The sequence below is a fragment of the Schistocerca cancellata genome, chromosome 5, assembly GCF_023864275.1.
Source record: "Schistocerca cancellata isolate TAMUIC-IGC-003103 chromosome 5, iqSchCanc2.1, whole genome shotgun sequence".
Taxonomy (NCBI): Eukaryota; Metazoa; Arthropoda; class Insecta; order Orthoptera; family Acrididae; genus Schistocerca; species Schistocerca cancellata.
In genome coordinates, this window is record NC_064630.1 from 546,128,772 (window position 1) to 546,200,860 (window position 72,089).

Sequence of the window (72,089 nt, forward strand, 5' to 3'; positions counted from 1 at the left end):
TTGTAATCACAACTACGGTTTGAAATACCTATTGCAAAGTCGTCGGCGACTGTTAAACCTTCATACGCAATTTCAGCTATAGAGATAGGTCAAAGAAATGAGCAGTCTTTACTATAGCCAACATATTCGTCGCAAGAGATTCAGCAACCGTTTTATATTTAAAATTTATCGTTAATTTCGTCGTCTCAGTTGCACTTGTTTTGCTATGACTATTTCCGTCAAAGTTGAACATCTTCAAAATGGTTCAAATGGCTCTGAGTACTATGGGACTTAACATCTGAGGTCATCAGTCCCCTAGAACTTAGAACTACTTAGACTTAATTAACCTAAGGATATCATACACATCCATGACCGAGGCAGGATTCGAACCTGCGACCGTAGCAGTCGCGCGGTTCCGGACTGAAGCGCCTAGAACCGCTCGGCCACCGCGGCCGGCTGAACATCTTCAGTTTATACAGTTGCTTAAGTAACTCATCGCGTCCAGTATAATCACGTGTAGTTCCAAATGGACATGACGTGTTCCTTACACAGCTACATAGATTTTTAGATAATCAGCTTCGATCGAAACTTACCATAAAAAAATATTCCATTGAAACAGAGATGTAAAAATGAACGATAAATTTTAAAACTTAGCCTTACTTCTAGTTTAATAGCCTTAGCGTGCAAACATTGATACTATACTTCCAGCACAGTAAATCATATATGAAAATGTTTTCGTTGTTTTCGTGGCTATTGTTTAGTCTGTGTGATAAGAACCGAGTATAACTGGATTCCGCGAATAATCGTAATTGCAAAACTGAGGGTAAGTTCAAAAAATGTGTGTGAAATCTTATGGGACTTAACTGCTAAGGTCATCAGTCCCTAAGCTTACACACTACTTAACCTAAATTATCCTAAGGACAAACACACACACCCATGCCCGAGAGAGGACTCGAACCTCCGCCGGGACGAGCCGTACAGTCCATGACTGCAGCGCCTCAGACCGCTCGGGGTAAGTTCGTTCCTGCAGATGTCAGAGAGCAGACGCCTGTGCTTCCGCCAGTAAGTTCAAGACTAGAAGTGCACATCATCTCGACATCAAGAGCAACCGGATTACTGAAGACCTGTTCTTGAATTTACTAGAGTAATGCCTTAGATACAAGTGGTACATTGGAAAAAAAATTCCTGCCCATTTGATGTAGGTTAAATGAAAGACCTGTTGATATAGGTTAAATGACAGAAATGGCTAGTCCTAGTATTTCGTGTGATGGTTCAAAATAATTCAGAATCAAAAGCGAAACATAACTGAGCGGCTGCGTTCGCTGACAAAACGTACGTGCCCAAACCGCTAGAGTACCTAGGCTGCATGTCACAAACCAATATCAACAAATAAATAAAAGAAAGATGTGTGGTGTCATTAGTATACGATGCGTACCTAACAACACAGTACATTGAGAACAAAGTACTACTGTACAGGTATTTGTAACCATAAGGAATGCCGTTCGCGCACTCTCGCCGTCTCTCTTTCTGTCTCTCTCTCTCTCTCTCTCTCTCTCTCTCTCTCTTTCTCTCTCTCTCTCTCTCACACACACACACACACACACACTACACTTGTGCGAGACCACTGCACCGTGTCACGTGATGTCTGCCTGGTGTCTGTGTCTCTCATCAGCAGTTCTCAAGCCTCCTGCGACTGCGTCGACAACTAGATTTCCAGGGCGATAATACACTAAGTGGCAAAAACGCGAAGCTTCTGCAAGGAAAGGAGGAAGTGAAGTTTTATCGCGTTGAAGAGGCTATATTGCGAACGCCATTGCAATAAAACGATTAATACAGGATCTCTACAGTAACTCGTGTGTTTACAATATCGAATATAAAATTCGGAAAGAAATTATCATTTTCGGCACTAGCCAATAATATTCAGATCTAGGTCGGAATTCTTTTCTTTATAATTTTTGTCTTACAGCGTGTTCCAGCATCGTGATCGTAGGACACGTGTGAGTAGTGAATAGCAGGATTCACAAGACTGGATACTAAATGACATCGGAAAGAGATCAATAAATACGAATAGCGGAGAGCCGTAAGAAATACTCGTTAAGATACACATGCATTTCGTATGGCTTGAAGATACAGTGTGTTGTTACAAAATACCATGTACAATTATTTTCATATTTACAAACATACACAGGTTTAGACCTCGTTCTATGAGTAACATCAGTATTATTACAGATGTATGGCCAGTGTCCTTAACCACTCCACAGCTTCCTCATTGGCCTGATGGATCTCCTCCATTGAACTACTGAACCTTTTAAGTGGGCAGACTATTCGTTAAGATAAAAAAAAGGGACGACACATTACGAAGGAATTATCCGAATGGGATGGAAATCAGAGGATATGATGTACATGTACAGAAAAATAAATGATTACAATCTCAGGAGAATTGGATGAGTTATTCTTGATAAAGAGCTTCACAAACTGGCCCCTACGCATGCATTTGTTCGGCTTGATACTAATTGATAGAATTGTTGGACGTCTTGCTGATGGATATCGTGCCAAATTCTGTCCAATCGGCGCGTTAGATCGTCAAAATCCCGAGCTAGTTGGAGGGCCCTGCCTGTAATGCTCCAAACGTTCTCAACTGGGGAGAGATCCGGCGACTTTCCTGGCCAACGAAGGGTTAGGCAAGCACGAAGGCAAGCAGCAGAGACTCCCGTCGTGTGCGGTCGGGTATTGTCTTGTTGAAACGTAATCCCAGGACAGCTTGCCATGCAGAGCAACAAAACAGGGCGTAGAATATTATCGAAGGACCGACGTGCTGTACGGATGCCGCGGATGACAACCAAAGAGGTCATGCTATGAAGCGAAATGGCATCCCAGACCATCACTCCTCATATGGTGGGCGACAGGTTGGTATCCCAGCTCTGTCTGAGGCGTCTCCAGACACGTCTTCCTTGTTACCGGGGCTCAGTTCGATCCAGGACTCATTACTGAAGACAATTTTACACCAGTCAATGAGATTCCAAGCCAAAGACGTGTCTGGAGATGCCCCAGACAGCGGTGAGATCCCAAACTGACTGTCGGCTGCCATATGGCCGACAACGAGGTGTGATGCTTGGAGTGCCATTTCATTCCATAGCAAGAAGCTTTAGTTGTCATACGCGACACTCTTATAGCACAGTGGAACGCCGATGATATGCCACGCCCCATTTTGTTGCCCGTCATGGCAACCCATCCTTGGCCTAAATTCCAGCGATATACGGCGAGAGTTTCTACTGCTTGTCTTCGTACTTGCCAGATCCTACCTTGGCCAGCAAGGTCACCGTGTTTCTCCCCAACTGAGAATGTTCGGAGAATTGTGGGCGGTACCCTAAATCTTTCGAGATTTTGACGACCTATGCGTGAAATGGACAGGATTTGGTACGATATTCCTCAGGAGAACATCCAACATTCTGTCAATCAGTGACAAGACGAATCAATGCTTGCATAAGGGTCAGACGTGGACCAACACGTTATTGACTTGCTTAGTTTGTGAAGCTTTTTCCCCTGAATAAATCATCTAATTTTTGTGAAATTGTAATCATTTGTTTTTCTGGACATGTACATCACATCTCCCAATTTCCGTTCCATTCGGATAATTTCTTCATGGTGCGTCGTTTATTTTTGTCTTAGAGTCTACATGGATACAACGTACTTCGTCAAAGATTACTGTGCAACACACAGACACGAGCGAAACTGACTACCGTGACAAAGAACTGAGGCGAAAAGAAATGGCTTCATAAAGACACATGAATATTATCTCTCCGTTGCAGAGACCACAAATAGCCATATGTAATTATATTACAACCAGTAAGCCACCGATACTTCCAAGAATTTAACTCCCATGTGTAAACAGTTTCAAACGTCTGATGACTTTACGAACGGGTTAATGCAGTAAATACACTACTGGCCATTAAAATTGCCACACCTACAAGAAATGGAGATGATAAACGGATATTCATTGGACAAACATATTATACTAGAACTGCATGTGATTACATTTTCACGTAATTTGGGTGCATAGATCCTGATAAATCAGTACCCAGAACAACCACCTCTGGCCGTAATAACGGCCTTGATACGCCTGGGCATTCAGTCAAACAGAGCTTGGATGGCGTATAAAGGTACAGCTGCCCATGCAGCTTCAACACGATACCACAGTTCATCAAGAGTAGTGACTGGCGAATTGTGACGAGCCAGTTGCTCGGCCACCACTGACCAGACGTTTTCAATTGGTGAGAGATCTGGAGAATGTGCCGGCCAGGGCAGCAGTCGAACATTTTCTGTATCCAGAAAGGCCCGTACAGGACCTGCAACATGCGGTCGTGCATTATCCTGCTGAAATTTGGGGTTTGCAGGGATCGAATGAAGGGTAGAGCCACGGTTCGAACACATCTGAAATGTAACGTCTACTGTTCAAAGTGCCGTCAATGCGAACAAGAGGTGACCGAGACGTGTAACCAATGGCACCCCATACCATCACGCCGGGTGATACGCCAGTATGACGATGACGAATACACGCTTCCAATGTGTGTTCACCGCGATGTCGCCAAATACGCATGCGACCATCATGATGCTGTAAACAGAACCTGGACTCATCCGAAAAAATGACGTTTTGCCAATCGTGCACTCAGGTTCGTCGTTGAGTACACCATCGCAGGCGCTCCTGTCTGTGGTGCAGCGTCAAGGGTAATCTGATAGTCCATGCTGCTGCAAACGTCGTCGAACTATTCGTGCAGATGGTTGTTGTCTTGCAAACGTCCACATGTTTTGACTCAGGGATCGAGACGTGGCTGTACGATCCGTTACAGCCATGCGGCTAAGATGCCTGTTATCTCGACTGCTAGTGATACGAGGCCGTTGGGATCCAGCACGGCGTCCTGTATTACCCTCCTGAACCCACCGATTCCACATTCCGCCAACAGTCATTGGATCTCGGAGCAGCAATGTCCCGATACGATAAACCGCAATCGCGATAGTCTACAATCCGACCTTTATCAAAGTCGGAAACGTGATGGTACGCATCTCTCCTCCTTACACGACGCATCACAACAACGTTTCACCAGGCAACGTCGGTCAACTGCTGTTTGTGTATGAGAAATGGGTTGGAAACTTTCCTCATGTCAGCACGCTGTAGGTGTCGCCACCAGCGCCAACCTTGTGTGAATGCTCTGAAAAGCTAATCATTTGCGTATCACAGCATCTTCTTCTTGTCGGTTAAATTTCGCGTCTGTAGCACGTCATCTTCGTGGTGTAGCAATTTTAATGGCCAGTAGTGTGAATATCCATGACGTCGTATCTCTTGAACTATGTCTCGTACAATGACATAATTTTGTAGGTACACTCAGTGGTGTATCTGGATACTGTCTGGAAATAAGTTTTGCGATTAGAGTGACCAGTAAAGGAGTAATAAACTAAAGCTTCACTTCTGATGCTGAAGTTTTACCGCATGAACAGCGCGAATACACAGTATTTTTTTCCTTTCGTCATTTTATGTGGAGGAGGGAGGCGGGTGTCAGTGAGAAACTGTTACACAAACGTTTGAATTACCCGCAAAATGTTTGTTGAAAGTCGCTGAGTGCTCTCATTCTCAAATACGCTTATATCCAAAATTTAAGCAACAAACGGAAAATTACAATTTTACGTTTATTTTGCCACAAAACTGTATAAATCGGTGACAGTAAAGTAGAAACAATGAAAGAATACAGAACGTAAACAACTGCAAATGCATAGAAGTAGACAATCATTTTCACGCACATTCCGACAACTGGTTAATGTGCTCAGTATGGGGTGCAGTCATACAGCCCTGACAACGATGGGGCATGCCGTAAATGATGTCATCAGTCTCACGTTGAAGCAATAGCTCCCGTTCTCCCTGCAGAGCTCCTTGTAAGTCTTAGAGACTGGTTGGTGGATGTTACTGTGATGCAACGCGTTTCCCTAGTGCATCCCAGACGTGCTCTATGGGATTCAAATCAGGAGAGCCAGCAGGCCATGCCGTATATCTACCGTTTTCCAGGAAACATCAATAACCTGTGCTCTATGAGGTCGAGCATTATCGTCCATTAGTAAGAAGTCTGCGCCCACAGCTTCTCGCAACAACCGCACATGAGGTCCCAAGATCTCGTCCCGTTACCTGATAGCAGCTAAACCTTGCTGATTCACCCAGTTCATGAAGAGGTGTTCGACTGATCAACATAATCCCTGCTCACACCGCTAGGGATCCTCCTCGATATCGATCTACTTCCAGAATATTTGGGTCCCGATATCATGTTCCACGTTCACTCCAGATGCAAATCCGTCGGGAATTACTCTCCAGACAAAATCGGGACTCAACTGTGACAAGAACATTGGCCCACTGTTCGACCGTCCAGACGCCATGTTGACGACTCCGCTCTAGACGTTCTCTTCAGTGAAGATTCTTTCAGAGGTACAGAAACAGCAGATCTTCGACAATAAAGGCCACTCTGCCCAAGCCTTCTGTACACCGTCTGCCTCGAAACACAGCCAGTGGGTGTTGCGAGGTCAGACGCCAGTTGCCATGCAGTACTAAGGTGGTACCGTCATGCCCTTACAGCCAAACCACGTCCTCTTTCTGATGTCACACGTGGTCAGCCCTGCCCTAATCTTTGGGATACAGTTTCTGTCCGTATATACCGTCGCCTCGTCCGAGAAGCAACAGAACGATGCACATTAAGCCATCTGGACACATCAGTTTTCTACTGTCCTGCTTCCATTCTTCCTATGGGCCACCGCAGAGAGTCTGGTAGGTGTCTCCTCTGAGCCATACTGCACCGTCTTTGGCTGAGTACACGGCTATTGTTAATGTGGGACTACCCGGCAAACACTACCCCGTTTGAGGGGTGCGCTGACACCACCGTTGGCGTTGGCCGGGATGCCATCTTCCGTGCAGAACACACTCGTAAGGAAATCTGTTGACAAGTTCTGTGATTATATCGTGAATGAAACATAGACTGGAGAAACAGAGGTTTGTTACTTTAATTTTGGACTTAAGTGTACTTGATGAATATATAGTAGTCTGGGTAATTTCCGCATTGAGTCATGCTACGTCAAGACATTACATGGTTTCTAGCTCTAACATTGGTCTTATTGTGCTAAGCTTTTAATTATACCTCTTGATGAGTAGATTATGACAGCATTCTGATTTTTTAAATTCGGTCAGAACTATGCGAAACACTGAAAATCAATTTTTTTTTGTCCCAGGAAGCAGTTAGGTGGGCAACCTGCAAATGATACCGGCTTTTTTTGTTTCTGGGATAATCGCTTAGTAATATAGATAACACAACCGAATCAAATATTAAAAATTATGTCAGAAATCGTACATCATTCATGAGGAAGGGTAAAAGGATAAAGAGATTGCTTTTAATTTATTTATTCATGAGATATACTGTCCCTCAAACTCAAATCCTTCCCTGGTTAACTACTTCCTCAATTTCTTTTTTAATTCTAGTTGCATTTAAATTTACTTTTATATCCAAATATTATATAATTTATTTTTAACTTTCACAAATAAAGGAAACAAACGCAACCGCCCTATCTTTTTACGCTTTCCACGAATGCGTTTTTATAAAACCCTTTAAATAAAGTAAAATTAGGAAATGTTATTTCACTTCAGTTTGTATCCTCTCTTACGACTAATACAAATATTCTGATTCGTCAACATTAAGATCAGTTTGGAATGCGGAGAAATGTGGGAAAACGCGAAGAAATACTGATACTACGACTCCTCTTAGAAGATAGGTTAAGGAAAGATAAACCTGTGTTTACAGCATTTGTAGACTAAGAGAAGGGTTATAACAATGTACACTGGAATACACTCTTTGAAATTCTGAAGGTAGCAGGGATAAAATACAGGGAGTGAAAGGCTATTTACAACTTGTACAGAAACCGAACGGCAGTTATAAGAGTCGAGGGTATGAAAGGGAAGCAATGGTTGAGAAGGGAGGGACACAGGGTTGTAGCCAATCTCTAATATTATTCAATCAGTACACTGAGCAAGCAGTGAAGGAAAGCAAAAAGAATCTGGAGTAGGAATTAAAATCCAGGGAGGAGAAATAAAAACTTTGAGGTTTGCCGATGACATTATAATTTCGGTCAGATACAGAAAGGGACTTAGAAGAGCCGCTGAACGAAATGGACAGTGTGTTTAAGGGAAGATATAAGATTAACATTAACAACAGAAACACAAGTGTAAAGCAACATAGCCCAATTAAATAAGGTAATGCTCAGGGAATTAGATCAGGAAACGAGACAGTAAAAGTAATAGATGAGTTTTGTTTTTAGGACAGTATAATAACTGAGAATGGCCGAAGTAGAGAGAACATAAAATGTAGACTGACAATGGAAAGAAGAGCGTTTCTTAAGAAGAGAAATTTGTTGATATCGAATACAGGTTTAAGTATTAGGAAGCCTTTCCTGATGGTATTTGGAAGTGGAGCCTTTCATGAAATTGAAGCGTGGACGATAAATAGTTCAGACAAGAAGAGAGTGGAAGCTTTTGAAATGTGGTGCTGTAGAAGAATGCTGAAGATTAGATTGATAGATAGAGTAACTGGTCAGGAGATACTGCACTGAACTGGGGAGAAAAGAAATTTGTGGCACAACTTGGCTAGAAGAAGGACTCAGTTGATAGGACACGTTCTAAGAGATGAAAGTATCACCAGATAGTGTTGGAGGGAAGTGGTGAGGGTTTTAATTGTAAAGGTAGACCAAGAGAGGAATACAGTAAGCAGGTTCAAATGGATGTAGGTTGCAATAGTTACGTGGAGATGAATTTGCTTGCACAGGATTAAGTACTAACTAGGCGAAGAAGATAGATTGTTGTCAGTCTCAGCTTCTTGCAAGATCTGCTTTTTTGGTAAACTTAAATGGGAAACGTTATTCTGCGTTCTTGTGGGTGGAGCGTACCTGCAGCACCAATTAGACTGGCAGTCTGGGAGAGGCCAACAACCCATGTCCTCTGAAGTCATCCGCGGAAGAAAGGGTATGGTTGTTGAAGTGGTGCGAGACTCCACTTGGTAAGGACAGTGTCAGATCGTAGACGTGCCGTGTGGCTACCTCCATGATGGATGAACCCCTGCTTCCGATGCCGGGTGTGTACGCTATTGAGGTCACTGTCGCCGCAGCAACTCATGTTGCAGAGTGCAGGTAACCTTTCCATCTGTAGGAAAGCCATGGCGCGATTGTCCCTCTCTTTTCTCCCAGGCTCGTAGGATTTCTCTGCCATTTTATCATTATAGCTTGTGCATTGAAATGAATTAGTGACATACGCAGTTTTCAGTAGGATTCCCGTTTTCATAAACTCTTTTACATGACCACCACAAAACAAACAGATTTTACAGCTCTGGGATCGGTTCATTGCAGTATTACTGTCCAACTCTGAAAGTAAGATCAAGATCATTATAAATTACAGTACATAAATCTGGCGACTGTATTTCATGCAATTATTTTAGCTAGTCGTGTAGGCGCAGTTGGTTCCATCATCAGCTTCATATCTAACTTTGACTTAGGCACTATTCCCTGTTCCAACCTCAAGGTGACTGCTACTAATCTTTCCATTTCTTCTTAACACGCACAACATTTTATTTCCCTTGAAGTGTATATTTGCTTAGTAAAACAGTTATTCGTTCATCTGATATCCTCTGTACGTCAAAATCTTAGACATGGCTGCGAAACAGCAACTGTATAAATCTGAAGAGATTGAAAAATCAGTCAACCAGTTGCAAACAAAGTTTTACTAGCCCATGACCTAGGTTTCGATATTTGTTACTTCACATGATGGTATATTAGATTAAATGAACCAGAACGGCTCTTATCATATACAAAATTGACAAAACAAAAGTTATCCCAAGCCATGGCTTTAGAATAGCAGCCAGATTACATATATCATACAACAAAAGAATGCTCACTAGTAAATGCCCATAGGTAGAGGCTCTTGTCAACATAAAATTGTAAAAGGCCTCGCGGCATAAAGTATTAACATAAGTTATGTGTACATCATGTCAGAGACAGTGGCCAACTGTTGGCAAGAACCTTACCTGTGGACATTTACTAGTGAGCGTTCATCCTGAAGTACAATGTATGTAATCTGGTTGCTATTCTAAAACCATGACTTGGGATAATTCTTATTTTGTCAATTTTGTGTATGACAAGAGCCGCTCGTCTTCATCTAATCTAATGTAGCAGCATCATGTGATGTAACAAGGCCCACTACTTCTGAAGAAGATAATTTTACAAATGTCGAAACGTAGGTCAAGGGCTAATAATCGTTTGTTTGCAACTGGTCGGCAAATTTTTCAATCTCTCCCCTGAATGTGTTTATGTCATTTCTTTCTGTATCCTTCTGTTTTCCGACGTAGGCTTTTGGTGCCCAGTTCATACCCAATTATTTTTACGATACATGAGCTGGTAACTAATCAGTGATCTTAGGAGTCTCATCTTTGCTGATTTTTAGTACTACCTCTTTTTTAACTTTTTTTGTGGAGATTGCAATTTATAGTACCTACTAACTGTATAAATGTCTGCATTTTGTATTCTTGATCATCGGATGCAATATATGAGATCTTACATCCCAGGTATTTAAAACTACTTATTTGTTCCATTAGTTTATCATGAATTACGATTTTCGCTCTTAAATGCTAATTATCATAGGCTGTTATTATCTGACGAGGGCGCGCCGGGAAGTAATGCCTCCGAATTTTTACGCGAAAACTCAAGCTTTTTAAATAAAGTAAACTCTATTTCTACATCTTTATTCTTCTTGTCTACATATTTATTTCTCGATATAGTCACCCTGGCGTCGACCACATTTCTCCCTAGGAGAGACCAGTGTGTTGACACCGTCGTCGTAGAACAGGGTATCATAGGCAAGTGGGAACAGGCAGAGGGGTACATCCACAGTAGGACCCCCATTATATTGAATCGATTATGGCTATGCCCAAACATGTCGTTAGGAAAACTGCAATATAAAATAATTGTGACGAAGACAATAATTTTGTGAGAAAATGCTAGCGTGTTAGTCTCTCGACTCTGAAAGGGTGGTGGTCGTTCACGTGCGACTTTGTAACACACCCGTAACAGGAACCGGCCTACTGAAGCGAGGCGGAACACTTGTTCCAGGACAGCGGGGCCGCCGCAGCCGCCTCGACCGGCGCGCGTAGCGTTGTCTCCGAGCTGGCGTTCTACTTTACGGCCGGGAAAGAGGCGAGGGAGCCGGCGGCGGTGTTTTTTGCGCGGCTCCGCCACTGCCTTCCGGAACGAAAGGCGACACCGGCGGGGCGGACGCGGAACGGTCGGGACTCGGGGCGCGCCGCGAGGGTCGTGCCTGCCGTCTGCACACACGTGGCGGCCGGAGGAGCCCACTGCATCCACACAGGAGCCACCACCTCTCAGCTGAACCATCCACAGCGCATGATTCCAGGGTGGGCGAGAAGTCCCCGTACCCCCTACTGTTGTTGTGGTCTTCAGAGACTGGTTTGATGCAGCTCTCCATGCTACTCTATACTGTGCAAGCTTCTTCATCTCCCAGTACCTACTGCAACCTACATCCTTCTGCATCTGCTTATTGTATTCATCTCTTGGTCTCCCTCTACGATTATTACCCTCCACGCTGTCCTCCAATACTAAATTGGTGATCTGTTGATGCCTCAGAATAAGTCCTACCAACCGATCCCTTCTTCTAGTCAAGTTGTGCCACAAATTTCTCTTCTCCCCAATTCTATTCAATACCTCCTCATTATGTTACTTAAAATCCGTCTTGATTGCAAATGTTTTATTCATATGACCGGTTTCGGTTCATTCAGAACCATCTTCAGATCTGATATTTCAGTTACAGGAGTAACCCGTCCAAATCCAGCAACTTTCACATGCTACGTCACATTTTTTATGTGACGTAGCATGTGAAAGTTGCTGGATTTGGACGGGTTACTCCTGTAACTGAAATATCAGATCTGAAGATGGTTCTGAATGAACCGAAACCGGTCATATGAATAAAACATTTGCAATCAAGACGGATTTTAAGTAACATTATAAAATCACTGATTGCTGTTATCCCATAAGACATTATGTCTGTTTTTGCAAAAACTCCTCATTAGTTATGTGATCTACCCATCTAATCTTCAGCATTCTTCTGTAGCACCACATTTCGAAAGCTTCTATTCTCTTCTTGCCTACTCTATCTTCCATGTTTCACATCCAAACATGGCTACACTCCACACAAATACTTTCAGAAACGACTTCCTGACACTTAAATCTATACTCGATGTTAACAAATTTCTCTTCTTCAGGAACACTTTCCTTGCCATTACCAATCTACATTTTATATCCTCTCTACTTCTACTATCATCAGTTATTTTGCTCCCCTAATAGCAAAACTCATTTACTTCTTTAAGCGTCTCATTTCCTAATCTAATTCCCTCGGCATCACCCGATATAATTCTATTACATTCCATATCCTCGTTTTGCTTTTGTTGATGTTCATCTTATATCCTCCTTTCAAGACACTTTCCATTCCGTTCAGCTGCTCTTCTAGGTCCTTTGCTGTCTCTGACAGAATTACAATGTCATCGGCGAACCTCAGCCGGCCGGAGTGGCCGAGCGGTTATAGGCGCTAAAGTCTGGAACCGCGCGTCCGCTACGGTCGCAGGTTGGAATCCTGCCTCTGGCATGGATGTGTGTGACGTCCTTAGGTTAGTTAGGTTTAAGTAGTTCTAAGTTCTAGGGGACTGATGACTTCAGATGTTAAGTCTCATAGTGCTCAGAGCCATTTGAACGTTTGAGAACCTCAAAGTTTTTAATTATTCTCCGTGGATTTTAATTCCTACTCCGAATTTTTCTTTTGTTTCCTTTACTGCTTGCTCAATATAAAGATTTAATAATATCGGGAATAGGCTACAACCTGTCTCACTCCCGTCCCAACCACTGCTTCCCTTTCATGCCCCTCGACTCTGCCGTCCGCCTTCTGCACAAATTGTAAATAGCATTTCGCTCCCTGTATTTTACCCCTGTCTCATTCAGAATTTGAATGCAAACTGATTTGATCGTTTTAGCATAAGTACTTACTTACGTGTAAACTGTCCAGTATATCGGTATTTTCCCCATCATGCTGTAAACACATTTCCATACGCCTCCGTATTCTTCTTGACATTTTGGAATACATCCAGTGTTACAGTGTAAAAGACATCCTCAACAGCATTGCGCAGTTGTAGCATAACGATGTGCAGACACACCCGACTTAATGGCTCCTCATAACAACTGGTCATGTGTGGAGAGTCCACCATTTCTTGGCGGTCATTTCAAGGGAGTTGGTGTTCCTGATGAACCACGACCTATCCAACATCACGGAAGTGTTCATTTAGGAAGTTGCGCCTTGCAAGTGCATTATGATCACCTACCTAATAGCCAGTGTGTCCACCTACGGCACGGATAACAGCGGTGACGCTTCATGGCATGCAAGCAATGAGGTGTTGGTAGCTGGCTGGAGGGAGTTGGCACTACATCCGCACATACAAGTCACCTAATTCCCGTAAATTCCGGGGAGTGACCTCTGACGCCAAGATCAGGTTCAGATCTGGGGAGTTGGTGGTGGGGTGGGGGGAGGGGGCAACACATCTGTTGGAATTAGAACCGGGCTTGTGACGTGGTGCATTATCTTGCTGAAAAATGTCACTGCCGATGGGAAACATGATCTTCATGATGGGGTATACATGGTGTGCAACCAGTGTACGATACTCAGTGCCTTGTAAAGCTCCACTGGACCCATTGAATGCCCACGTGAATGTTCCCCGGAGCCTAATGGACCCGCCACCAGTTTTTCTCGTCCCACAGTGCTGATGTCAAAATGCTGTTTCCCTGGAAGACGGCGGATTCGCGCCCTTCTATCAGAATACAACGCTCTGTCACTGTGCCCACATCCAGTGCCGAAGGTGCCCATTTCAGTCATAGTTGCTGATATGATGTTAACATTCGCACATGCATGGGTTGTCAGCTGTGGAGGCCGTCGTAGAGTGTCTGATGCACTGTGTGTTCAGACACACATCCACTCTGCCCAGAATTCGATATTAGCTCCGCCACACGTCGCCGTCTGTCCTATTTTGCCAGTCTGCCCAGCCTACGACGTCCGACATCTGTTTTGAAGAGTGGTCCCCCAACCCCACGGAGTGTGGATGCGGTGTCACCTTAGTTTCGCCACGTGTTGAAGACACTCACCACAGCACTCCTCGAACACCGGACAAGTAGTGCAGTTTGCGAAATGCTCTTGCCGAGCCTTCAGGCCATCACAATCTGCGTCGGTCAAACTCAGATAGGTCGCACCCCTTCCGCATTCTACAAACTGACAGCACGCTCACTGATATTACATGCACCATGAGTATGTCTGAATCCCAGTCACTCCTCGTCAGGTGACGCCGCTATCGCCTAGACTGGTTTATATCGATAGTAGGTCGGTGGACATAATGTTCTGGCTGATCAGTGCATACGTTCTGTGAGGTCCCTTTCCTGAAGCTGAGGTATTAATCATGTTTGTAATATGTGTAAATAATTTGCGCCATTCGCAGTCCCTCCAGAAAAGTACAGCCAAAGCAGATGATGGATATCATCGCTACCCATATTATTACGTGAGGCAGGTTCCTTTCTACACGAATGTATAATGAGGATTTTTTTGTCCAGAAGTCCATATCTCTAGCACGTGACCTGCAATAAATTGCACATTCATCTGAAAACGCAACCTTGGCGCGGTTCACTGCATCTGGAAATTGAGTTAACAAAGCACGGCATGCTAAAACGCGCTCATTTCGGTCTGCATCCGATAACTCCTTTACGAACGTTGGTCGAAAAGGTCTGACTTCAAGGTCCTTTTTCATGTGAAATCACACTGTAGTTCTCGGTGCACCGAATTCCGAACCACGTTTAAGTGTCGACTTGATAGGAGATTGTTTAACCAAAGCAGAGACTCCGGTCCATGTTTCTCTCGTGTCTTCTTCCTTCTACTCCTCAGCCTGTCTTTAACACTGCCAAAATCAAAAGTACCGGTATGTCTTTCTCAGTCCAGAAGTGTTGCCTTTCGCGGTGGAGTCGTTTCCTGGAATGCATCCATAATCTGTCTCACTTTCTACCCTGTCTGTTGTCGTTCGTGGAGCCACACGTCTGGCTCCAAGAGCTCCTCAACAGCGTATTTACGACCACTCACATCTACCGTGGCTGCAAATTAAAACTCGACAGCGACTGCGACTGTCAAAACATGCAAACACGAATTACAACAATTCACTCTAACAACCGTTAGGAGTAACATAATTACCAACCTGCATAATAACATTTGTTACTAAACAATCTTGTATACTGCCTGATAAAACAAGTGAAGAACTCAAAGCGGAGGAGGGAGCGAAATGAAACTTCACAGCTTCAGTGGGTATGTGATGTTATATAAGTGATTACAAAATCTAGTCAGATTTACAAAGACCTAGGTAGTATGAGTCAATTAACCAGTTAGACGTTGAATCCCCTCTAGCCTCAAAGCCGGCATCGATTCGGTTGGGAAATTTGTCATAAACCCTGAGGCGACCTCGTTCACAGCTATTGTAAGCTGTCCTTGACATCCTGACTACTTGCACTGAGACAGAGCTCACGTACTAGTAGGTGCCATACATATTCTATCTGCGACAGATCTGGAAATATTGCTGGCCAAGGGATTACCTCGATATCACGGAGGCACTTCATCGCGATAAATGCCACGCATAAACGAAAAGAAGGAAGGAAGGAAGATTGGGTTTAGCGTCCCATCACCTCGTGGCGCGTCTCATGTCGAGCCCAGCGTTCAGAGAATCAATACAAAAAATTCAAGTACTTTGCGTAATTGATTTACTAATTTAAGAGTTACTCTGAAAGTTTGTGCAGTTGAAGAGTGATAATACGTAAGATGTAGTAATCTGGAAAGGAGACAGACAAAAAAGTAAGTGAACTGTTTATTATTTCAAAAGCAATTGCCAGAACTGTTAATACATTTAGCCTACTGTGAGTCAAGGCGGCTAATGCCTTCATGGAAAAAACATTTCCGGTTACTTACGGAACAATAATTGTGTCCCGGCGTGCATCTCTTCATCCGAAGTAAATCGATGGCTACGAATGCCTATCTTAAGAGCTCTAAAAATATGGAAAACTCTTAGGGAGAGATCGGCATTGTATAGAGGATGTGTAACGGCTTTCTAGCGAAACTTCTGGCGCATAGTCGAAACAGCCTTGGCAGCATGTCTGCCCTCAGGTTCAAATGCAGTCCAAAGCGAGGCCACTGTCATGTCTGAATGCACCATAAGTCAGGATATTGCACGGCTTGACAAGCTAGCCAAATGGAGACCAATAGCCAGGCTCCTTCTAAACGACATTGAAGAGCCAAAGAAACTGGAACACGTGCCTAATGTCGTGCAGGGTTCCCGCGAGCACACAGAAGTGCCGCTAAACGACGTGGCATGGTCTAGACTAATATCAGAAGTAGTGCTGGAGGGAATTGAGACCACGAATCCTGCAGGGCTGTCCATAAATCCGTAACACTACGAGGGGGTGGAGATCACTTTTGAACAGCACGTTGCAAGGAATCCCAGATATGCTCTATAATGTTCGTGTCTGGGGAGTTTGGTGACCATCGGAAGTGTTTAAACTCATAAGAGTTTTCCTGGAGCCACTCTGTAGCAATTCTGGAAGTGTAGTGTGTCGCATTGTCCTACTGTAATTCCCAAGTCCGTCGGAATGCACAATGGACATGAATGGATCCAGCTGATCAGACAGGATGCTTACTTACAGGTGTCACCTGTCAGAGTCGTATCTAGAAGTATCACGGGTCCCGTATCACTCCAACTGCAAACGCCCGATACAATTGCAGAACCCCCACCAGCTTCAACAGTCCACTGCTGACATGGAGGGTCCATGAATTCGTGAGGTTGTCTCCACATCCGTACAGGTCCGTCCACGTCATATAATTTCAAACGAGACTCCTCCGACCAGGCAACAAGTTTCCAATCATCAACAGGCCAATGCCGGTGTTAAGAGGCCCAGGCGAGGCATAAAGCTTTGAATCGTGCAGTCTTCAAGGGTACAGGAGTGGGCCTTCGGCTCCGAATGATCATATCGATGACGTTTCGTTGAATGGTTCGCACGCTGACACCTGTTGATGGACCAGCATTAAATCTACAGCAGTTTGCGGAAGGATTGCGCTTCTGTCACACTGAACGTTTCTCTTCAGTCGACTCTGGTACCGTTCTTGCAGTATCTTTTCCGGCCGCAGCGATGTCGGAGATTTGATGTTTCACTGGATTCACGATACACTCGTGAAACTGTCGTACGGGAAAATCCCCACTTCGTCGCTACCTGGGAGATGCAGTGTCCCATCGCTCGTGCGCCGACTATAACACCACGTTCAGACTCGCTTAAATCTTGATAACCTGCATTGTAGCAGCAGTAACCGATGTAACAACTGCGCCACACACTTGTTGTCTTATTTAGGCAATGCCGACCGCTCCCCCGTATTCTGCCTATTTACGTATCTCTGTATTTGAATACGCATGTCTGTACCAGTTTCTTTGGCGCTTTACTGTGTATCTGGTACTGATAACACAGTTTTAGACGAATGTCTTCCTATGCATCACTCAATATCTGACGCTGTTCACTCGCGCCTACCACGACTGGTAGCAACGGTAAATTGGAACAGCGTCAATGCACTGTTGTGGCCGTTCCATCTGTCACGGAGAATAGCAGTTCAAATAATTTACATATTTGTCGATGGTATGCACATGTAGAAATTACATTCACATCCGACCATGTCTTCTGGGTGACACATTTTTGTCAGGAAATGTATTTCTGCAGGAGAGTTACTAACAGTATCAATATTTTGTAAGCATGAGTTATGAATCTGACAGTTCGGTAATATTGATTTCTGTCAGCTAGTGCCTTTTTCGGAATTGGACTTGTTTCTTACATAAGTAAATACAATCTACTCTGGTAGTTAAGTCTGCTGCTTGAGTAAATATGCAAATCCTTAGGTCGGCTTCTGTACGCAACAGCTGAGTAGCAACGAGAAGAGGTTAGCTAGAAATACGGTAATTACATTAATATTCATATGCTTGCACCGGACTGTGACGTGCGTCAACATCCCAGCAATGGCCAAGTCATTAATTAAATTCATTATTGTTGCTTTTATCATAACATTCGAACTGTATTATAAATTTCTGCATGTTTAATACACTTCAGATAATAGTGTTGTAGTGAACTGAAAAATTCTCCTCTATGACCTGAAATGGCTTATAGATAAGTAATGAGATAGCCCCACATTGGACTGCAAAATGTTGTGAATCGAGACTTCTTTATACCACGCAGCACGCAAATCGGCTCACATTGGGCATCAAAAATGTTATGAAATGGGAAGTCTTTGATCGCTTGCATAAACTGACATAGAGATTGCTAATTATATTGCCCCGGATTGGGAGCCAATAATTAAGTGACATAAATGATTAAGTGAAATCAAAAAAGAAAAGTTTATGAGGTTAAGGATTGATGAGCGAATGGAACAAACTGTTTAGGTGATTAAAACATGAAATGACTGAACTTATTTCAGTAACTTTTAGACACGAAACAAAACAAAAAAAATACAAATCTCAGGGGCAATTTGATTGGTCGTGGACACGCGTCAGTTATCAAGGAGAGCTGGATGGGGGGGGGAGTGGAGGGGAGGGGGGAATAAATCATACCACCATTCTTGGTGGTCATTCGTCGTGTGGTGATGTCGGCAGCAGCGCTGGTTCAGTACGGTGCGTCGCCTCGGAGCTGTGCGGCGCGAGCAGTCCGCTCTCCTCGTAGCTCTCGGCTCTTCAGCGAGGGCCCTAACCGGTCTCCACGTTGACAGGTCGCCGTGTATTGCCGTAGTGCAAGCAGCGTTACTACGGTGTCGGAAGGCGGATGTTGGAGATGGATGAAAGAGCCCTCATGTCCTCTCGCTTCCGCGCTGTCTCACCGACTTTCCTCTTCACTCCTCATCCATCTCCCAGTTCAACGACTCTTCGAAATTACCTTCCTTTCGACATTCTCGTCAGCGGATTAAATCTGCAGTGCCTCCCAGTGACTGATTGCCGTTTAATGACCACACCTCCCACGCCAATGTCGAAATTCTCAGTCTTGAGTGGGCTGGTACGTGACTCGGGAATTGGCGTCTTTCTCGCGATTTCACTGTCAAGGCTGTTCTCAGCGTTGGTCGCACATTGTTTCGATGTTCTCCTGCATTCCTAAGTTACTGTGAAGCCAGCCACACAACACTTCTTTGTAACGGTTCTCTCTGTGTGAGGCTTGGACAATCTCATGTTTGTTCAAATAGTTCAAATGGCTCTGAGCACTATGGGACTTAACATCAATGGTCATCAATCCCCTAGAACTTAGAACCACTTAAACCTAACTAACTTAAGGACAGCACACAACACCCAGTCATCCCGAGGCAGAGAAAATCCCTGACCCCGCCGGGAATCGAACCCGGGAACCCGGGCGTGGGAAGCGAGAACGCTACCGCACGACCAAACTTCATGTTTGTGTTTCGTCTAAGAATCTATTGGTATTCGTGGTTTATAAGCCATGTCCTTCCAGGCCAGAAAACACCTTTTTAAGCAGGGCTACTTGTTACACACTTCTTTAGTCTCATACGGCACCATGTGCGAATTCTTGGCACTCTGTGTCTACGCTGCCTCCCAGAGCCTGTGGGGTGCATGAATTCTCGACACGTTCACGCTTTTTAAGGCAGATAAAACTGCTCTCATCCAAAAGAATTTACACGCCTTCATATGTGCAGCTGATAAAGATATCAAGAAAATTTTCAAGGTTGTTCGAGATCGGGATATTTGGAAGCCATCGTAAAAATAACACCAGTCTGCTGTGCGTAGTCGACTTGGAATGTGCGGCTCGGTTCTGGAATCCAAAAACCATGTTTTAGGGTTTTTCTTGATAACGAATAAAGATTTTTGAAAACGGAAAGTAGAACTTCTAGATAAATGCCTTGAGAAGCTTACGTTAAAATCTGAACAGTTTACTGCTGTTATTTATTATTTGGATTTCGCCTCACACTGGAATTTACTTGCGTATTGTACGTGTACATGATAGGTAATTACACTAAAGTAACTAAAGAAACTGGTACACCTGCCTAATATCGTGTAGGGCCCCCGAGAGCACGCAGAAGTGCCGCAAAACGACGTGGCATGGACTCGACTCATGTCTCAAGCATTGCTTGAGGGAACTGACACCACCTCGCACTATGTGTTCACTGCAAGAAAGTCAGAAGAGTGCTCCTGGAGCCACTCTGCAGCAATTCTGGACGTGTGGGGTGTCGCACTATTCTGCTGGAATTGCCCAAGTCCGTCGAAATGGACAATGGACATGAATGGGTGCACGTGATCAGACAGGATGCTTATGCACGTGTCCCCTGTCAGAGTCGTATCTAGACGTATCGGGATTCCCGTATCACTCCAACAGCACACGCCCCACACCATTATAGAGCCTCCATCAGCTTCAACAGTCCCCTGCTGATGTGCAGGGTTCATGGATTCAAGAGGTTGTCTCCATACCCATACATGTCCATCCGCTCGATACAATTTGAAACGAGACTTATCCGACCAGGCAATATGCTTCCAGTCATGAATAGTCCAATGTCGATGTTGACGGGGCCAGGCGAGGCGTAAAGCTTTGTGTCATCCAGATATCAAGCGTATACGAGTGGCCCTTCGTCTCCGAAACCGCATATCGATTATGTTTCGTTGAATGGTTCTCACGCTGACACTTGTTGATGGCCCGGCATTGAAACCTGCAGCAATTGAGGAAAGACTGCAGTTCTGTCACGCTGAACGATTCTCTTCAGTCGTCGTTGGTCCCATTCTAGCTAGATCTTTTTCCAGCCGCAGCGATGTCGAAGATTTGATGTTTTACTGGATTCCTAATATTCACGGTACAGTCGTGAAATGGTCGTACGAGAAAATCCCCACTTCGTCGCTACCTGGGAGATGCAGTGTCCCATCGCTCGTGCGCCGACTATAACACCACGTTCAGACTCACTTAAATCTTGATAACCTGTCATTGTAGCAACAGCAACCGATCAAACAGCTGCGCCAGACACTTGTATTATATAGGCGTTGCCGACCGCGGCACCGTGCTCTGCCTGTTTACGTACGTCTGTATTTGAATACGCATGCGTATACACGTTTCTTTGGCGCTTCAGTGTATGAACCTCCGTATCTCGGAAACGGATAAAGAAATCAATGAAATTATCAACGTTTTCGAGGTCTGGTTTTAGGAATATATCGTAAAAATTTCAGTCATTTGCTGTGCATAGTCATCTTGGAATCCGCGGTTCGGTTTTGATACGGAAATATGACAAAACTATATTTTTGTGGTTTTTCAAAGGAACAAACGGTGCATCGATAAGCCCTTTAAGGCCCACTGTAGACCACATCAAATACAAAGAGAATCAACCGATTTGTTGCATTTACCTAAGCACGAGGAAGTGATTAACATTCACGCTTTGACCCTGCACTGTAGGATAGTGACACTAAGACGATCCTTCTGTTGAGTATACAACTGGTTCCTCACCCAAAGTCTATCCGAAACACTTGGTCCTACCTACCCATCACAAACAGAACCTAATGAATGGGTCCGGAAGAATCCCATGTTTAAGAGCGCCGTTTTGGAATGCATTAAGGTAGTGCTTGCTGTCGCAAACGTACCGATAAAATTTAAACCACAAAAATGCATTTGCAAATTGCAGTAGTTAACACACTTTTGTTAAAACTATGACTTTTGATAATGAAGGGCAGGTTCAAAAGGAAAGGTTTGAGATCTTTTGCTTTGCTATGATAAAAATATGTAGATATGAAAACTACCTTCGGTTATGCAATACGACATATCGGTGCCTGTGGTACAAATTCCATGCTCAAGCAGTTCCCACTTGTATTTAATTTTCATTATTAATCTCCAACTACCACTCTATAAAAAACGCTGAGGCACGAACGGAAAAATCAAATGTAATAGAAAATTCCTTGTTTCAGCAACCTTTATGTGATGATCCGAAATGTCGCAGTAAACAAGTAAAAAAAAAAAAAAGAAAACACATGAATACATTTATCTAACCAGTGATTGCGTGGTTACAAGATAATTTTCATATGGGCGTATCGTGGCCATACATCCGTAGTCCCTGTTTAAGAGATATCGCCACAAAATCACAAAATACCTCAAAAGCAAGAAATAATCGTTAATTTACAGTAGGGTTTGCATCCCTGTCTTGAAAACTAAGTGAAATTCTTATTCGAGTAAATAAAGTTAACAGCCCATCAATGTCTTAGACTTTCAGAATAAGCTGTAATCATAGTTACTCCTCGTATTGATGAAGTGAATATTGTAAATACCTTTAATACTGTACGATAAACTGTTCACAACAAATAAGTCACATCCACACAGTGCGGAATTCAAGAATGGTTCAAATGGCTCTAAACACTATGGGACTTGACATCTGAGGTCATCAGTCCCCTAGAATTAGAACTACTTAAACCTAACTAACCTAAGGACATCACACACATTCAGGCAGGATTCGAACCTGTGACCGTAGCAACAGCGCGGTTCCGAGTGCGAAATTGATCAATACACTCACACAACCGTTAATATGAGACAAGTATAGTTTAAGCAGGAAAGAAAGGGGAAGTTTTCTCGGAAGCAGCGATTTATCCAGTAGTTATGCAATACACAAGCATGCAGCCTGTTTAACTGTAGAGCATGTCACTACAGGTACTTCCGTCAAACTGTCTTAACTGCTTTACCGTGATAGTTAGTTTTTAACGCCCGTTGTAGCAGCAGTTCACTACCGCTGCCTACCTGTGGTTCACGTCCAACAAACTTGACATTTCTCCGTCAGGAAGTACAGTACGGATTACAATGTGTGAATGAATCAGCTCGATGCCACGAGCGTTGTAACCTCAGGAGGAAATACTGCGAGGTTGTGCGTCATCCCGCGGCGTGCAAAGCGCGGAAGCACAACGAGGCAGGTTTCATGCAATCGACGATCCGCAGAAAGGTAGGTGGCGTCGTTGAGACTGCGACAGTTTCACAGGCGGCGGCGGCGGCGGCAGTGGCGGCGGCGTTCTATGCAGCAGGAAAAGCAGGACTGTCACTGGCGTTGGTGCCTGCAGAGGCGTGGCTTTGTAAAGCTACAGAAGGGGTGTGTGATCTGCACCACAGCTGACGTTCCTCAGGCAGTGAAGTTTATTAAGGTGCAGACAGCACTTTCGCTTAAACTGGCGAAGATGGGGAATCCACGTCAACAGTGCACCGAAGACCAGTCCTAAAAAGCGATAAGTCTCCACCACATTTAGTAGTTGGTCGTCGAGGAAAAGTTCTGCTTGTGGGTGAACGGTACGATGTCGACAGAAGTGCATGACACGAGTCTTGGCGGCTGAAAACAGAAAGCCGTGGGTGAGTGTCCACGCCTGCGCCTTTAGTATGGTGTCTTGCAGTCGACGTTCAGCAACACCCACACCAGAGGAGCAATAGTAGGGGCAAAAGACGTCAGTATACGATGTGAAACCAGCCCACTTTGTCCTACCATGGACACAGGGAATGGGGAAACCTTTTGGAGCTAAGACACAATGGTCTTGGGGTGAAAGGTACTATGCACAAAAAATGAAATTTACTTTATTCACAAAACCGTACTTCAGCATTTGATCAATGCGCAAAGTTATTAAGAAAAGCAGCATACAGTTGACATTAGCTACATTACATAAGAAAATATTCCAGTTTTCAATTTAATTCGACAAGACCCGTCAAGTTGGGTTGGTTTGGGGAAGGAGACCAGACAGCGAGGTCATCGGTCTCATCGGATTAGGGAAGGATGGGGAAGGAAGTCGGCCGTGCCCTTGCAAAGGAACCATCCCCGCATTTGCCTGGAGTGATTTAGGCAAATCACGGAAAACCTAAATCAGGATGGCCGGTCGTGGGATTGAACCGTCGTCCTCCCGAATGCGAACCCGTCAAGTCAGGGTTCTTAAGTTTCGACCAGCCCAAGCCGTGTTAAAAAAAAATAAATAACACGAGCTAACAAATAATCCAAATTCAACTTGCATTTCGTTATTAAATAATTACAAGATAATAAGAGGTTAATATTCCTCATGGTTCTCGGCAGTCTAACCTAAAAGAATCATTTATGGTTCTCGCTTCCAATTAACACTAGCCGCTCTATGGGAATAACTACATAACCCATAAACACCACTCAAAAACCAAAATTTTAATCGGCTTGTACCCACCTTGAAACACTTATCTCTACGTCCCTGCTTTAGCCAGCAGTAGCGACATAAACTGTCAACAACATAGGTATAAAATAAGATAAATCTGTCATTTTTCAGAAGATTGCGCAAGCAAAACACGAAATTTAACTCGGCGCATAGCCACCTTTGAGTTGACGTGAATCGACACAAGCCGTTTAAATTTTCAAAATACACAAGCAGCTTCACAAGCAGATTAAATTTTAAGTTAAATTCGGCGCTTAACTGTCTTTAAATTTTCCAGTGATTTCATCAGTACGAATTGGCACTAGCCGTTTTAACTTCAGGAATATACCAAATATTTTTTTAAATCCGGCTCTAGGCCACACATAACACCCCCCAAAAAAATTTTAAAACAACATCATGGCTCTAGCCGTCACTAAACTAAGCGGGCCAACAATTTTCCTGAGCAATGACAGGTGCTTTGGATTTTCAATATAAAGCACTAATGAAGCTAATCGTCTAATAGAACATTCTGAAACATTGGCCTCGATCGACACAGGACATGAAAACAATACTTGCATTCAGAATGAGATTTTCACTCTGCAGCGGAGTGTGCGTTGATATGAAACTTCCTGGCAGATTAAAACTGTGTGCCCGACCGAGACTCGAACTCGGGACCTTTGCCTTTCGCGGGCAAGTGCTCTACCATCTGAGCTACCGAAGCAATACTCACGCCCGGTACTCACAGCTTTACTTCTGCCAGTACCTCGTCTCCTACCTTCCAAACTTTACAGAAGCTCTCCTGCGAACCTTGCAGAACTAGCACTCCTGAAAGAAAGGATATTGCGGAGACATGGCTTAGCCACAGCCTGGGGGATGTTTCCAGAATGAGATTTTCACTCTGCAGCGGAGTGTGCGCTGATATGAAACTTCCTGGCAGATTAAAACTGTGTGCCCGACCGAGACTCGAACTCGGGACCTTTGCCTTTCGCGGGCAAGTGCTCTACCATCTGAGCTACCGAAGCACGACTCACGCCCGGTACTCACAGCTTTACTTCTGCCAGTACCTCGTCTCCTACCTTCCAAACTTTACAGAAGCTCTCCTGCGAACCTTGCAGAACTAGCACTCCTGAAAGAAAGGATATTGCGGAGACATGGCTTAGCCACAGCCTGGGGGATGTTTCCAGAATGAGATTTTCACTCTGCAGCGGAGTGTGCGCTGATATGAAACTTCCTGGCAGATTAAAACTGTGTGCCCGACCGAGACTCGAACTCGGGACCTTTGCCTTTCGCGGGCAAGTGCTCTACCATCTGAGCTACCGAAGCACGACTCACGCCCGGTACTCACAGCTTTACTTCTGCCAGTACCTCGTCTCCTACCTTCCAAACTTTACAGAAGCTCTCCTGCGAACCTTGCAGAACTAGCACTCCTGAAAGAAAGGATATTGCGGAGACATGGCTTAGCCACAGCCTGGGGGATGTTTCCAGAATGAGATTTTCACTCTGCAGCGGAGTGTGCGCTGATATGAAACTTCCTGGCAGATTAAAACTGTGTGCCCGACCGAGACTCGAACTCGGGACCTTTGCCTTTCGCGGGCAAGTGCTCTACCATCTGAGCTACCGAAGCACGACTCACGCCCGGTACTCACAGCTTTACTTCTGCCAGTACCTCGTCTCCTACCTTCCAAACTTTACAGAAGCACTCCTGCGAACCTTGCATAACTAGCACTCCTGAAAGAAAGGATATTGCGGAGACATGGCTTAGCCACAGCCTGGGGGATGTTTCCAGAATGAGATTTTCACTCTGCAGCGGAGTGTGCGCTGATATGAAACTTCCTGGCAGATTAAAACTGTGTGCCCGACCGAGACTCGAACTCGGGACCTTTGCCTTTCGAGGGCAAGTGCTCTACCATCTGAGCTACCGAAGCAATACTCACGCCCGGTACTCACAGCTTTACTTCTGCCAGTACCTCGTCTCCTACCTTCCTACCTCTCATTCTGGAAACATCCCCCAGGCTGTGGCTAAGCCATGTCTCCGCAATATCCGATCTTTCAGGAGTGCTAGTTCTGCAAGGTTCGCAGGAGAGCTTCTGTAAAGTTTGGAAGGTAGGAGACGAGGTACTGGCAGAAGTAAAGCTGTGAGTACCCGCCGTGAGTCGTGCTTCGGTAGCTCAGATGGTAGAGCACTTGCCCGCGAAAGGCAAAGGTCCCGAGTTCGAGTCTCGGTCTGGCACACGGTTTTAATATGCCAGGAAGTTTAATACTTGCATTAACAGGTCCCTTCAGCGCTGACGACATACCCCGTTACACGTTAAGTCCAACCAGTCATATAAAATGATATAGGCATTAGTCGCTTGATGCTTTATCAGACATAAGGTTACTAATTGTCAATAAATATGTCCTAAAATTTTACGAAATAACACGTGGAAAGTTTTAAAAGTATTCAATTATAACAATTTAAACATAGAGGTGCAACTGAAGGATATGCGTTAACCATTTTGCTGTCACAAATTACTCTAAAACAACACGCAATGTGGTACTGCCAGAACACGTTAAAGATGGCCGTAAGAATAATAATAAAAGAGAATAGTTCAGCTAGGCGGCTCTAGCCTCTCACGTATCAACCAACAAATGGTTCAAATGGCTCTGAGCACTATGGGACTTAACATTTAAGGTCATCAGTCCCCTAGAACTTAGAACTACTTAAACCTAACTAAACTAAGAACATCACACACATCCACGCCCGAGGCAGGATTCGAACCTGTGACCGTAGCAACAGCGCGGTTCCAGACTGAAGCGCCTAGAACCGTTCGTCCACACTGGCCGGCTATCAACCAACAGCTCACATGCAAATTTTCCTTTGCTAAAATAGTTCAGCAACCTGTGTCAGCCTCAAACGATTAATTCGAAAAATTCACTTAACGTTGTCGTGCTTTCTGCTTCATGGATGGTGAAGATTAGATTTATGGTAATGAGTGGCCTTTGGGCTTTTTTATGCAGAAAAGTAATGTCGAGATCATACTATTTGACGAACCTATGGACGAGGACAAGATTCTGAAACTGGGTTTTTAAATTTCAGTGAAATCTTGAGTTGTTCGTAAGTTTTTCCTCTTGCATCTAGTTTTCTTGCAGCAACATTGATTGGCATATCCACAGAATGGAAGTTGTGCTAAATACTTCTTTACATCCTTCCATTCTGCTTATCTTACAGCAAATGGCCCGCAAATAATGTGTACGAGGTTGAATCAATCATAAGTGGGATTTTTGTTCCTGAGCACGAACAGTGGGTAGGATGAGATCCGTGTTGTTGGGTGGGGCCGTTAGGAGTGGGGAGGGCCGTCCGTTACATATTTACAACAGCTTCCTGTATAACGCTCACGACGTCGGAGCAACAGGGGCACCGCACTGCACAACGCATAGTTACAAAGTTTCTTGCTCGTGAAGGAGTTCAAGCGACGGAAACTTTCCAGATATTGACTGCACAATTTGGCGATCAAACATGGTGAAGGACGTGTGTGTTTGTCTGGCGCAAAGAATTCAAGGAAGGATGAGAACGTGTGGAATATCAGAAACAAGATCGCCGTCCTCGGACCAGCGTAACAGACGAAAATATTCGTGCAGTTCGAGACATTCTTGAAGGTGATCGACGGGCGAGAGACTCAGAACTTACAGAACCCGTCGGAATAAGTTATGGGAGATGCCAAGCGATCATCACAAGTGACCTACAATTCTGTAAAGCGTGTTCCAGATGGGTTCCTCGCCTTTTGGCAGAAAATCAGAAGTTGAGACGTTTGGAGGACTGTCAGAGGCTTACAGCAAGTAAGTAGGTGATGCATTTTTGAGTCGGATCTTCACCTGCGACCAAATGTGGATCCACCACTACATTCCCGAATATAAACAAGCCATTAAGGAGTGATGGAGGTAAGGGCAGGGGACCCCAGTGAAACCCAAGACTCATCTGTCAGCGAGCAATTTCAACAGTTTTTTCGACCGGCGATTCAATGATGCATTTTGCTCATGGATTTTTTGTACGAGCGACTCAAAATCAATAATGCGTACTACTGCGAACTGTTGAAGAAGGTGATGGATGCGTATCGCTGCAAAAGGAGAGACCAACCGATTCGACAGGTCATCCGCCTCCACGACTGTAGCGCCTAGAACCGCTCGGCCACTCCGGCCGGCTGTTGGTTGGGTATCTGTATGACTTTTTATGCTATTTTGCAAATGACCAAAGCTTTTTGTGCCAGCATAATTTACCTCTTTCTGTGCAAAAGTCAGATTTAGCCCAGAACATTGACTATTATCCTTTCTTCTAGTGTTGTAGCTATGCATTTCGCTATTATTTTTGAATTGGGATGGATTATTAATAACAAATTTCAGAAGTGAAAATATGTATTGCCAAGCTATTGTGAATATCCTGAGTTCCTTAAATAAATGTCTACAAGGTGATTTTGGGTGGGCTCCAGCTGTTATTCTGATTACACGTTTTTGTGCAATGAATGCTTTTTTCTATTAGTGATAGATTACCCGAAATATGATGCCATATGAATGCAATGAATGAAAATAGGCATAGCAGGCTAATTTACGAATGTGTTTATCACCAAAATTTGTAACAGCCCTAATAGCATAAGTAGCTGAAGCTGTGTCAGCAGAACTTCAATGTGTTTCTTCCAGTTCAATTTCTCATCAATGCACACATCCAGAAATTTTGAATATTCTGCTTTAGCAACAGACTTCTGTTCATAGTCTATATTTATCAATGGTGTTACGCCATTTGCTGTATAGAACTGTATAAACTGTGTTTTCTCAAAATTTAGTGAAAGTCCATTTGCAGAGAACGACTTAATAATTTTTGGAAAGATGTTATTTACGATTTCCTCAGCTGATTCTTGTTTGTTGGGTGTGATTACTATACTTGTATCATCAGCAAAAAGAACTAGGTTTGCAGCTTCATTAATATAGAGTGGCAAGTTACTAATATGTATTAAGAAAAATAAGGGGCACAAAACAGAACCCTCCGAGACACCATTCGTAATACCCCCCACCCCCACCCCCAGTTAGAGGACGCTGCTGATTTTTGCAGACTGTCAGCACTATTAATTTCAACCTTATGCTTTCTTTCAGTTGAATATCAATTAAACCATTTGTGCACTGTCCCACTGATATCACAATACTTATGCTTATGTAGAAGAATTTCATAATTCAAACAGTCAAAAAAGGGTTTGAGAGATCTCAAAATATCCCAATGGGTGATTTTTGGTTATTCAGAGCATTCAATACTTTATCAGTGAAAGCATACAAAGCATTTTCTATTGAAAAACCTTTACGAAAACCAAGCTGACATTTGTTAGTACTTCATTTCTATAAATGTGTCATGCTGCACTTCACTTTTTCAGGAATTTTGGATAAAGCTGTCAGAAGCGAATTGGTTGGTAGTTGTTAGTATCAGTCTGTCTGGAAAAATGACCGTTTCAGTGAACCACTACATATGTGGCTGAGAATCCTACTTATCTGTTGAGAGCAAGTTTTTAGTACTCTATTGGAAATACCATCAGTTCCATGGGAACTTACGAGTGAATTTATTATTTTCCTAATTTCAATAGGAGAGGTGGGTTGAATTTCAGTTTTATCAAATTGCATAGGTATTGCCTCTTCCATATACTGCCTTGCATTTTCTAAGGAACAGCTGGATCCTATTTTCTCTAAAACATTAAAAAATGATTATAAAAATGTTTTCTGCTTCTGACTTTTTATTGTCAAACTTTTCATTGAGTATGATAGAAATACAGTCTTCCTGTGCTCTCGGTTGCCCTGTTTCCCTTTTAATAACATTCGAGATTGTTTTAATTTTATTATCACAGGTGCCAATCTCAGATATAATGCACATACTTCTGGATTTTTAATAACTTTTCATAATTCAATGCAATAGTTTTTATAATGTTTCACTGTTTCTGGATCGTTACTCCATCTATAAGATACATTTCCCTTTTCTGTTACAAGATTTTTTATCGCTGTAGCAAGTCACGGCTTTTTAGATGGTTTCTTACAATTATATTTCACTGTTTTCTTAGGGAAACTGTTCTCAAATATACTCACTAAGGTATTGTGAAATAGGTTAAATTTTAAATTAGCATGAGGTTTCCTGTACATCTCATCCCAGTTTAACTGATACAAGATTTCCCTAAAATTTGCAATTGTTAAGTCGTTAATTGAGCGCGCTGGTTTGGAGGACTGTTTTGCTTTACTGTATGGAGCTATGTCAGTCTTACAGCAGGTAACAGCAGCGGTACATGTTGGTTGTAACTACAACTTGGTCTGCCAGCCAGTCACATAGCCACAATAACAACTCCCCGCAGGTGGGGGGAGGTCTGCATTAATCTGGCTTCTTCTACAGAAGATCTATCTCATTATCCTATCCACAGAAAGAGTGCAAACCGCTGAATATTTCTGGAGTGATGCATGACAGAAATATCTGATGTGCCATTGGTCCAACGCTACTATAAAAAAAAATTGGTCGCGTTTTAGCAGGACTCGAGCTCTGTGGGTTCCATACGAACTTAATTATGTACGTAGATAGTTAATCCATCCCAGGAACCGAGATGCTCCACGATTTTTGCCTATTATTGATATCGATATCTCGCCAGATATGAGTCCTGAGAATTTCAAGACTTTTCGACAATTTTTAATTTTAAGTTCTTAGTTAAAAACTTCTTTGTAATTTCGCTTTTCCTATTGTAATTACTGAGAAAAAGTCTATCCTTTGATTGCATTTATTTATAAGCTTAAATTTCTTACGCCGCCAAGTGTCCATGCACCTTAGTGTATGACTCAAATTTCAACTTTATATGTCTGTAGGTTCCTGAGAAGAAAAAGGGTCTTAACAGACCGGCTGATAGAGAACAAATTACAGAAAAATATTTTTTCGTATGATATAATCACAAATTAACAATTTTCAGGTTTCTTTCCTTAACGTATACTGTCAAACTGTGAAATGACCTTATATGGGTTCCGCTTTACCGTTTGTTTTATGGAAACCTAAAAAGCGCGATACTCCAGGATGACATGTACTTGTACTTTTACTAGTTTAAAAAGCACTAAAATTGAAAAATGTTCATTACATGGGGTTTGACAATGTCGTTTAGTTTCACTCTGCGAAGGCTAAATATAATTCCAAAACTCAACTGGAATAACCAACAATTCTAAGAAAATTATACTACACACAGAGACAAATTCGAACCCTCCAAATGCCCATCTTGAAATGCCATCTACCGATGTTACTAATATGCGACAGTCTCAACCATTCTGCTATCTTGTGTCTTTGTAGCTGGTCGCACCCAGTGTAGTTACTCTTTTGTTTCGTTAAATTAAGTCTAAAAATATTAATAAGTTAACGTCGTTTCCCTTAGTCTCTGTCGAACGAGTGGCGACGCTTCTCATGTCGCTACACCAGCTCCACTTACTCATTGCCAGCTGCCATTCCGAATCATCGATGCCTGGAAACTCTTTGCCAACATCAAATAATTGCTCTTCTATCGCTATCTCCCGACTACTGTAGCAAGATAAGTAAATATCTTAATTGATGAAAAGAGCTTTCGGTGAAAATATAAGCAAGGGTGATAACATTACGAGTGCAACGGGAATTCCACTGCTAAATGCAGAGGAGAGAGCGAATAGGTGCGAAGAGTACATTGAACCCCTCTATGAGGGACAAGATTCGTCTGATGTGATAGAAGAATAAACAAGTCGATTTAGATAGGGGATCCAATATAAGAATAAGAATTTAAGAGAGCTTTGGAGGGCTTACGACCAAATAAGGCAGAAGAGATAGGTAACATTCCATCAGAATTTCTAAAATCATTGGGGGAAGTGGCAACAAAACGACTATTCAAGTTGGTGTATAGAACGTATGAGTCTGGCGACATACCATCTGACTTTCGGAAAAATATCATCCACACAATTCCGAAGACTGCAAAAGCTGACAAGTGTGAGAATTATCGTACAATCAGCTTAACAGCTCATGCGTCCAAGTTGCTGATAAGAATAATTCACAGAAGAATGGAAAAGAAAATTGAGATTGTGTTGGATGACGATCAGTTTGGCTTTAGGAAAGGTAAAGGAATCACAAAGGCAATTCTGATGTTGCGGTTGATAAGGGAAGTAAGAGTAAAGAAAAAAAAAGACATAGGATTTGTCGACCTGGAAAAAGCGGTCGACAATGTAAAATGGTTCTAGATGTTCGAAATTATGAGAAAAATAGGGTTAAGCTAGAGGGAGAGACGGGTAATATACGATATGTACAAGAGCCAAAAGGGAATAATAAGAGTGGACGACCAAGAACGAAGCGGTCGGATTAAAAACTGTGTAAGCAGCACATCACAAGCAGACAAGCTCTGGCATAAAGGGCATTTCTGGAGTCTACTAGTATTCAAACATAGGCCTTAATTTAAGAAAGAAATTTCTGGGAACGTACGTTTGGAGCTCAGGGAAGAGCTTTGGAAGCTTTTGAAATGTGATGCTACAGACGAATGTTGAAAATTAGGTGGACTGATAAGATAAGGAATGAGGTGGTTTGCGCAGAATCAGAGAGGAAAGAATATGTGGAAAACACTGACATGGGAAAGGAATAGGATGATAGGACATCCGTTAAGACATCAGGGAATGACTTCCATGGTACTAGATGGAGTTTTAGAGGCCAAAAACTGTAGAGGAATACACTCAGCAAATAGTTGGGGACATAGGTTGCAAGTGCTCAAAGACTCAAAAAAAAGACTCAAAAAAAAAAAAATTCCCATGATATCCATCTCTGTGGCGGTCTACGTCCACTCATCTGTGTATCTATTTTAGTCAGTCAATACATCTACCTTTCCGTTTTACTTTATGTAACTGTGTATCTTTCTTTATATATTCGTGTGCTACACTCATTTTCCATTCATCTGTGTCTTTATTTATTTAATCACCGAATCAATCTTTTATGTTTTAACTTGTGCAACTGACGATCTGCCTTTTACTGTACAAAACGTTTATTTTTGGCAACCACCATGTCCAGCTTTCATGTATTTTTAAAATTTTCCTCTCATGTGGCTGAAGAGCGGTAGTTGTATCCGCTGACAGCCCACCCCCTGGCCATATGGGGTTGTGGGAATGAAATAACAACAAAGAAAAAAAAAGCAGCTGCAAGCAGCTGAAGATGATAGCAGGCAGACTGGAAGACGGTAGTGAAAGAAAGACTGTTTTCGGCTGCTCAGTGCAGAATCAGAGCAACAGCAGCTTGCGACCGAACGTTCCCACGGGAATCTGGGACTGGATGGCGACAAGCCGGACCTCCTAGCTGGTTGCACCGACCTGAGGCACCAGCTGCACCGCAGAGTGTGCCGCATCAGTGGGTGCTGTAGCCACCGCAGGCGGCAGAGGACCTGATTTTTTACTTTCTACTGCGGAGGTTAACTGAAACACTCCTTAATAGTGAGCAGCTGTTGGTGTACTATAACACAAACACGACAAGAGGAATGACACTTCTCGTCTCGAAGAGAGGCGAACAGTGAAATGAACGTTACTGGCACATAAATATTTACGCAATATCTGTACTGAAATCTGTGCTCTGCTTCTCAAGTAGCGCCTTCATAATCAGAACTGATTGTGCAGCATACTGAAGTGATTACCTTGAGATAAGGAAATGGATATTTAGTTTTGTAATGACATAAATAACTTAATGCTTATAGTAGCAACTTAAGCTCACAGAAAATTATATTTGCTTGTCTCGTAGGATGAATTACATAGTATACTTCGGGCGTCGTGTTAAGCGCCTGTCTGGAAATCGAGAAGTCACGGGATCGAGTTCCGGTCGGACCACCGAAATTTTCAGTCTGCCATTAAAGCTTTGACCTCTCAGCGATGTGAGGAATTGCCGAGATGACATGTGTCTCAGATTAGACGTTAAACAGTACGTCTCCTTTCCCCTGTTAGACAGCTGGTGTAGATTAAGGACAAGCATGTCACTGAGGGGTGTCCACCTGAAAGAACTGCACCGGGCCATTAAACTATGCCAAATTATTATTATTATTATTATTATTATTATTATTAACGTCACACAAGATGTTGCCTCATACATTCAGATATCCCTGTTGTCTGTTGTAGAATGAGAGGGTTTGCTGTTCATTGGCAGGAGTCCTCCAGGGAAATGTGATAAGACTGCTCTTGATCTCTATATACACAAACGATCTGAGGGACATAGTGTGCAGCAGTCGGTGACTGCTGATGAAGCTGTAGTGTACGGGAAAAAATGGCTCTGAGCACGAGGTCATCAGTCCCCTAGAACTTAGAACTACTTAAACCTAACTAACCTAAGGGCATCACACACATCCATGCCAGAGGCAGGATCCGAACCTGCGACCGTAGCGGTCGCACGATTCCAGACTGAAGCGCCTAGAACCGCTCGGCCACACCGGCCGGCGAGTACGGGAAAGAGTCATAGCTGAATGACTATAGGAGTACAGAGTATGACTTGGACAGAGTTTCTGTTTGTTTACTTTAAATGTGGATAAATGTAAATTAATACAGATGAGTAGAAAAACAATTCTGTAATGTTCGTATGCAGCTAGATGTGCTGCCTGATACCGTCACGTCGATTAAATACGTAGACATAACGTTGCAAATTGATATGATATGGAACGAGTACGTATCTACATCTACAGTTACATGGATACTCTGCAAGTCACACTTAAGTTCCAGGCAAAAGTTTCGTCGAACCACCTTCACAATAATTATTCCAATAATTATTCCAATCCCGAACAGCGCGCGGAAAAACGGATACCTACATCTTCGCGTGCGAGCTCTGATTCCACTTATTTTATTATGATGTTCGTTCCTTCATATCTAGGTCGTCGTCAACTAAATATTTTCGAATTCAAAGGAGAAAGTCGTGATTGAAATTTCGATGAGCTTCCGCCGCAACGCAAAACGCCTTTGTTTTAATGAGTCCACCCAAAACCCTGTATCATGTCAGCGACACTCTCTCCCCTATTTCTCGATCATACAAAACGTGCTGCTCTTCTTTGAACTCTCTCGATGTACTCCGTTAATCCTGTCTGGTAAGGGTCCCACACCGCACAGCAGTACTCTAAAACAGGACGGAAAAACTTAGAGTAGGTAGTCTCTTTAGTAGATCTGTTACATTTTCTAACTGTTCTGCCAGTAAAACGCAGCCTTTGGTTTGCGTTCCCCACCACATTATCTATGTGTTCTTTTAAATTTAAGTTGTTCGTAATTGTGATTCCTAGGTATATTGTTGATTTTACGGGCTTTAGATTTGACTGATTTATTGTGCAACCGAAGTTTAACGGATTCCTTTCAGCACTCATGTGGATGACGTCACACTTTTCGTTATTTAGTGTCAACTGCCATTTTTCGCACCACACAGATATCTTATCTAAACCGTTCTGCAATTTGTTTTGATCTTCTGTTGACTTTACTAAACGATAAACGAGAGCATAATCTGCAAACAACCTAAAACAGCTGCTCAGATAGTCTCCTGAATCGTTTATATAGGTAAGGACCAGCAGAAGACCTACAACACTACCTTGGGGAACGCCAGAAATCACTTCTGGTTTACTCGATGACATTCCGTCAATTCCTACGAACTGTGACCTCTCTGACAGGAAATCACGAATCCGGACACATAACTGAGACGATGTTCCATAAGCACGCAATTTCAGTACTAGCCGCTTGTGTGGTACAGTGTAAAAGCCTTAAGGAAATCCAGAAACACAGAATCAATTTTAAATCCCTTGTGAATAGCACTCAACACTTCGTGTGAGTAAAAGGGTAGTTGCGTTTCACAAGAACGATGTTTTCTAAATCCGTATGGACTGTGTGTCAATGGACCATTCTCTTCTATGTGATTCATAATGTTCGAGCACAATATTCCAAAATCCTGCTGGATATCGACGTTAATAATATGGTCGATAGTTGTGAAGGCGAATGGTCGACTTCGGTTTGTTGGGAGCTTTCTAGAAAAATGTAACTCATCTAGAAAGGAGACAGCCTATAGAATACTACTGCGACCAGTTCCTGAGTACTCCTCCAGTACTTTGGATCGCCACCATGTCCGATTAAAAGAAGACATCAAAGCAATTCAGAGACATATTGCTAGCTTTGTTACCGGTACATTCGATCAACGCGCGAGAATTACCAATACGCTTCGTGAACTCAAATGGAAATCCCCGGAGGGTTGACGACATCATTTCCGCGAAACACTACTGAGGAAGTTAAGAGAACCGGCATGTCCGACAGACTTCAGAACCGTTCTACTGCCATCACACCTAAGGTCCGCGAGGAGGAGATAAAATCAGGGTTCGTACAGAAGCACGTAGACTCGTTTGCCTTTCGCTCCATTTGGAAGTGGAAAAGGAAAGGGCATGTCTACCCTCAGCCGCCCACCGTATGGTGAATTGCGGAGAGTTTATGTACTTGTAGAATCAGTTCCTCTCCAGTCTTTGATGAACTTTCATACACCAAAAACACCGTGCAAGTGTGCAGAAAAAAATGCACTGTGGACGTATCACAGATGATTATTGTTTTCCAAAGGAGTGCCTCCAGTGTCAGCGCGGAAATGAGGAAAACACAGTTTACATAATTTATTATGTGTCTCGCAAGCAATACCGGTTCAAGACCTCGTACTACCTGATATATTCATTTCTGGTCACTGATTTTCTATCTCAGAATAAATTAAGATGCTCTATCGTTTGTATAATAGTGAAGCAAATGCATACAGTTTCACGTGATGACCAGTAACACACATCTATGCAACTGTGGTCAAACCGTTGGCACTACTTCACCATGGCTGGATGCGACATTGCATTTGTTGCGTATACCACCAGAATTTCACTGTGAGTCTGTAAGCAATTTAGACGTTTAAGCGCCGCGTACTTGAACTTCGGAGTACGTTTCGATTTCATTCCCACACTATGATGCACCTATTATCCCGCAGCACTACTGTGTTCACAGGAGACCCAGAACATTTACTCCCTTCTGACAACGCGCTGCCCTTGTGGCGCAATGTTGTTAGCAATGGACGACATGCGCAACAAACTTTTTGAAGTTCCCTCTTATAAGCGTTAGCAGCAGTGGACATGAGAGGAGGAATGAGAGAAAGAGAGAGAAAGAGGAGAGTGATCAAATACAACTAATAAAGATAGGCAGAAAGAAAGTGACTGGGAAATTGAAAGAAACGATAGCATTTACTTTACTGTTTGACAAAGGAAAAAGAGGCTATGCAAATCAGTTTTGAAAGAAACATTATGAGGGTGACAGAACGGAAAGCTTCAGCTTCTTGTTAAATGCCAGAGGACACTAAATTGTGCACAAAGTGCAAGGTAGCTTATGCCAGCGGAGGACGGCAGCAAAAGAGACGGAGTTTGTGAATGTTTGTCTTTTATGAGTGGGCACAGATAGGATACTGAACTATTGAGGCCTTGCGTTTCATTTATGAGGCGGCATTAAGCATAGATCTGTTGGAGGGGGTTATTCTCCTGACTTCCTCGCACCTTTCGAACTGATATGCGCAGCCTTTTTCATGCATGCAATAGAACGGGGGATCCGCACCTCTGTGAAACTCAGTATTTTTCACATATACAAACGATTGCCACGGTCACACCTGTTTCAGTTCCTCAGGAGGTACAAAACCGTATTCTAAAATTAAGACCTCTGCTGTAAAAATGGTTAGGGATAGTCGATGGGAAACAGAGTTATTGCACGTAAAACATGGTACGTGATATCCTTTATTAACATTGCCTGATAGCTCCACGATAACCCGAGAAATGATAGCTCTACCTACCTCTAATTTCACATTCTCACTAATGGCAACAGTGGATAGTGCCAAGAACATGGCTACCAGCAGTAGTTACATGTGTGGCGTTCGTGGCAGGAAAATGCTTTTCAAGAACGATTTGTTCAAATCCGAGGATGATGTGGCTAACCACTAGTCAGATAAAGATCCCGAATGTGTTCCTGAAAACAAATGAGCTTCAGATGTTGTTATAAATCATGAAAATGCGAATAATTGTTTAAGCAAGTAATATTGCGTTCCTTACCACTGTTTAAATGAATGTTTTTTAACACTGTTTACGTTTTGTAGTAAGGCGACAGTAATTTTAATTTTATATTTCGCTAAATCATAGATTAATTTTTCAGGTTGTTTTACTTCATTATCTTAAAAATTGGTAATGAAGAACTTAGTATCATAAACTGAAACAATTTGGACCTTTTACATTTCTGTTTTTCAGAGATTTTGCAGTAATGTTTCTTTAACACGCCCAGCAAGTAAACAGTGACCAGTCAATGGTAATACATCTTTAATTGCATCCAATTCGCAAGTAAACAACGTTAAGAAGAAAATATTGGACAGAATTTATGACTTTAAAAGTATGCCTTTCCTTCAGAATGATATACAACAAGCTCTAGATAACGGCTCCCAGCTTGATGCCATATTTCTCGACTTTCGAAAGACGTTCGACTCAGTTCCGCACTGTCGCTTGCTCCAAAAAGTGCGCTCTTACGGTCTATCCGATGACATATGCGGCTGGATAGATAGTTTTCTAACAGACAGGGAGCTGTATGTCGTCCTGACCGGAGTGACTTCAACAGAAACAAACGTAAATTCAGGTGTGCCCCAGGGCCGTGTAATAGGTCCGCTGCTTTTTACGATTTACAAAAACGATCTGTTTGATGGTAGTGACAGCGGCATTAGACTATTTGCCGATGATGCTGTAGTCTGTAGGAAAGTAGTATCACACGAAAGTTGTGAACAAACCAATGAGGATTTGCAAAAAATAAATGCGTGGTGTAATGAGTGGCAGTCATCTCTCAATATTAGTAAGTGTAACCTACTGCGTATAACAAGGCGAAAATGCCCATTAAGATACGAATACAAAATAAATACCCAGTCTTTGGAAGCTGTAACATCCGTCAAGTATCTGAGTGTGACTATCGAAATGATCTCAAATGGAATGATCAGATTACACAAGTAACGAGTAAGGCGAACTCTAGATTGCTGTTTATTGGTAGAATCCCGAAGCGATTCAGTCCTTCAACAAAGTAAATAGTTTAAAATACCTTAGTTCGCCCAATCTGAGAGTATTGTACGTCTGTATGGGACCCTTACCAGTTGGGTCTGATTCAAGAGATTGAGAAGGTCCAAAGAAGAGCGGCAAGATTAGTGACTGGTACATTTAGCCATTGCGAGAGCGTTACAAATCTCATAGAAAGTCTGAAGTGGGACACACTTTCAGATAGACAGCGCGCTAAGCGGAAGGGGCTGCTCACAAAATTCCGAAATCGGATCTTCGCCGAGGATGCAGAGCATATATTATTACCGCCAACTTTTAAATCGCGCAGTGATCAACATTCAAATATAAGGGAAATTAGAGCCCGTACTGAGGCGTTCAGACAGTCGGTTTTCCCTCGCGCGAACTGCCAGCGGAACAGACGGGGGAGGGGGGGGGGGGGGGATGAAGGGAGGAAATATGACTGGCGCGAATTGTGCCCCCCGCCACACACCGCTTGGTGGCTAGCGGAGTATATATGTAGATGTAGATGTAGAATTATTTGAAAACAGCGATTTATAGGAATAAAAAAAAAATCACAATTGACGTGAGTGAAATAAGTTATGACATTTTGCTGAAACTTTACTGTGCAATTTCACAAAACTACCAAGTTTTCCTTTATCACTGCTTCTCTGAGAAGTAAACCTTGCCAAAGACCTAGTCACTCAACCAGTATGCCTAATGACGATGATACTCATAGTTTCATTTTTTTTCCTTCGTCTTCAGGACAATAGTTGCGCAATTAAAGCTACTTGATTGCGCGGATTTAAACTGACAAATAGTGTTGCTCAGAATATCAGTATTTTTACGCTGAGAACGTGTGATGGTTTCCGCCCGTGCAACTGGACCAGTGGTTCCGCCGAGTGCAGCCACAAGTAGGCCGACTGTTCCCCCTGACTCCGGCCGGGCGGCGCTACTCCGCTACTGTTTCCCTCCGCCGTCGCGCCTCCTTGCTGGTGGGACCGCGCTGATAGCGGCCGCTCCTTACCAGATGTTTCCAATCTGGCTGCCGACGAGCCGAGCCATTGTTGCCAGCTCCCGGGCCGGCGTCTGTGACGGCAGCCAACAGCTGCTCGCTTTTCATCCTCTCCTCCTGCAGTCGGACTGCACGGTGTTCTCAGTATAATGTTACCGCGCTACGCCATAGATCCCTAGCCTGACAACCTGTGGTGCGAGCCCTGCCAGAGGGAAACTTGTGACAACTAAACTTAAAAAAAACTTCATTTTTGAACAATTTTCGAATTAAAACCCTGCAATGTAGTATTTAAGATTCTACAAAATGATACTGTACAATTTACGGGCTAAAGAACCGATGAAATTAAAAAATAAAAGCTGCAATCATTAAGTTATTCATCTCGATGTTTTTACACTACTGGCCATTAACATTGCTACACTACGAAGATGACGTGCTACAGACGCGAAATTTAACCGACAGGAAGAAGAATCTGTGATATGCAAATGATTAGCTTTTCAGAGCATTCACACAAGGTTGGCGCCAGTGGCGACACTTACAACGTGCTGACATGAGGAAAGTTTCCAACCGATTTCTCATACACAAACAGCAGTTGACCGGCATTGCCTGGTGAAACGTTGTCGTGATGCCTCGTGTAAGAAGGAGAAATGCGTACCATCACGTTTCCGGCTTTGATAAAGGTCGGATTGTGGCCTATCGCGATTGCGGTTTATCGTACCGCGACATTGCTGATCGCGTTGGTCGAGATCCAAGGACTGTTAGCAGAATATGGAATCGGTGGGTTCAGGAGGGTAATACGGAACGCCGTGCTGGATCCCAACGGCCTCGTATCACTAGCAGTCGAGATAACAGGCATCTTATCCGCATGGCTGTAACGGATGGTGCACCCACGTCTCGATCCCTGAGTCAACAGATGGGGACGCTTGCAAGACAACAACCATCTGCACTAACAGTTCGACGACGTTTGCAGCAGCATGGACTATCAGATCGGAGACCATGGCTGCGGTTACCCATGACGCTGCATCATAGACAGGAGCGTCTGCGATGGTGTACTCAACGACGAACCTGGGTGCACGAATGGCAAAACGTCATTTTTTCGTATGAATCCAGGTTCTGTTTACAGCATCATGATGGTCGCATCCGTATTTGGCGACATTGCGGTGAACGCACATTGGAAGCGTGTATTCGTCATCACCATACTGGCGTATCACCTGGCGTGATGGTATGGGGTGCCATTGGTTACAAGTCTCGGTCACCTCTTCTTCGCATTGACGGCACTTTGAACAGTGGACGTTACATTTCAGATGTGTTACGGCCCTTGGCTCTACCATTCATACGATCGCTGCGAAACCGTACATTTCAGCAGGCTAATGCACGACCGCATGTTGCAGGTCCAGTACGGGCCTTTCTGGATACAGAAAATGTTCGACTGCTGCCCTGGCCAGCACATTCTCCAGATCTCTCACCAACTGAAAACGTCTGGTCAATGGTGGCCGAGGAACTTGCTCGTCACAATATGTCAGTCACTACTCTTGATGAGCTGTGGTATCGTGTTGAAGCTGCATGGGCAGCTGTACCTATTCGCTCAATCCAAACTCTGGTTGACTCAATGCCCAGGCGTATCAAAGCCGTTATTATGGCCAGAGGTGGTTGTTCTGGGTACTGGTTTCTCAGGGTCTATGCACCCAAATTGCGTGAAAATGTAATCACATGTCAGTTCAAGTATAATATATTTGTCCAATGAATATCCGTTTATCATCTGCATTTCTTCTTGGTGTAGAAATTTTAATGGCCAGTAGTGTACATCGCTATGAGGAACTATACACACTGCCTGACAGAAAAAGTGAGGCACACGGAAGACACGATCGGATGTCAATGTAACTCCGAATGCCGACACCTCATCAGCCGGTATGTGAATATTACAGCTGCAGTTCTATGTGACAGGTAGGACGGCCACCAGAGTATATTAGTGTTGTACTTGCTTAGTGCTGTTACATGCCAGGTAGGGTACACAAGAGGCGTGGACAATGACAGATGTTGAGTGTACACTCTGAACCATACTAAGATGACGTGTACACGTATAAGACAGCGTTGTAAGCACCTGATGGTGTTTTAGAGAAGTGTCATTGTGGTCTTCATTTGGCCAGCTGGTCGAATCGTGCAATATCCAGATTTGTGGTGCATTCGGATGTGAGACTGCATGGGAAAATGAGTGCAAGCATACTAGCAGTCAAGTGTCCGGTCGACCTCGTCTGGCCACCACAAGGATAGATCGCCGTATTGTGGAGCAAGCACGTCCTAAACTGTTCATACCTGCATCTACCATCCGAGATCAAGTAATGAACTCCTTGTAACATTGTGTGTCATTCCACATCATTCGTCGGTGAATAGCAACAGCCGGACTGGGGAATTACCTTCTCATGCGTAGGCTGCTGTTTACACTAGAACACAAAGCAGTTCATAGGGGCACTGCCAGGTTTCTTACCGATACGTTCGAACAACAAGCGACTGTTACAGAAATACTTTGTGAACTCAAATGGGAATCCCTTGAGGCAAGACAACGATCTTTTCGCTAAACACTATGGATAAAATTTAGAGAACAGGCATTTGCAGCTAACTGCAAAACGGTTCTAGTGCCATCAAAGTGCACTCGCATGTGTTGTTGTTGTCTTCAGCCCAGAGACTGGTTTGATGCAGCTCTCCATGCTTCTCTATCCTGTGCAAGCCTCTTCATCTCCGAGTAACTACTGTAACCTATATCCCTCTGAATTTGCTTGCTGCATTCATCTCTTGGTTTTCCTCTACGATTTTTACCCCCCCCCCCCTCCCCGCTTCTCTCCAGTACTACGTTGGTGTGGTGATCCGTTTATGCCTCAGAATATATCCTACCAATCGATCCCTTCTTTTAATCAGGTTGTACCACAAATTTCTTTTCTCCCATGTAAACAGACAGAATACGGTGCAGCGGTCGGCAACACCTGTATAAGACAACAAGCGTCTGACGCAATTGTTAGATGGTTAATGCTGCTAGAATGGCAGGTTATCAAGATTTAAATGACTTTGAACGTGGTGTTTTAGTCGGCGCACGAGCGATGGGACACAGTATCTCTGAGGTGGCAATGAAGTGAGGACTTTCCCCCACGGGTATTTCACGAGTATACCATGAATATTACTTTCATAACCGGCCCTCAGCCAGTTCTGTAATGTTTGCATTGATTCTCTGAGGACAGCCCATCAGGCTTAGTCCTTGAGAATAATTTGCATTAGTTCATGGTACTCCATGTTACGAGACTGTCAGTTCATAGCCGCAGCTGCAGTCCTACAAACTACTGAAGATAAGTAATTTCAATGTACTATGTGTTTCTTGTATAATAATCCTTCTCTCTAACAGTGTGCCGTACGGCATATTATTGCAACCTGGATTCCTTCAGCTCCTATCAGTTCGACCTCCTACTTACTTGCATTTAGTAACAAGCAGAAAACACCCACACGTTTTGTGCCTCTAAACAGTGAGACATAATAATACCTTCAGAACATCGTTTAAGAAACGGATGGTAAAGATGCGTTAAAATTCTAGGGCAATCATCTCTTGGGGGATGATTCATGAAAGATTCTTTCTCACAGCTGTACACTCTACTATCTAAGAATACTGCCAATTCAGGGAAAATTAACTTATGACTAAGTTTACACACATGCAAATCATTTTCATTTAGGGACACAAAATATCTTCGGTCCTTGCTGATCAGTATATAATCATTTAGTGCGTACTTTACATTAATACCTGCCTGTCTCCATTTCAAAGGTAAGTATAAATCTTACACATTTCAAAATTATGTTTTGATCTATCAATGGGTATAGAAACAATAACAGTTAATTCATCTTCAATCATTAAAGAGTGTGTGATGGTTAACTTATAGTAAGCATATAAATTGTAAGAGTTAACAGGGTAAATCATAGTATATGTTGCATCTAGCTTTCGTTCAATTGATAGTAGGATCTGTAAAAATTGTTCTGGATGTAGTAATACACAGCTCAACAATCATTTGAACTACTTTCTAAGGCTGTTCTTAAGTTAAGGGCATCAATTCTAGCATTTGATAAACTATCAGTAATCCTTAACAAAATAGTGTTTAAATCTAAATGTGCACACACAGCATTTAAGCCTTGGAATAGTTCTTGGATATTTGCGTTCATTTCATTACGAATTACGTGGAAATGTGAGGTGAATTGCTTCACAATCTTTTCAATGGAAACTGTGAAATTAATAATGGTTCTTTGCATATTCTTTAATACGATAATTTCATTAGAGAGATTAGTTGAATTTGTACTAGACTGTTGTTCAGGAGCTAATATTTTTCCTTTAACTTCCAGTAGATCTCGACTAGGTAAAGTACCAAATACAGTACGAAGGATACTCCCTCCAAAATCAAACCAGGCACGTTTACGCCTAATTAGAGTTTTGTGTGGTAAAAGCTTTAAAAACCAGTAAATCCCTTGTTCATAATTAGCAAATGTAGGCTCTACCTCCATTTGGGCTGGGATCCAGTTATTATACTAAGATGTACCTATTTCCAAAATTGTATCATTACCCTAACAGAACGAATTAGATCAATTTGCTTCTTTACAGAATTGAGCTGTTGCTGTATTTCACTCAGATTGTACGTAAGTACAAGCCTTGCATTACTTCTTGAACCTACCATGTCTGATCGTGGTTCAAACAAACCGCATGTACTATGTGGTACTATTACTGCAGCATTAGTAGAATACGCTATCATAGAAAACATTAGAATAAAATGAACATGGTTAATTAGTTCTAAATACTAGAGTTAATAATGAACATAAAATAAATGAGTTTCTTGCAGTAACCTGTGGAATAAAAGCTTTAGTTTCACTTGTGCACTCGTGTAATAGCTTCAATACTAAATTTTCACAACACATTCACACAAGCACATGGCTGAAATAAACACACGCACTGCACACTCACACACTACACACGTTTACACATATTGTAGGGGCGTCTGGAACAGGATCGCTCAGAACGTGGTGATGGCTCGGCCTCGAAGTCTGGACTGCGACCTCGCGAGTCTCACTTCCTGGGTTTGAGAATAGCAGGTCTGCCTCTTGGTTGGTCCTCGTCGCCGTGCGATGCTACAGGAAATCTACTCAGAAATGGCTGTACATGATTGATATGAACGACAGTCGAACGAAAGGGCAGTTGGAGCTTAAGACTGACTGGCGACAACACCTCCAAGATTGGATATGGTCCTTTCCAAAACTTCTTAAACTTCTTGACTTGACTCTTCTTTAACACCACATTGCTCAGATGCACAAGATCTCCAACTCGATACTGTGGCACTGATGCTTGGCGGTCGTGTTGTCTTGCTCGCTGAAGAAACAATTGATGATTTTGCTGTTTCACTCCCCTCCATGCTTCCTTTAGTTTGCGTGCTAGATCCCTTACGTGTTCATTGTTGACTCTGGCAGTCGATCGTCCAAATTCCAAGGGTGAATGCATTCTTCTTCCGTAGGCGATCTCGTATGGACTTAGGACAGTTGAGCTGTGCATTTTGGCGTTGTAACAACTTACCAAGTATGATAAACAGACATCCCAACTGTGATGTTTGCTGCCCACATAATGGCTAACCATTTTAACAATTCTTCTGTGGACTTGCTCGGCTCTTCCATTTCCTTCAGTGTGTGCTGGTGTAGTCCTTAACTGAGTTATTTAGATGAGCTTACAAGTCTGTTAAAGTAATTCACTCATAAAATTCGTTCCTTGATCACTAATTATACTTCATAGTGATCCAAACTTAAGAGTCCATTCTTTTACAAAACCTTTAGCTATAGTCTCAGCACAGATTAATTGTTAATCTGGAACTGGAGTCCTTTAACCTCAAAATCATTTAAGTGCGACATGATCTGTAATAACTGTAAATTCTCTTCCTGTTAAGAAACATCTGTTATGTGTTATACCAAAAGCTAAAGCACAAAGCTCCTTCTCAGTAGTAGTATAATTAAATTCTGCTTTGTTTAATTGTCTGGAAGCAAATGAGAGTGGATGTTCATGACTATCAACTTCTTGAGACAAGATTGCATCTATGGCAGAATCTGATGCATCTGTTGAAAGAATAAAAGGTTTACTGAAATCTGGATCGGCTAACACTGGGGCTGTGGTTAGAGCAGTTTGAAGTTCTTCCATTGCCTTTCTACATTCTGTTGTCCAATTAAATGTGGCTCCTTTCTTCAGTAGCTGTGTCATTGGACGTGCTATAATCGCGTAACCGGGGATAAATTGTCAGCAGAAATTTGACAATCCCAAGAATGATTGTAGTTCTTTCAAATTCTGTGGTTTAGGAAAATTCGTTACATCATCAATTAATTTTCGATCAGGTCGAACACCTTCACTGGTAATAACATGACCAAGGTAGTTAACCTTACTTTGTGCAAAATGGCATTTATTGATAAGGACAGGTTTGCACATCTTGTACACTCAAAAACTGCTTGTAGTCTCTCAGTATGCTGCTTTTTTTTCCCAAAAAAATTGATGCATCATCAAGGTAAACAAGTCCTGTGTGGGGTAAACCCTCGTAAAACCGAATCCATCTGGCGTTGAAACGTAGCTCGAACATTACGAAGTCCAAATGGCATACAAAGATACTTGTATACTCCTGTGGCAGTTACAAATGAAGTTTTTGCTTGATCATCTCGATGCGCTGTTAACTGGTGATAACCACTTGTTAAATCACCGTCTGATAAAATTCGACATCTGCCCAAGCAATCCAAGGTTCCCACTAAATTTTGTAAGGGGTAAATGTCGGGCGTGGTCAGAGCATTCAAGGGTCGGTAATCAACACAAAAACGGAACTGTGGTTCGCCAGAAATTGATTTCTTCTTTACAATTACAGCAGGCGAACACCACGGTTAGTCTGAAGGATCTCTTGGTTTTATAATTTCAGCTTCTAATTGTTCCTTAACCATGACTTCTAGCAAATCTCTTTGACTGAATGGTATTCGGTAAGGTTTCTGTATGACTGGGGCTGCAGTCCTTGTATGAATACGATGCTGAACTAAATGAGTGGCAGGTAAATTTACACCTTCTCGGAATAAATCTGCATACTCCAACAAGACAGAAGCTAAAATCTTCTGTTCATCAGCTGTCAAATGTTCTATCTTCTTTCAAATCTTGCGCTTCAGTTCATTATTAACTTCGTCTCCTCGTTGGAATTTTGCTGTACTGTTACAAAAATCTGTGTTCATAACTGCAGCGTTTGTTACCTCACCTGGAATCTGTATTACGTCACTTTTACTTACACTCGACACTTCAGCATCTTTCGTTCCTCGTGGCAGAACAACATCCTCATTGCTCATATTCGTTATTGTTACCGGGACTTTTGAAACATTCCGTCTCACCATTGTAGCGACACCTACACTTCTAGCAATATAACAATGCATTGTATCCAGAACTCACTTTTATCGGATCGCTCAATTAATAACAAAGTTCCTTCCTTGCATCGGGGTGACTTAACTTCATAGTAGATTATCTTTCCTGCTCCCTTGGGAATTGACTGAGGCTGATCAATCTGAACATCAACTCAGACTGTTTGAACTGATGCATAGTTTGGGCGATCCATTCCCGCTACGTCAGTATTGCTGTTCCTTTGAGTACGATATGAAGAACCATTTCCTAGGTTGTAGTTGATACAGCATAGTCTGATCTTTCTTTCTGCGACAAATATCTCTGCCTCGTTAGTAGACAAGAAATCAAAGCCAAGCACACCGTCGTAACGCGTTTCGATATTTGAAAGTGCTTACACCCTTGCTGTGTATTTATTTTTATCTTTATTTACACCATCTTGGCCTTGGCCAAGAATTAATTCTACGTCAAATTCTCCATAGTTACGTATTTTCCTCCGTTTAACCCTCGCACTTTCAATAGCGACGGTTTCAATTTATACTGTTTATCTATGCAACACCACATTAATTAGGTCTGTGCTCCTGTGTCAATAAGTAGTTTGATGTTTGTCCCACGATATACAGCACTTGTCACGAAGTCATTTTCGGTCTGATTTTCGCTGGAACTAACAGGAATCACTGTCAGCGGCAGGGGGCGGACGGAGTGGTGGCCCGTTCGTCCCCGTACTCGTTTAAAGATCTGGCAGATCGTCTGTTGTTCGCATTACCTTTCTTCTTGTTGCGACAATCTCTCGAAATATAAACCTGCATCCCGCAATGATAGCAGATTCGATCCCCTTTACAGTCCTTACGCTTGTGACCCATCTTATTGCATCTGTAGCATTGTACTGTTGTGTTGAAAACTCTGCGTTCTTGTTTCTGCATCTCATTCGGTCGTCGTAGCGCTTCAAAAAAACCCACAGCTGATTCTACTGCTTCCTGAAACGTTTTACATCGTGCCAATCTAACAGCTTTGCTTTGTTCCTCTCTGTACAACCCATGAAAAAATGTGTCCAAGGCTCTCTGGTCGGCTTCGAACAATTGAATGCGATTTTCATTTTCATCTTCTACTAACTCGAACGTTTGAGCGTTTATGTTTTGAATTCTGTCGGCAAACTGTTCGATAGAGTCGTCTCGTCGTATTCGCGGACAGTAAAGCTGCTCTCTTTAAAATCTAATCCCGTTTTTACGTTTAAATATCTGAACAACCGCCGTTCTAAACTCATTGTAACTTTCTGTTTTCACGCAGGTAAGCTCCGCACTAATGAAATCTTGTGCTGCTCCCAGAATTTTTAATTTGGCAACCTCTAGCTTCTCGGAATTTGTCCATGATACTAACAGGGTGGCACATTCAAGTTTACGAAAAAACACTTTCACACCATCGGGTTTCCCGCTTAACACTGGTACTGATGGCAATAATGAAAAATTCTTTATTGTACTTGTACTTGTACTTCATGAACTATCATTCGACAAGTCTTTCGGGATGTTACGCTCGCTTCTTTCTGCTTTTAACTGCCGAATCTCTTCTTGAAGTTCATTAATAACAGTTTGTAGATCGAAACGTTACTCTGACTGGATTGCGGCATTTCGTCTAATTTAACGCCAATGAGTCACTCAAGGGTAAAATAAAAATCCATCACTGCCTTTCATATTCTAGCCTAACTGGAGTAAACCTACCTGAATTCCAGCGTTTGATGTCCCCGCGTAGTCTGAAGATGGTCATGCTGCTGCTCGAAGTTCACGTTGTGCTGCACCTCTTCAGGACTGTAGATTTTCCATAATTATCCCCATGCTGACTACTTCTGTAATGGAGGTTGTTCGTGTTGTTGCCCACTGATGATAATTCATGAGATATTTGTCAGGATTTGTAAACGGTGGGTCCTTGAGGTACAGAACAGGCCAACACCGAGAAGTAAGTTTAAGCAGTTTATTAACAAAAGACTGATCACAAAACACGCACGCTACTCGCATCATCATCACTGTATCTGACATCCTAACACCGGCTAATTAGGGTCGTTTCGAAAGGCTCCATGGTGAGTAAGAAAAGAGATATTTACGCGCCCGAAGCCGCGCTAGTTATACGCCATGCTGGCCAGTCGGTTACTCCCCTGTGGCGCACTGCGGCCAGACGCACGTGTACTGACCAAGCCAATTGTCAGCATTCCAAGATAGGTCGGCTGGCGAGCGCGTGTTACGTACTGTACACCTACGTGCAAACCCGTATACCCTTGCAGCTGTGATTAACAGTCTTGGTGGCTTGTCTTCCAAGCCTGTTCCATGTTGTGGTGAGGGTCCAGTGAGTTATGTTGAGTTCTTATCTCTTCTGTATGTTGCTCATCTTGTGTGTATCTCTGTTGTTGTAAGTCATGCCATTTGTTGCTAACTGCCTGCTAATTTGTTTTAGGTTGTGTCTGTCTGTGTGTACATTTCTTGATTATGTGTACTATGTTGCTGTATTTTGTTGTTTATTTGACCTACTGTCTTTCCATCAGAACCATTCTCCTGTGTAATTTTCTTTATTGTGTGTATTTCTTCTACGTAGTCATATTTGTTCATGGATGTTCTGTTTGGTCTGTGTAGTAGGTATCTTAAATTGGATTATGTATGTGTTGTAGGATAATTCTATTGGATGGGTGTAATTTTGGTGGTGATTGTAGTCTTCCTGTACATTCTGATCTCATGTTTGTTGTTTCTATAGTGTATGGTGAGATCTAGAAGCTACATCTTTCTTCTGTTTGTGGTAAACTGTATCTGTGGGTAGAAGGTGTTTACATTATCCTGAAATCCTTTTATAGAAGTGTCTGGTTCATCTATTAGGCACATTATACCCTCTACATACATGTACCAATATTTTATTTTGTACCATACGGCTTTCGTTTCACAATTTTGTCGAAGTTTTAATTTTCTGTTCATGAATATGTCAGCTAAGAGGCCACTATTTCGTACGTGGTCCTTACTTTCGAGAGTAAAAATTTTTGTTGAATCTAAAGCATTTTTTTCTGTGACGAGCTTGAGTATGGCTGATATTTCTTGTATGTTTGCCACAGGTGTGTTTCTCTGTGGTCTCAGGCTTCTTTCTACAGAGTTCAGAGTGTCTTCTGTTGGAATGGATGTACACGAAAATTATGTCAAATGAAATTAGTAATGCCATGTTTGCTATGTTTTCATTCCTTTAACTCTTTCCCTTAGGTCACATGAGTACCTCAGGTTCAATTTTCTGTATATTTATGTATTGTCTGTGGGAATATGTGTGTGCCACTTTGGCTAAGTTGTATGTTATAACATTGGTAAAGCTTGGCACAGGTATTACTACGACATTTGGTTGGGAATTCGAGGTAATGATTTCAGGAGGGGGCTCTGAAATTTTTTCTGTATAATTCTTTTAATCTGCATCAGTGTGAAGATGGTTCCCATGTTTTTCAGACTTCCGTAAGTTTCTTTGGTATCTGTTTGTTGGATCACTTGTTAATCCTGTGATATTTGTTGGTTTGGATGAACCTAATGTTTTGTAGATGTATTCCTTTCCTTTCATGATTATAATTGTTTTTCCTTGTCAGCTTTTCTCGTAACGGTATTTTGCTGCTGTAGTTTTTTCTGTAGCCCTCAGTATGTCTTTTTTAGTTGTGATTGTGTTTTCAGCTATGGTGGTTTTGTTTTCTTTAACTATGTGTTTTATTTTTTTAGGGACTAGTTCTCTTGAATACAGGTGTGTTCAGCCTTCCTTGTTGCTTTATGATGTATTCAATTCCCATTATAGTGTTCTCTATTGTTATTTGGGACAACATTGTATTTATGGTATGTTTGGGGCCCTTTTCAAACAGGTTGCTTTGTTGTTCAGATAAATTTATCTCTGTTAGTTCAATCACTCATTTGTGAAAGGAGTGTTTATCATGTTGATGTTATGACGGCTAGCCTTTGTGTAGTTTATGTTCTTGGTGAGTTTCTTTAGCTGAATTTTCTATTTTCTTTCGATTATAGGATCTGTGTATTTTATAACCCCGTGCATTAATTCACCAAAAATGGCCCATATTTAATATGATTCGCTGCTTCTATAAGCAGTATGTATAATTCAGTATTCAATTCTGATTTTTGAAACTCAGAGAAAGGATTTCTTGCTTTATCCACATGATCTGAGCGCTACATTTTTTCTGTTGTGTTGTAGATGACATGTTGCTTACAACTATAATTAAATAGCTGGAAATTAGTTTATAAGCCAAATGTATTTTGTTAAATATTATATTATGTTTGGTTTTCTGAAGTTTAATGGTTGTGTTCTGGAAATTTCTGAAGAGCTGCAAGGAAAATATCCGTCCTAACGATAAAATAATCATCTTTTGGCAGTCGTAGCTCTTCTTATTTCCATGCTTCTTAAGACAAAGCTAGAGATCAATTCCACCTTACGTGAGACACTGTTTTACAGTTTTGTTATTACCCAGTTACGTTTCAGCACTTTGCTATCTTGAGCGGGATTTTTCTTTATTTTCTTTATGAAAAATTATTGTTGCATGTTGACCTCTAGATAAGTTAGATGAATTTTTGGCGTAAAGTACTTACATTTGTAAAAGGAGTCATTATTAGGTGTCAAATATTACTTTAGTTTATTCCATGATCTGAAACAGCAAATAATTTACAATAACGTAGATGCAGCGCAGATGTTCAAAACCAGCAAAGATCTCACAACAATCCAGACAACTCCAAGATGTTGGGTAAACACGGCCGCGTTTGTACGTAGGCTATTAAGCTGCAGGCTATACCAGTTTCTTTGGCACTTCAGGGTACGAACTGATATAAAATTTCGTAAAACAACGGAAGAAAATTAGCACATACAAAAATCATTAGCTCAAGGATAGAAAGTACCAAATGAATACATGTCGCAGTGCTATAAAATACTATGAGTCACAATAGAAGAACTGTATAAACAATCTCCACCCCCTATATAGCATTGGTTACCATCTAAATTATGTTCTCCTCTCCGTTATCCGCACCATTCACTCTATGTGTCTCTCAGTCTTTCCATAACTCTCTCTCTCTCTCTCTCTCTCTCTCTCTCTCTCTCTCTCTCACACACACACACACACATACACACACACTCTTGAGCTAAACATCTTAAACGTCACAAAACTTTGAAATGGCGCTCCCCACCCAAAACAAACATGAGACAAAATAAATGAATACTACATAGCTATAACAATGCATGAAATGTCGGCAGAAACCTTGTTGTTTGCTGATAAATTATACAAAATGCATCTGTAATAGCAATAAACGTCAATAGCAAAAGAGATAAGTGTTTTAACACTTCATAAGCAAGGGAAGCAAGATCATCACATAAAAAAAGTTATTTTATTTTCGCTACCATGTTCGGAAATTCAGTAGGCCATTTCCAGGTCCCATATGCACCTCTCAAAAACTGTCGATATTGGCATACTGGGGCCATCTGTTCCTGTATGTCGTGAATTCATGCTTCAAGTGCTTCCTTCGAAGAGTTGATTGCAACTCAATGAGTTACAGTGCAGATACCCAGAAATATATAGCCTCAGTATGCCAATAACAACAATTTTTAGAGGTACATATGGGGCCTGAAGATGGCATACTGAATTGCCGAAACTGGTAGCGAAAATAAAATAACTTCTCAATTTGCACAGCTGTTTGCCGAATTTCTTTGTTAAAAAAAGAATTTTCTGGGGTCCTAGACAAGATATGTTGCTAAGCTGTGACAGTGATTGTTTTTGTATGCTTCACGCACCAATGTTTTCACCACAGGGTCAGAGATGATATAAAGGTTTAACATTTCAGGGCACAAAAACGAGTGTCATAATCGAATTTGAATCTGCAGATGAAAGCAATTAGATGAGGGCATGCTTTGACACTCTCGTTGCAGTGATACGTTTGGCGCTCAGACGAATTGAATTACCAACGGCCGGCGCCCGCCTGGCTGTTCAGTATTCACGCTGAGCGGCAGGCAGGCAGCAGACACGTTGGGAGAATGCCAAAGGCGGCTGCCAGGCACGCCTCACTGGCCCGCACTGATTGTGAGAAATGTTGGCGGACCGAGTTCGGGGTACGCACCGAGCCGCATTTAGGTGCACGATGTCTGTCTGCAGTCTGCGGGGCCCGCAACACAAAAGTTTGGAAAAAAGAAAGTTTCTTTGTCTTATTACTGTGGCGTGAGGCCCCCTGTCGATGGAAAAGACGTGGGCGTAATTACGAGGGCTATTCGGAAAGCAAGTTCCGGTTGTGCACGAAATGGAAACCACAGTGAACATCCAATGAAGCTTTTCACAGATTTGTTGCGGAGTGTATCTAGTATGCCCGTCAATCGTGTCACGCCGCACTTATCAATCCTGAATGCACAGTAGAACGTAAAGATACCTAGAAAATAGTGTCTTCCGCCACGTATGAGGGCCTGCTGAATGATTTCGCCTGATGTCATGCATCCTACATAACGTAACTGTCACGTGTTTCCTCCTTCATGACAATTCTCGGCAGCACTCTGCAGGAGCAATGAAGATGCTCCTGCAACATTTTCGACGGCATGTGTTTGATGACCCACAGCACATTATGTAATTGGCTACACCTGAATGTCATCTCTGCGCACGTGAACCCTTGGTTATGAAGACAACATTTTGGCACAGGAAACGAGCTTTAGACCGTCATAGAGAATGGGCAGAAAACACAGGCGGCAGCCTTTTATGACGAGGGTATTGGAAAGTTGGTTCAGCGTTACTACAGAAGTCGGAGCGGCGACTATGTAGACTAGTAGATGGTAGGTGTAGCTAATTGTTGCCAGTAAAACATTTTTGGTTATCACAGTGGTTTCCACTTCTCGACCGATCGGACCTTACTTTCCGAATATCTCTCATATTGTTTACGGACTTATTCAGCCGAATTTTTCAGTGGACAGTTAATACAAATTAAGACAGAATTTTCTTCTCAAATTCCGCGATCCTTCGCGTCAAACTTCCAGTGGCATCCGATCAAATGCGTAGCACTTCAGTTGGCAAAATCGCCAAGACTTTTCAAAAGAACTGCTACCGGAATCCCTCAGTTCGAAGAGAGTTTGATTTTATGAAAATCAGAGTTCTTCCATTCATCATTTAATCCAACCAGGACCCATAACTTTTTTTGTTGCTTTCCATTCGATGCGAGTTCATTAGCTCTTTAACTTCAGGAAAACCATTTGCAAATATTCAAATATGTGTGAATTCCTAAGGGACCAAACTGCTGAGGTCATCGGTCCCTAGACTTACACACTACTTAAACTAACTTACGCTAAGAACAACACACACACACCCATGCCCGAGGGAGGACTCGAATCTCCGGCGGGACGGGCCGCGCAATCCGTGACATGACGCCTCAAACCGCATGGCCACTCCGCGCGGCAAACGATTTGCAGAAAGGCTAATTTTATTCGTTAACAAGATACTGCGAAGAGTGTACAAGATATCTTAATATTGTATGTATTTTTATAAAAATTAGTATTGTACTCCTACTCAGTGTAGACAACTCTACACATTGGTCAACATCCCTATTCCAGCATCGCGGCGCCTGAATCGTCTGCAGCGCAATATGTAGAACCACTGTGGCGTGTCGACACATTACAATAACGTAACAGCAAAATAAAGCTATGAATGTAATAAGACCATATCTGTATTTCCTCTGTAATCTATTATCAACAACAGTCATAAAATACGAACTAATCACAATGGAAAGAAGAAGTTTATTGTAAATTTCAAAAATACATTAAATCATAAATTATGTAGTAAAATTTTATACATTTAAATGATAACATTAAATGCTACGTTAAAGGCTTTTAAATTCGAAAATTGCTCTAAAACATTGTTATGCACTTATCATAACGTTTTGCCGTTATAAGGCCCACACCACAGGTTCAGTCTACAGTCTATAGATGCAATATACATGGGTTAGACAAAAACTTTGAAACACCAGAGGGAATCTTGCTTGAACATAAATGCAGATGCTAGCAAAGCCATCAGGTGGCGCTGCTGTATCTGAAGATGAAAGGCACCTGTGCATCGCCCTCAATACATTCCAAGTATCAGTCTTGGTCAGAACTGTGTTTTGAGTAATTATGTCGGAGCCAAGTGAATTCGAAAGTAGAAAAATTGTTGGTGCTCGTATGATGGATGTTTCCGACACCAACGTAGTCGAATTTTTTGGTGTTTCAAGAGGTACGGTATCGAAGATCTATGCTTCATACAGCGGAAGGGGAAAAACATTGTAAGCTAAGTCACGACGTGGACGAACATATTTACTGAGTGACCGTGACAGATAGTCATCGAAGAGGATTGTGACGAAAAATAAGAGGACGACAGCCAAAAAAGGCTCTGCAGAACTGAAAGTCGCACTGGCAAATCCTGTCAGCACCAAAACAACACGAAAGGAACTTCCTGGCAGATTAAAACTGTGTGCCGGATTGAGACTCGAACTTGGGACCTTTGCCTTTCGCGGGCAAGTGCTCTACCACCTGAGCTAACCAAGCATGACTCACGCCCCGTCCTCACAGCTTTACTTCTGCCAGTACCTCGTCTCCTACCTTGGTAGAGCACTTGTCCACAAAAGGCAAAGGTCCCGAGTTCGAGTCTCGGTCCGGCACCACAGTTTTAATCTGCAAGGAAGTTTCATATCAGCGCACACTACGCTGCAGATTGAAAATTTATTCTGGAAACACGAAAGGAGCTCCATGAGCAGGGAACTGCAGGGCAAACAGGAATTCCACAACCTCTCATCAGCCCGTAACACGAAAAGGAGGTGCCGAAGCCATAAAACATGGACTATGGAGCAATGGAAGAATGTCATTTGGTCGGATGAATCTCGTTTAATATTGTTTTTAACTTCTGGCCGACTTTACGTCCCAAGAGTGAAACGCGTCGGGGATTCGGTGATGATTTGGGAAGCCGTATCGTGGTATTCCATGGGCCCCATGAGTACACTAAAAGTCGCATTACGTGACCATTTTGGCTGATCAGGTCCATCTCATGGTACAATATTTGTTCGCCAGTGGTGATGCTGTTTTCCAAGAAGACAGGGCCCCAGTTCGCACAGCGTACATCACTCAGAACTGGTTTTGTGAACACGACGATGAATTGTCGCATCTTTCCTGGCCACCACATTCAACAGCTCTCACTATTATTGAGACTTGGTAGTCTGCTTTGGAGAGAAATGTGCATAGTACTTATCCAGCTCCGTCGTCGTTACCTGTACTTGCCGCTGTTATGCAGGAAGAAAAGTATAAGAATCCCTTGAAAACCGGCATTTATCCGTTCCGAGACGACAAGAAGCAGGTTGGAATGCCAACTGTTTTCGTACATCGTTTGTACGCTGCTAATGTGATGTGTTGTTTTTTGTGTTTCCATATTTTTATTCACCCCCTGTACAACGCTGGGACGTGAACGTACGAAGTCGATATCTGACACTGTCTTGCCTTTATCCAGTTCCCTCACCTACCTCGCTATCTCTTTATACTAATTTCCTTTTTTTCCTTTTCTTAGCTATTTGCAACTTGTAAAGAAACCAGACTGCAGTTATGGGCCGAAGGACCCGGAAGGGAGGCAGTAGTTTGGAAGTGTCCCCAAGCTGTTCGATCTGCACGTTGAGTAGGCGGTGTCATAAAGACGAAAAATTTTGGAAAGTAAAATAAACTTCAGCGAGAAGAAATAAAAACTTCGAGATTTGCCAATGTCAGGAACAACAAATGACTTGGAAGATCAGTGGTACTAAATATATAGCGTCTTTGAAATGTAGCTATGTATCTGATACTTCTGAAATCTAGCTGACTCAACTGGAGATTACTGCAGAATACGATACTTTGAGCTTGTGAAGTATTCGACACTTTCTTGTTTCACTTCATGCTAGATTTTTCAGGAATTTGACACTTTAACCAGCTTATGGGTGGTGGTGTAACATTTTTGGCTCGTAATAAGCGGTGTTTGCTGTATTTTGAATTTCTTTTTCGTAATTTCGAAGAATAATGAGGAGCAAAAGTACACAGGTACTGGATATTCAAGAGTTTAGGCAACATAAATTTTCAGTTCCAGTACAAAATAAAAACTGCAAAAAGACAACACAAATAGTGCAAAACTGTCTGTAATTAAAAACTTCTGAAAATATATGAGCGAGTGTTAGAGTCTTTTAAACATGGAAAAATGACTATGGTAAAAATAAGGACAGCTAGGATATAGGAAACTGCGTTTTATAAAAGAAGAAAGAACATTTCATAATAGATTGCAGTGTTATTACCTTTAGGCGAAAATATTAAACAATTGTTCTAATGAAAATCAATTGTAACGGATGTCACAACAAAGATGTATAATGTACGAATTGTTAGAAACCTATAAAATATTTCCTAGCAGTGGTTTAGAGGTACTTTGTGTCTGTCATTGATACAGTACTTTTGGTTTTGAAGTTGGATCAACTTCTTTATTGGGATTATGGTTGGCTGGATACCGTCAAATAAAGCAACTGTGTCGACACACAAAAACACTAAAAACTGCAACTAACATTCATGTAGTTTTAAGATAAATATTTTCATTTTAAAACTGTTTGTGCGGTAATGAGATACACTGCGAAAGATACATGTAGCGCAACTAACTTTTAATTGCAGCCAAACGATAAAAATCTAGCAAAATATATTAATTTTCGCTAAATTTTTTATTGCATTTCATCTTGAAAAAATGTATAAAACGGAGATCGATTGACGTAAAACAAGGGTATAGGAATGAATTCGAATTAAACCAGGTAATGCCAAGGTAACTAGATTAGAAAATAAGACAATGAAAATAGCATATGAGTTCTGATATCAGGGTAGAAAAATAGTTGACAATCGCCTTAGCAAAGAGGGTGAAAAATGCAGAGTAGCAATTGCAATCACAGTCTTCCTGAGAAAGATAAATATGTTAACACCTCATATAAATCTAGGTGTTAGGAAGTGTTTTCTGAAAGTATTTGTCTCGGCTGTAGTCTTGTACGCTAATGAAACGTGGACGCTAAATAGTACAGACCAAGAATAGAACAGAAGCTTTCGAAATGTAGTGCTACAGTCCAAAGCTGAAGATTATATGGACAGATCGAATAACTAATGGAGAGATATTATATGGAATCGTGGAGTCAAAGAAATTTATGGTTAAAAGAATGTATCGTTTGGTGGGACACATCCTGAGAACTGGTAATGGAAGGAACTGCTTTGGGTTAAGTTGTAGAGGGAGACCAAGCTTTGACTACAGCAAGCAGGTACAAACGAATGTAGGTTGCAGTGGCTATGCAGAGATGAAGAGGCTTGCATAGGACAGACTAACGTGCAGAGCTGCATCAAACCAGTCCTTAGTTACGTTTAAGTGGAAACCACTTGTGCATGGAACTGGACACCAAGTACATTGTTCGCTCGTGATAACACATACGAAGTCAAGGTGAAACGCACTTGCCCTTGCACCCATATGGAGCTGATACCAAAGAAATTTTGATTTTGCTACTGAGAGAGGTAGTGGAATGGTTAAATAACTGAATTACTGTGTACACGCGTATTGCCTTAATACCCTTTCTATCTTTAAGTACTTACATAGAATCCAACACCGCTTTTCGAAGTTTGGATGACCGTGTACATAATGAAGTTGGCCAGCACGACCTGCAGGGAAGCACAAGAACGTGAAATAATTATTCTTTGATTTTAGACATTTTTAATACCTTATTTATGTTATTTATTTTCTTAAATTTATATATTCAGCCATTATCTTCGTAAAAGAAAAGCGAAAACTTCCACTAAAGACTGACTTTTTATTTGTAGAAATATCTACTAAGAGACCATAACGAAACGCGAAACCCGATACCAGTCGCGGGCTGCCTATCTGGCAGTGTCCAGGGACAACAAAAATTTGATTTTCAATATTTCACGTAATAACTGACCGAATCAAAAATTAAAATAAAATGCAGTCATAATCTACATATTAAGAGGAATAATCTTACGTTAAAAGAATGACAGTTACAAACTGTGTATATGAAAACGAGCTGTGCTACACCGGAGGATCGGCGTTACAGCCTTCAGCGCATCGAGATACTGTAATTAAGGACATGACGTCTTCTCACCATTACAAGAATAAGAAAACGTGATTCGTCACCGGCTGCATCTTCCTGCCTGGGGGGAGGACATAAATGAGCTCATCTCGCTGAATTAGTGTACCCCGCGTGGGCGCATAAGGGTTTGCGAATCCACAGCGAAAGGGTGACGTTGGTAATTTCCTCCGCGAGAGTAGGACTCTGATTCAATAAGGAATAATTTCCGAGGGTAACGGCTTGCTAGTTCTGCTGCAACAAATGTCACTAGAAGCGAAATTTCGTGGTAGTTAATGTGGAACTAATTTCATTTCTAACTTGTAATTAGCGATACAAATATATATGCGATTTTTTTCAACTCGTTGGGAATTAGGGGTTTGTAATCAAACGACACAGCTCTCAGACTACTTGAACGACACACACAACCAAAAACAGTACTCATACAGAAAGCCATAGCACTGAAAAGGGAAGACAGAAATAAAACCTGATCAAAATTTATACCAACAACATACTTTGGCAACATAACGAACAAAATGAACGAACTGTTCAAGAAACCGAACGTAAGACTAGCACTTCCCACAAACAATAATTTAGGAACAAAACTTAGATCAGGAAAAACAAAAGCTCGCGTTCATTCCAACCCAGGCACCTATAAAATTTCGTGCAACGACGGCACTAACTTTTACGCTGGGCAGACAGCAAGATTTACAATTCGATTTAAAGAACATACCAGAAGAAACTTGCTGGTAATTCTGGAAACATACGAAAAACTGTGAAACCAACTAGTCAAGTTTCCAACTGCACCAAAAGAACTAAATTCACACAGCAGAACACATCGAAATGAGTTAAAAATTCTACATATAATGGCTAAAGGCTCTATTATAAACATTTTGGACGAATTGAAAAGTTACTCGAGTACGAACAAGTATCCCAACGACATCCTCAACGAACAAATTGATCTGAAGCATAAAAATTATGTAGAAATATTTACTGAAAATTTTAGAAAAAGAAAACGAAAAAAACGTATGACACACAAAAAACAATATACAAGCTTAAATTATAGTGAACAACAATATTCTAATATCTATGGTATACAACGGTCATCTCTGACATTCAGAGATACGATTTACTCTGTTAATATAAAGCACAGTAGGAGCGAGAACTTCATTTTATATGTCAAAAATATTATTCTATACTGACGAAATTACTCTATTCTTACAACTTGTCACCACACAAATATCCTCTCCAAGATGAGTTATGAATGTCACCCCATCCAGACGTAAGTAAAATTGTAAAACAACTTGATATAAAACACACTCATACATAGACGTAAGTAATGTCGTCGTACATCAACAGATACAGTTGAAATGGGATAGTAGTCGAAACAAGTTTGTAATGTAAAAATACGACAAGCACAAGTTAAATAACATATTTTACAGCTAACTGGGAATCAATTTATATAAAAATGTCAAATTTTGATTTTTTATAGGCTGCGAGCTTTTGTCGTCGGCTAGGGCATGTGTTTCCAACAGGTGAACAGGTTAACAATAGATTTTCTCACTGCTGGACTGCAAGTGGTGGTCCTGATGGCCAGCATAGTAGCAAGATCTCACTAACATTGGATTTCTTTTCTCCTACGGGCTTGCATGAAGTCGTCGGTGTAGAAACTGAAGCCAAGTAGAATTCTAACAGAAACTGAAGAGAAACTTTTCGATAGGTTCATTGCTGTCTGCATCGCTGTAGAATACAATGAATAGCAACTGTATTTGAGTAAGTGCCACAAAAGCGCATGCTGCGTTGCGGTGGCATGCATTGAGCCTGGCAGTAGTCACTTTGGGCAGTTGCTGTAAACCAAATGTAAGTTGTGTATGTCAGTGAAAAGCATCCTGTCAGCTGCAGATCCAAGGGGAGCGTCTTACGGCGGGGAGCGAAGGAGGACGGGGATGGGGTGGGGGGGTGGGGGGAGCGATGGAGGAGCGTCATGATTCACGCCGCACCTCCCATCTGGCTCCTTAGAGGAGAATCCCTATACTAACTACTTATGTAAGCAAATTTTTATAATCATATTAAAGCATTTTTTTTTCATTTTATTATCATTATTAAAATCCCAGGAATTTGTGGCTTGGTAAAGTGAAGGTGATGGCAAATATGTGTATTATTTTTTGGGGGGAAGCTGAGAAGGGAGAGGGTGCATCTATGGAATAAGAATAAGGGCACTGTAAAAACGTAATGTAAAACTTAGAACATTCATTTCCGACCTTCAGTCTCGTATCTCGAAGTAGTGAATTAGGATCCTTTACAATTTACACTAAAAGCCGGCCGCGGTGGTCTAGCGGTTCTGGGCGCTCAGTCCGGAAGCGCGCGACTGCTACGGTCGCAGGTTCGAATCCTGCCTCGGGCATGGATGTGTGCGATGTCCTTAGGTTAGTTAGGTTTAAGTAGTTCTAAGTTCTAGGGGACTGATGACCACAGATGTTAAGTCCCATAGTGCTCAGAGCCATTTGAACCAATTTACACTGATGAGCCAAAACATTAATGATCTATTGGTACAACTGCGAAACGCAATACAGCAGCGATTCTGCGTGGCTTGATTTCGAGGACTCCTTGGTAGGTTTCTGAGACACGGGGCAGCAGATGTCTACGCAGATCCTGCAATCCAAGTAAACTGCGGACAGGCGGCTTGTAGGTGCCGAGCTGGCACCCAGCAGCGTTCCAGATGTGTTCCACTGGGTTCGCGTCAAGCGAATTTGATGGCCAAGACATCAACATATGTTCACTATCATGCTCGTCAAACTACTGTGGCCTTCTGACACGGACAGTTATCCTGTTGGAAGATGCCACGCCCTTGGGGAAGACACCAAAAATGAGGGGATGCAGGCGATCCGCAGCAATGTTCACGTAATCCACCGCCGTCATGGTGCCTTCTGTTACTACCATAGTTCCCAACGAAGCCCAAGATAATGTCCCCCCATAGCATAATACTGCCCCCATTTGCCTGCGTCCACAGCGCATGTTTCGGACAACCTGTTGCCTGGGCGGCGGTATATCTGTACTCATCCATCGACTTTGTGTAACAAGAAACGAGATAAATCGTACCAGGCGACAAGTTTCCGTTGACTCAAGGTCCAATCTCGAATATCCAGTGCCACAGCAATCGTAACTGACGATGTGTTTGTGTCAACATGGGACCACACCGGGTCGTCTCCTGCGGAATCCCAAGTTCAACAACGTGATCCGAAACACTTGTGACTGCCCTATATTGTATTTTGTTGTTAGACATACATACATCAAAAAAGGTTTTGCATCACTCTGGTTCCCAAAATTCCTGTAGACAGACGTTGACTGTGGATATTGCATCACAGACGCAATCCCTTTGACTGTTCAGAGATGTCACTAAGCCACCGAAACATGTAAACAACCATGCATGAGCCGCGCCTATTATACGGATGGGGTCCAACAGCCGATCAGTTCCAGTCATTCCACCAGGAAGGAGGTACACGGCTCGTGTTGTCTGTAGTTCAACCATGCCTAGACGGTCAATATCAAGGTTCGAACGCGTCCACATTGTCACTTTGTGCCAGGAAGGGCTCTCAACAAGTTAAGTGTCCAGACGTCTCAGAGTGAACCAAAGCGATGTTTTTCGAACATGGAGGAGATATAGAGAGACAATATCTGTCGATGACATGCCTCGCTCAGGCCACCCAAGGGCTACTACTGCAGTGGATGACCGCTACCTACGGATTATGGCTCGGAGGAACCCTGACAGCGACGCTACCATGTGGAATAATGCTTTTCGTGCAGCCACAAGACGTCTTGTTATGACTCATACTGTGCGTAATAGGCTGCATGACGCGGAACTTCACTCCTGACGTCCATGGCGAAGGTTCATCTTTGCAACCACGACAGCATGCAGCGCGGTACAGGTGGGCCCAGCAACATGCCGGAAGGACAGTCTAGGATTGGCATCACGTTCTCTTCACCGATGAGTTCGCATATGTCTTCAATCAGACAATCGTCGGAGACGTGTTTGGAGGCAACCCTGTCAGGCTGAGCGTCTTAGACACACTGTCCAGCGAGTGGAGCAAGGTGGAGGTTCCTTGCTGTTTTGGGTTGGCATTATGTGGGGCCGACGTACGCCGCTGGTGGTTATGGAAGGCGCCGTAACGGCTCTATGATACGTGAATGCCATCCTCCGACCGATAGCGCAAGCATATCGGCAGCACATTGGCGAGGCAATCGTCTTCATGGACGACAATTCGCGCCCCCATCGTGCACATCTTGTGAATGACCTCCTTCAGGATAATGACATCGCTCGACTAGAGTGGCCAGCGTGTTCTCCAGACATGGAACCTATCGAACATGCCTGGGATAGATAGAAAAGGGCTGTTTATGGACGACGTGACCCACCAACCACTCTGGGGGATCTACACCGAATCTCCGTTGAGGAGTGTGACAATCCGGACCAGCAGTGGCTTAATGAAATTGTGGATAGTATGCCACGACGAATACGGGCATGCATCAATGCAAGGGGACGTACTACTGGGTATTAGAGGTACTGTTGTGTACAGCAATCATGACCACCATCTCCGAAGGTCTCGCTGTATGGTGGTACAACATGTAATGTGTTTTTTTCATGAGCAATAAAAAGGACGGAAATGATGTCTGTTTCAGTTCTCTGTACAGGTTCCGGAACTCTCGGAAGCGAGGTAATGCAAAACTCTTTTTGATGTATGTATAACAGACGGTCGCCTAACGTTCTGTACGTTCTAGATGAGACGTGGACATCCAACACCCCTACTACCCTCCGTAGATGCTCGCGACAGTAGCACGTGAACGGCCGATCAGCTTCGCCGTTTCCGAGATGTTCGTTCCCAGGGGCCGGGTCACGGCAATCTGTCCTTTGTCAAAGTCGATTCTGTCAGTGGGTTTCCCCATTTGTGGCCCGCATCGTCGCTCGAATAATTTCTATACAGACACGATAGTACATTTTCTTTACTTTATTGTTTGAATGACATTTATTTCTTTTTAGAGCATATAATTGTCTGACTATAGAATATGTTCTCTATAATAAGAAAAGAACTTACAAGTTTGATATCTAAAATCATAAAAATTCTATCAGTTAAATTCTGAGCAATAGATTGTGTGACAGGACCATCTTTGTAAAATTATATTCGCCTTTTGTCTGACGTCCATCACCTGTCGCTTCCCTCTTCACCTCTCCTCCTCCTGGGCTTCGTGTGTTAAGATGTACGTATCGTTGTAAATATATTGATGGGAATAATTATCTATTTTATACCAGTAATGACTTTCGTTGTATTATTTCTTAACATTAACCTCTCTTTTGTGATATTAACAGATTAACAAGTGGAAAAGTAGGTGAGTGGTCTACAAGCCGCAATAAACGGCTTGGGGGAAGTTTGCACAGCCGCCATTGCGACCATCACACCGAGATAAGTACGAACTGTAGTAATGGTTTAGAGTCTGCTCTTCAATTAACTAAAAAGTTCGACTGCCTAGAGCAAATTAAATTATCGCACTTGAAATGTTTCAAATTTTCACCGTCGCGAAAATAGGAAGCGAAGCCAGTTATTCCCGAAACATAAAATATTTCCTGCAGTTTGAAGATTTTCAAGCCGGCCGAAGTGGCCGTGCGGTTAAAGGCGCTGCAGTCTGGAACCGCGAGACCGCTACGGTCGCAGGTTCGAATCCTGCCTCGGGCATGGATGTTTGTGATGTCCTTAGGTTAGTTCGGTTTAACTAGTTCTAAGTTCTAGGGGACTAATGACTTCAGAAGTTGAGTCCCATAGTGCTCAGAGCCATTTGAACCATTTTTGAAGATTTTCAATTCATCGTCATTTTAACTTTCCAGTGAAGTTAAATTCCCCATACGTCTCTGCTCCGCTGACGTTGTTTCGTTACAGCGTCACGTGCCTGCACCGCCACTAACCAGCGTTAAGTCTCTCAGTGAGCAGCGGCCATTATATTTTGGCTCATTAGTGTATATAATTTTATGTCTGAAGGTAATCCAGGATCTATCGCATTATGACCATGCCGAAAAGTTAGACACACTTTATACGAATATGGGTCCTATTGAAAATCGTTCTTCCCGCTCGGGTGGAATAGCAATGGATGGAGGATAACAGCGGTACACTAAAAACCCACCACTACTTACCGTATGTTGGCCTATGTAATATATGTGTTTTAATAGTAACAATTTAAAGTCAGAGTTTTCTTTTGGTATCAATATTTCGTTCTACAGCCGAGCACACGCTACAACGAAACTTTATACACGTGAGAACTGTGTGCTCATCCGGGACTCGAAGCACATTGCCCTATACAAACACTTGTGTCTTTACTGCCTCTCACATTATGTTTGCGCTTCAACCATTAGGTATCTGACAACAGTCACTTACACCGATGTTTAATCTTATATTCTGAGAGACACATTTCTTCCTCAGAACACTTATTGGTTCACGGAGCTTTTAATGGAATCTCCTTTCTTGTTTCTTTCTTTTTTTTCTCCTTTTCGCTCCGTTTAATTCCATTTTTTCCATGCATTCTACTGCATGCATCGGCAGCTAGTAACATGTACATTACTGGTATTCACAGAAACTCTCCTGTACCGTATGTGTGGATGGAAAAACAACAGAATGACTGCCAGCTGGAACAGAGACAAATACCCCGCCCTACATAAGTTCCTCTTCGTCCCAAGTCGCCCCTACGTCCGTTTTTAGCACAAGAGAAGCCGGATGCTATAAACGTCGAGGGTGCGAAGAAAGTGGAGGGGCGACGTTTTTCTTCCAAGGCCTCTTTGTGAGCCATTAACAAAATGGCAGTTGATTCGTTCAGTAGATTTATGACTCTCTTAATGGTTATTTTCGTACACAGAAAAATGTGTTTTTTTTCAGGAACCTCATTAACGACATTTTATAAATTGGAGACTTTTGTACAAAGGATCGCTGGAGGGATCAATAACGTATTTCCCCAAATTTGTTGCAACATGCAACTTAATGAACTTATGTTAAAAAAGCAACGTGTGCACAGAACTTTTTCAACGTTGTTGGCCACTCTTAAAAAATGTGTAACTAAGAAATGTCAATGCTTGTACGATGCAATTTCCCCAGTCAGCAGTTTTTTTGTTTCAGAGGTTCTTATGAATAAATTCTATGTACAGTGCGGTTTATACGTGTGGAATCAGGCTTATAAAACAAAAATAAGTGGATGAACAGAAATTTAAAGTCATTGTGACACTACGAGATGGGAGGGAGAAGACAATTAAGGGTTAATTAGCAACATGGTGTCTATTTCAGAAGCCCCAGTCAAGGACATAATTCGTAATTTTCGAATGGAAAGGGGTCATCTAACATATCAAGCATAAAAACATGCGAAAAACGATAGTATCTTTCATCAGAGCATAGCTTTATTCATTCCCGACTTACGACTGACTTTTCTTCCTTACAAGTGACGTGTTGTAGCCCATCCCCGATGTTATTCAATCTGTATATTGAGCAAGTAGTAAAGGAAACAAAAGAAAAATTCAGAGTTGGAATTAAAATCCATGGAGAAGAAATAAAACATTTGAGGTTCGCCGATGACATTGTAATTCTCTCAGAGACAGCAAAGGACCTGGAAGAGCAGCTGAACGGAATGGATAGTGTCTTGAAAGGAAGATATAAGATGAATATCAATAAAAGCAAAACGAGGAAATGGTATGTAGTCGAATTAAATAGGGTGATACTGCGGGAATTAGACTGGCAATGGCAAGGAAAGCGTTTCTGAAGAAGAGAAATTTGTTAACATCGAGTATAGATTTAAGTGTCAGGAAGTTGTTTCTGAAAGTATTTGTATGGAGTGTAGCCATGTATGGAAGTGAAACGTGGACGATAAATAGTTTAGACAAGAAGAGAGTAGAAGCTTTCGAAATGTGGTTCTACAGAAGAATGCTGAAGATTATATGGGTAGATCACATAACTAATGAGGAGGTATTGAACAGAATTGGAGAGAAGAGAAATTTGTGGCACAGCTTGACTAGAAGAAGGGATCGGTTGGTAGGGCATATTCATAGGCATCAAGGGATCACCAATTTAGTATTGGAGGGCAGCGTGGAGGGTAAAAATCGTAGAGGGAGGCCAAGAGATGAATACACTAAACAAATTCAGAAGGATGTAGGTTGCAGTAGGTACTGGGAGATGAAGAAGCTTATACAGGATAGAGAGGCATGGAGAGCTGCATCAAACCAGTCTCTGGACTGAAGACCGCAACAACAACAAAGGAGAAAGTCACACAATAATATCACGCTCGGATCTGCACGACCGAAAATGAATTTTATTTGCACGAATTAACGCTAGCCAAGTCCGTCAGTTTTATGCAGCCAGACCACTACATCTACATCTAAGTACACGCACACGTATACGCCGCACCGTTTTCCTGTTCCAGTCGCGAACAGTTCACAGGGAGAAGGATTGCCGGTAAGACTCCGTGTGGGCCAGAAACCCCCTAGTTTTATTTCATCATTTTTCGCGACATATACGTAGAACTACGCAAAATATACGCTTTTGGTACTTAAGTAGTAGACATAGTGGAACGCCTCTCTTGCAGTGTCTGCCACTGAAGTTGGCTGAGCATCTCTGTGACGCTTTCGCGCTTACTAAATGAACTCTGACCGAAACGTGCAACTCTTCCTTGGGTATTCTCTATTTCCTTAATCAAAGTTATCTAAAACGGATCCCATACTGACTAGTAATATTCAAATATAGCTCCAACCAGAGTTTTGTAAGCTACTTCCTTTTTCGATAGACTAAATTTCCTGAAGATTCTTCCAGTGAATCTCACAAGGGGAAGGCCTCAGACACGTCCAACCGATTCGGCTGAAATTTGGCAGGAAGCTTGTGTACAAGCTGAAACGAAGGACTCTACGATATTTTGAAATGATAATTAAATCAAGACTCTAAGCAGTCGACAGGCGTTGATATACATCAACGGGACAGTTGAAAATGTGTCCGACGGGGACTCGAACCCGGGATCTCCTACTTACATGGCAGACGTTCTATCCATCTTTTTTTTTGGTTGATCTCATTTGTTCTATATTGTTCGTTGACTTTGTTCGGGGCGGACGTTCGATGACACCCGTTTAGGATCTTCGTTAATCCGTTCACTAATTTTTTTGTAACAGAGAGTAGCTAACCCTCTGACCGAACACGCTGAGCTACCGTGCCGGCATCCATCTGAGCCACCGAGGGCACAGAGGACAGTGCGACTGCAGGGATTTATTCCTTGCATGTTCCCCGTGAGACCCACATTCCCAACTTAATGTCCACACACTACATTCGTAGTGCCCTGCCCATTACACTCAATACTCGTGGCAGACAATCATACCGAGTCCCTTAAGAGTTCGGGCAATGCGTGTGCATGCAGGACAGAAGAAGAAGGTCAATTGCAGGTTAGCCTTAACTTTATGAAGATATTTTGGCTCAACGCAACCCTGTTTTTGTGAAAATCACGCCTAAAGGTTATGATTAGCAATCGACTCAAAGTCGCCAGGATCGATAGATAATTGTAAATGGAGCATTTTTCATCATCAGGTACGGGGTCCGCATACGCGTGCTTCTCCAGAAATCGGGGAAAGAAACTTTTACAGCTGCTGCTTATGTACCCACATGGTAAACGCTTTTCGCCGAGAGCGCTGATAGCTTAGCCGGCACGTTAGCTGAGCGTGTTCGGTCATAGGATTAGCTAGCTGCCCTCTGTAATAAATAAAAAAAAACTGAGTTAATGGATGAACGATGAGCTTGAACAATCTTCATGGGACGTCCACCACGCACAAATATATCGAACAATAACGAACCAATTGAGATAAAAAAAAGTAGCGCAACGGCCAAAGTAACTGACTGGGAAGCCGAGAACTCGAATTCGAATCTCGAGGAAACTGTACGATTTTCATCTCTTTAAATTGTAGGTTTTCGTATCAGAATCAGTAGGTGTAGGAGGGTTAATAAGCTACGCAACTCAACAGGGAATAATAATAGTAATTAGGTAGCCAAATTAATTTGCCAAGCGACGTGAATTAGTAAAGAATTAAACTAAACCTTGTCACATGAAAACACCCCGAGTAAGAGAGCTGCGAATTCCTCACGAGGGACCACAGATAGCCAACCGCGCGACGCTTGTTTACAGCGAGGCACGGGACAGAATGCATGCGGAGAAAGTTATGTTGTCCCGGTTGCATCTTCGTCATATCATAGTTGTGAATCTCGAAGAGTGAGGCTGTCCAGGACGAACCTTATAGAAGTCAATCGTAAATACTTGTTTTCCTCCATTAGGCTGCCTCTGGATACTTGGAGAATACATGTATGATTTTTTATCGTTAACCGCCGAATAAAATATGTTTAATGAAAGAATACAGTGATCTTCCGTAAGTAGCATATGACTTGTGCTGTATGTAGTTTGCAGTAATTAGCTTTTCTGTTTATGCCGTAGTAATTAATTATTATTTGTTGTGTCATATCTATGAGGATGTGCATCATTTGACCAGCTGCTGAAATATATAGTTCGGGGCTTGTCACAGACGACGACAAGCGGGAAGTTACCGACGCTGTGTTTTGGTTTGTAAAAATGTTGCAAGACAGATGTATTATCAATGGACTACCGGAAGCAGGCAGTTCTGTTTCTCGGCGATCCACCGGCCGGGGTGGCCGTGCGGTTCTAGGCGCTACAGTCTGGAACCGCGTGACCGCTACGGTCGCAGGTTCGAATCCTGCCTCGGGCATGGATGTGTGTGATGTCCTTAGGTTAGTTAGGTTTAAGTTGTTCTAAGTTCTAGGGGACTGACGACCTCAGAAGTTAAGTCCCATAGTGCTCAGAGCCATTTGACGGCGTTAACAACATCCGAACGCTCTGAAGGCGTCTTTATACCAGGAGAGAGGAGCACCTGCGTCATCACAGATAATTTCAACCAACGCTATCCAGACAGACCACTCATTATCCAAAGAGCGAAATTTTTGTATTACTGGCTTTGTCGCATGCGTACAGAAAGCTGATCTATCGAAAACGTCTGTGGATTAAACATCAGACATTATTCTGCTGTTCTGGCGTCGTCTAGAGAGCAGCAATTGCCTCATCTTGCATCAAACTGCGGTCAGTCGTAAATCAATAATGAGAATTTTGGCCAACACAAATGACAGCTTTATAAATGCAGATGTTATAACATCACACTGACAACGATCCACATCTTTGGGTTCAGTTAGCCCAGGTGGCATGTAAGAGGGATGAAAACCGTGGTCTTTCCTGTGACGTATTGTTTACGGACGAAACCAGTTTCTATGTGAAAGGAGAGTTAAATAAAGAGAATCACAGATACTGGTCAGACGTCAATCCTCTGGCGAGGAATATGGGATTCTCGTATTGTTGGGCTTTGTTTAGTCAGTGTACACAGAACAGCTCTTCATCTACAGCTGTTAGAGGAAGATATACCACTGTCGCTTTTGTCTGAACACGGGGTATTTCCAAATTTGTTTCATGGTAACCCACTTTGTTATGGACTACCTGGTGCGGCGTACCTGGATATCAAGTCTTCCTGAAACACGTGAAGCGAAACATGTGTGCTGTGAAAATCATAAATTTTACGTACCTCAAGGAGCTGGAATATTGTTTATTGTACCCACACTACGGTACATGTATCAGGTGAAGTCCGTGAGGAATGGGTGAAGCTGATAAAACTTACAACCTGCTGGAGAACATGTCGAGTACATCCTGTAGACCGTATGCATTCTCATTAGCATTTGCCTTGTTCTGTACAAAATGCGACGCCTCGAGAATGAATGAAGCTACTCTCAAATGAAACTCACTATTGGTTTTATGTTGTGATTCCTTCGCCGTGTGATGTGTCACGTCACCACATTCCATTTGCAAATTATGATTTGCATCCAAAATGGCCACCATGTTTGTACCAGATCCTCACAGGTTTTTGCTCTCTCCCATTTCATACTAACTGACTTAAAATTTAGATTATCTACTTGTTTGTGATTTACAGTGGTGATCTCACATCCACGAACCATCCTGAATATTTTTACGTCGATGAACATCACCGTGGCAGAGCAGAAAATCAACTTCCTCCCATGTTCGTTAGAATTTTTATGGTACAACCAACTCGTTAGAAAGCAAGATAAAGACGTAAACATTTAACCATAGTATATGTATGAAAAGAACTAA

General features: G+C 42.5%; 1 non-coding gene across 1 annotated transcript; it reads right to left on the bottom strand.

The window, feature by feature from the left end:
* Positions 1-26,150: 26,150 nt before the first annotated feature.
* Positions 26,151-26,225, bottom strand: Trnas-cga (transfer RNA serine (anticodon CGA)). The gene has a single exon. It is a non-coding gene; the product is annotated as a tRNA-Ser (tRNA).
* Between the last annotated feature and the right edge of the window lie 45,864 nt (positions 26,226-72,089).